The following is a 72,089-nucleotide window of genomic DNA, read 5'->3' as shown; positions in this document are numbered from 1 at the left end:
CATTCCATGGGAGTGCTAGGCGGAGACACTTAGATTCATTTCTCGATGGACTACTAAAATGTGCTTGGACAGCCAATAGGCAGGCACATTACATAGAGAGGAATGTAAAAACTAGCAACAACTAGAGGTAGTAACTAGCCTACTTAGAGCTCCCAAGCCTCCTAAACCTTCATCACCTAAGCAGAGATAAAAAGCATGATAGCAGTAGCCTAGCGTAGCTACTTAGCCTAGGCAAGAAAATGTGCAAAGTGTAGCTAAAGTCACCACCATCCCCTATCAACTGCTACTGAAGGATATATCCAAGTTATCAGTCTTGACTAGCTAGTCCATTGACTCAATTGCTACTACTTCCAAATGGAATCTCAATAGTCACAACCTTTGGCCGTGACAACATTAGCCACATTGATGAAGGAACAAGCCTTTATCAATCCGCTCTCAAAAGTGATACTTGAAAAAACTTCAATGTTATATCCAGAAGCTCCAGAGCACTTAAAGCCTAGGCACAATAAGAAATCTCTTGAGGAGATGGTTGAGGATGTTGAGAAATAGACAAATGATATATGCTCCAACAAGAGATGTCTTGAATCCCATATGCTCCAAGAAGAGATGTCTTGAATCCCATATGCATAGTGAGGAAAGTGGAACAACCCAACTTCTATAAAGCATTGTACTTGACTAATCACTTTCATAATGATGAATACAATAACATGATGCTTTCCTCTTTCAATTAGTGTCACTGTCAGTCCAATACACAAGATTGTCTTTATGAGTCCAGGCTTCCATCTTGGAACCTAATTCACTTATGTAACAGTTGTCTACTCATTGTCCATGTCAACATGAATTTAATCTTCATCTTCCAACCTCCATATCTCTTGCCATGCTCTAGAACTGACATTTTAATATGGTATTAGAGCTCAGTTGAGCATGGTCTGCTCTTCACTCTACTTCTCTAACTCTCTTTCACTTCTGCAGCTCAAGACTTCATTTCCTACTCCAACTTCACCTTCACCTTCACCTTTAGAGCTCAACTAAGCATGGTTAGCTCTTCACTCTACTTCTCTAGATCTCTTTCACTTCTGCAACTCAAGACTTCATTTCCTACTTCAACTTCACCTTCACCTTTACTAGAGCTTTCATGGCTGCCATGGACAGCAGTACCATGTCTGCTTGTAGCACCTAGATCTCTCTCCATAGTCAATATATCCACACAATTTCTTTTCACCGACCTGTAGAATAGTGGTCGCACAGCATAAAACAGGGCCTTTTCCTGAGTGCGTGCAAAAAACTTCTGCCTCCAAAACAGGCCCCGAAATGGCCTAAAATAAAAAAAACAGAGCAACCAAGGGCTAAAGCCCTATCCCGCAGCATATACTTCCCTCTTGCTACACCACGAAGGGCATCTCAATCTGAGACAATGCACTCTTGCACTTTCTGGCTGTGCTACCTGCAGAGACTTGCTCCCAAAATAGAAAAATGAAAGCAACACTGGTCTTCTTACTAGAACACCACAAACTTGGTTTGCTTTCTTGAGCTCCTTACCATGAACAAGGCTCTGATACCATGTCAAGATTGTGGGAGAGAAGGAAGGAGTCTCACTTGTAGCTTTCTTGCTTGCACAATGGCGGAATACACACAAAGATGGAGCCTGAAAACAGTTTTCCTCTTCTTAGTTGTGTAAGCCAAAAAAACTCAAGTACAAAGAAATAGAAGAACCCTATATATGGGTCTCAAACCAAACTCAACTAACTAAGGTGGCATACTAATTGAGCCACGAACTAGAGGAGATAAGGATAGCTGTCATCTAGCTATTATTCATGGGCGGTGTACCAACCGCATCTGCAACTCACAAGTCGGTGACATAAATGCACAACGGTCATCCTGGCATATCACGAGTGGAGCTCGATATCTCAAGAGTATACACTTATGTTAGGTGTGTGATCTATGAGATAATGGAAGAAGGAAGTGAGAGCACCCAGCTCCTCACTCTTGTCTCTGTCTCTCAATCTTAACATGGTATCAAAGCACCCATGACTGGACTTTGTGGAGTACATGCGGGAAGAAGACTTGAAGACTGACTTGCCAAGGTTGAAAAGAGAAGAGGGCTGCCTATCATTTCTCACCATTGCTCACACAGGGTATGCATTGTTTTCATTTGGTCTTGATCTTGCTCAAGAGTTGTTCTTGGCTTGGTTGGAGTCTCTCAAAGGGTCTATTGAACATCTTGGAGAAGGCATTGAACATCATTGGTGAAGAAGCTTGCTGTTGTGAACTCCCCAGGTTGCCATCGTGTTTGCGCCAAGTCAGAAGGCTACCTCTGTTGGCTGGAAATCAAGCCACTAATCATCTACCAAGTGCTATAAAGCATGTTTGCACACTTTAGAATGTACTTGAACACTACAAGATACTATTTCTTGGGTAGAATCTCTCTTATGAGCTGGAATCAGAGTATACAAATCTATAAAATAGTCTTGAACTATTGGAAAAGTGAAAGGATAGCTTGCATTTGATCATCATTGAGCTACAGAAGCTCCTAGTCATGCCCAAAAGCATCAACAAGACTTAGACATTTTCTTGGAAGTTGTATCTACATGTTCTCATGTGTTGGAGTTGGTTTATTATGACTGAAATATTCTAATGTGGAAACCATTGACAGGCTAAAAATTGTCATTGAATGCGGGCAGCAAGCATCATCTTCTACTGAAGCATGCTATGATAATGTTGATCTCTAATAACTGTATGCTATTGGGAATATATCTAGGAGTTCTTGGAGTATTGAATGGGGCATTGAGCATGATTAAAAAATGAAATCTGAAGTTGAAATTGAATGCATTTACATTGTCTTAGCTAGGTACAAACTGTAAATGCAATGTATGCCACTGGATATTGAAGACATCTTGTCTATGGGTGCCCATATGGTCATGCAGTGAACTTGATATTTCAAACTGGATGTATGGCATGTTTTTGAGCTATTTTTTGGAGCTAAAAAGACTTGATTTCCCTGAGTATTTGCTGACTACAATCTGTGAACAAGTTATTTGACAAGCGTACTTGCTGATTATGCACTGTTTTGTACCCGTATGCTTATGTCTGGACTGCCACATGTACCAGTAGATATTCTGGAGGGTTTGGAACATGTATGACATGTATACACATTGATTTGGCCTTGAAATTGCTGTTGGTTATTCACAGTTTACAGTTTTCTGACTGTATGTATTTACCCTAGCTGTGAGATTGCAGGAGTTTAAGCTGAAGCAACTACATATCATATGTATTGACCTTTATACCTACGGGTTAGACCCCTTGTCTATGGACTATTTTGAGATGTCATTGGGCTGAAATACCTTGGTTTTTTATTGAAATTAATTGCAAAAAACTATCATAAACAGTTGAGGATTGAACTTGGTCAATCAAACTTGTTGGCTTGCAAGAAGCCAGGTAGTGACTAAATATTGTTCGGTACAATATGGCTAATGCAGAGAGGACTGACAACATAACCCAAATAGTGGGGGAAAAGCTTGACAGTAACAATTATGCCATATGGAAGTTCCACATGGAGAACTTCTTAATAGGGAAAGGCTACTAGGAGTTGGTGACTGGAGCAAAAGCTGAACCTGAGCTCCCAGATCAACCTACGGCTGATCAGAGACGACTACATCAAGCTTGGACAGAAAGAGCTCGTAGAGTCTTGCACTAGCTCTCTTTATGTATCTCAGATTCCATGGTAATGCAGATAATAAACTGTAGCTCTCCTAAGAATGCACGGAACATTTTTGTCAAGTACTATGGCACAACCACAAGTGCCAGGAAGATACAGTTGAAGTAGAAGTTCAACAACATGGAGAGAAAGAGCAGATCTATACAGGATTATGCCACAGAGGTTAAGACCATTGCGGATCAGCTGGCATCTATTGGTTCATAGGTTGAAGATGAAGACGTGGTTGTTGTGACTTTGAATGGCTTGGGGCCTGAGTATAAGTCTTTCGACACTTCTGTGTCTGTGAGGGTTGAAATGCCTGATTTTAATGAGTTGGTTGCATTGCTTATCCATGAAGAGGTTAAGCTTGGCTTGGCTATAGGATCTAGCAGTTCTAAAAACAAGGATGCAGTTTTCTATTCCAATCAATGTAGCCATGGCAATCATGGTAGAGTCTATGGATTTGGTAAAGGAGGCCAGCAGAATGCATCCTATGGCAATAAAAACCAGCAGGTATCGAATGCAAGAGGTGGTGGAAACTTTAGAGGCACGAGGAGATCTAGCCCTAAAGGTAGAGGCTCTTGACAATAGCAACGTCCATTTGACAATTCGAACAAGGATAAGGATTGTCATTACTGTGGGAAGTATGGGCATATTGCCAAGGACTGCTGGAAGAAACAGGGCAATCAGAAAGGCAAACAACATGGACATTTTGCTACGTCTAGTCAAGCAGATGATACTTCAGGAGATAGATCGTTTGCCATGCAGTATGTAAAAGATAGAGTTGCTGAAAAATGCACTGATAATGTAGTTTGGTACATTGATTCAGAGGCATCGAACCACATGACTCCTCACAGTGATTGGTTCACTGATATGGTGGCTGAAAAACATGGCTATGTCTATACAGGTGATGACATGCAGCATAGCATTGAACATAAAGGCAAAGTGCCTCTTGTGGTTCATGATGGTAGAAAGAAAAATTTGCATGATGTATTGCATGTTCCTTCGATTACGAAAAACTTACTGTCTATCATAGCTCGCAGTCACAGGAATGACAGAATGTTTACTCTTGATGCTACATTGCTAGAGCTGAATTCAGCTATGTTTGCCCATGGTTCTAGCACTATCAGAGATTTGGAAATTTGTCACAAGAGAGTGGGGCATGTGAACTTGCAAAGGCTGCAAATTATGTAGAAAAAACATCTTGTTATTACAGGTTTACCCAAGTTTCAATATTCAGATATTGGTCATGTGTGCAATGCTTGCCAGTTTGGTAAGCAGTCAAGGTTGCCATTTGTTAGGCATGTAAGGCAGAGTACACGTCCATTGCAATTAGTGTACTCTGATGTTTGGGCATCAGCCCATAATGCATCCATGGGAGGCTCGAAGTATTATGTGACGTTCATTGATGATTACAGTCGCTATACTTGGGTTTACATTCTGAAGACAAAGGATGAGGTATTTGCTATTTTTTAGCAGCTTAAAAAAAGCAGGTTGAAAAGGAATTTGACTATTATATCTCTTTCTTGAGATCAGATAGCGGTGGGGAGTATGTGTCAAATGAGTTTGACAAATTTTTGGTTGAAAATGGCATACGCAAGTAGCTTACCTGCAGCTACACTCCTCAACAGAATGGGGTAGCTGAAAGAAAGAACAGGGTCTTGATGGAAGCTACTGGTACCATGATGAATGAGAAGAAGATGCCGCTCTATTATTGGACTGAGACTGTTATGACGGCCATGTATATCTTGAATCGGACTCCCACTGCAGGTATTCATGAGATGACACCGTTTGAGAAGCTGTATGGCTATAAGCCAAATGTAAGTCACATGAAAGTCTTTGGTTGTCTTGCTTATGTGCATATTCCAGATAAAAAAAGGAAGAAGCTAGATCCAAAAGTGCATAAGTGTGTTTTCATTGGATATTCACAGGACAAGAAGGCATACAAATGTTATGATCCCTCTACCAGGGAGACCTTGGTGAGTAAGGATGTTATTTTTGATGAGATGGGTTCTTGGCATGTATCACCAGCTACTGTGCCATCGGATATGCCTTCCACTCATGTATCTACAATTGATTTGCAGCAGAGCACTGCTATGACATGACCTAATAGTCAGACAGTATCCCCATGGACAGGGAGATTGAGAAGCTCACCATCCACTCACACCAATATGTCAGTGAGGGGGAGATATGATGTCTTGGACAGCAAAGGAAATAGAAAGTTACTGAGGATGTATCTGGTATGATGACACCTGGTAGAATGACTTCTGGATATGAGTCTGCTAACACTTTAGACAGTGAACTTGGTATTTCGCTATATGCCTGGCGCAAGGCAGAGTAGGTACACTTCACTTCATGAGAGAGGGGAATTGAGTAGTGCACCACAGCTTAGATGCTCAGAGAGGGTCAGATACCCTGTTGACAGGTTGACATATAGTGGCTACACTGCAAAGCATTATGCTTACATGACAAAAGTGATGGAGATCAAAGAACTAGGTACATATGTTGAAGCAGTGGAAGATGAGAACCGATGTGCAGCTATGGATGAAGAATGAATGCCTTGGCTGAAAATAAGACATGGGATCTTGTGCCACTGCTTGAAGGAAAAAAGACCATTGGCTGCAAATGGGTCTACAAAATCAAATGCAAGTCGGATGGCAGTGTGGAAAGGTACAAAGCCAGGCTGGTTGCTAAGGAGTATGCCCAACAGTATGGACTTGATTATGAGGAAACATTTAGCCCTGTTGCCAAGATGGCAACCATACGCACTGTGATTACTTTGGCTGCTGTTAGAGGCTGGAAATTACAGCAGATGGATGTTAAGAATGCATTTCTTAATGGTGACTTAGCAGAGGGTGTCTATATGGTTCAGCCAGAAGGGTATGTTCACCCTGATTTTCAACATTATGTATGCAAGCTAAAAAAGGCACTGTACTACTTGTAAGGTTGGGATTTACTGTTGGTAGGGCTGATCACAGCCGATTTACAAAGAAGACTGACAGTGGCTTGGTAGTGCTGGTCATATAAGTTGATGATTTGATAATCACTGGTGATGATGACTTGGGCATACATCATGTAATGAAGATGTTGAAATCTGAATTTGACATGAAAGATCTCGGTGAGTTGAAGTATTTTTTGGGTATTGAGGTAATCAAGGCTGAAAATGGTCTATGGGTAATGTAGAAACATTATGCCATGGAAATGCTAAAAAAGTATGGCATGGATGAATGCAAACCATTGGATACACCCCTTGATCAGAATGTCAAGCTGGAAATTAGCACTGGAGCTGAAATTCAGGATGTGACTATGTATAGGCAGATGGTTGGAAGTCTGATCTACATGACCATCACTAGGCCAGATTTGAGTTATGCAGTTGGGCTCATAAGTCAATTTATGCAGAAGCCTAGGAAGCCACGTTTGGATGCTGTTAGGAAGATTATGAGATATGTTAAGTCCACTGTGGATTATGGGCTATTCTATATGAGAGATAAGCCCTTAAAATTGGTTGGATACACAGATGCGGATTGGGTAGGATGCTCATATGATCGCAAATCTACGAGTGGTTATGCTTTTGGCTTTGGAAGTGGCATGATCAATTGGAGCAGCAAGAAGCAACCAACGGTTGCATTGTCTAGTACTGAGGTAGAGTACAGGGGTGCTACATTGGTAGCATGCAAGATTTCATGGCTGCTCAAGCTTATGGCTGATTTGGATATTCACGTGGATGCTTCAGTGACCTTATTATGCGACAATCTCAGTAGTGTACTCCTGGCAATGAATCTAGTATACTATGCCAGGACAAAACACATAGAGGTACACTACCATTTTATCAGAGAGATGGTTCTTGCAGGGAGAGTAGATCTTATGCATGTGAGGACTGATGAACAGGTTGCAGATATCTTTACCAAGTCTTTCGGTAAAGATAAGTTTAATAGTTTCAGATAGCTACTTGGAGTTCATAAGATGATTTGATCTTGAGGGGGAGAAATATCAAGCTCCCATTATTCTCATGTCAGTATGTATGACCGACATTAGCTGAGTCCAGTTGTATCAGCAAGTGTGGGACATTAAATAAGTCGGTGGTCTTAAACCCAGTGTGAATGGTCCTACGGACCTTAGTACTATTGTATACACTTATATTAGGTGTGTGATCTATGAGATAATGGAAGAAGGAAGTGAGAACACCCAGCTCCTCACTCTTGTCTCTGTCTCTCAATCTTAACACTAGATAATAAGCTCACACCGCTCACGGTTGCATACATTTACACTAGCATTGGAAAATTGATAGCAAAGTACATAAAACTCTTAGAAAGCCATTGACATTGGACGAGCAACAACACATCTACTCCCATTAGTTGGCCATTTTTAAGGAAGTCATTTAAGGTATGCAAAAAGCTTCATTTAGAGAGCGACATTGAATTCCCTCATTTACACTACCCTTCATGAGATAAACAAAGAAAAACTAGAAGTAATGGAACTGAAAGGGAAAGGATGAAGTATATTTGAGTAGAAATGGTAATCTTACTGCAATTTGGTATTTTAATTTGGCAATTAACTGATGACAATTGTTGAGAAAAGGAAAGCTCTCTAGACCTCAATGCATGATTCCACATATACATCGAGGGTGTCTAACCCTTCCTTGAGGGTGTCAAGAGTTGCAAGCCCCCCACTTATCCTCCTTGGTCACCATTGCTAGGGTAACGGCTAGGGTCTATGCCTCTCCACCACCTCTTTCTCCTCCTTGGCCAGCACTACTAGGGCCACCACTAGGGATTGTGCCCTCTCCACACCCTCTTTCTCATCCTTGGCCATCTATTTTCCCCAAACCCTATGGCTTGGTGGGCCCCATCCCTATTGTCTTTGTGGGTTGGCCCCTACCTTGCACTCCATCACCGCTCTCAATCCCTAGGTTGTCATGCCTCTTGTCACTGTTGCATCAATGCCTTCCACCTTGCCTCATCCTTGCTCATAATATACCATCCACTTGTGCCTCCTCACTACGGTCTTCACCTACTCACGGTCCCCCACCATTGTCACCCCCTTCCCTGCACTACTAGCTCTGACCTATGCCCTTGCTTGCTTTTTTCCCCCCATCTTCTCCTACCTCACCCCACTAGTTCTCAACTCCACTCCAATGCCTCTTTAGGTTGTCTCCACCACTGTGGCCTCCCACCACCTATGATGTGGCTTCCATCCCCCCCTTATCGCGGATCATCTCCTTCACCCACCTCTCTCCTATAGTCTATACGCTCCCTCGGGGGTTGTAGATCCACCGCGCCGGCCAAGTCCACACACACACACACACGCACACACACACACACACACACACACACACACACACACACACACACACACACACACACACACACACACACACACACACACACACACACACACACACACACACACACACACACACACACACACACACACACACACACACACACACACACACACACACACACACACACACACACACACACACACACACACACACACACACACACACACACACACACACACACACATGCACCAAATATTAAACACACCCCACATCACACACAATACATGTACACACACACACACAACACTATGCATAGACACAAACCGCACACCTATACACACACATATATGTATATGTAGATACATACATACCTCAGGGGGGTTGGTCAACAATATGTACCTCTAGCACATGAGTTGAAAATAAGGGTATTTAATATCCCTAGAATCTACATATTTACAAATACAAATGGGTGAAAATTAAGGCCTGAAAGTTAACCTACAAAAGGGATTTTTTAATTAATAAATTTTCAAAAGTTCCTATTGCAACTTGGGCATGTGGGTATCATGGTTTACTTGGAACAAGGGAGTTTTTGCATACTATTAAAGGTTCAATTCCCAAAGATGGCATCCTATGATTTTTTAAGCATGTGAGAGTTTATTAGCATTTCTTGTTAGGGTATATGCTTATACAATGATGTGGTGGCAAGGTAGTTCAAGCCCCAAAAAAAATTACCCAAGGTTAATTGAAGTTAATTGTCCCATTTTTTTGAGTTAAGATTTGTGGATTTGGTAGTTGAAAATATGCTACTTTTTTTTTAATAGCAGGCAATTATGGCAATTATGGCAATTATGGCAATTATGACAACTCACACCAGGCAATTATGGCAAACGTTAGGCTCTTTGTGTGAGTTTTGTAACTTTTTCATATTTGCAAAAGTTACGAAACATCACTGATCATTTCAAACTTTAACCCAGTTAATGGAGCCATAGTAGTGTGTAACGATTGCAACAAAATTAGATATGATCTTCAACACCCCGTCAATTGATTGCGTGAGAAAGTGAAGTTGAAAATCATAACGTTCATTATTGTTTTCTGAGAAGGGCCTGTCAAAAGGTGCTCTTAGAGCCTCTTCCCACCCAATTTTAGTGGGGGTTTTGAGGCCACACTATTACCACTATTCAAGTGTCCCACCACAGTGATAGTGGGGGCCCTAAAAAATAGGGTCGCTAAAAATTTCCAATGATGGAAAAAGCACGTGCAAACACAATGGAGCTATTCACGCATGGGTTTTGGGGGGGGGGGGGGGTTCCAATAGTTATTAGATAAAACTGAAAACCACTCCAGGCCACATGGGGGGGGGGGGGGGTTTCAAAATCAGGGGTTCCCCCCAAAAACACACCCACACCGGTGACCCTCCCAAAAACCCTTTCCAAGTTTAGACATGACCACGTGTAAAGGATCTCCAATAGGGTTTGACACTCTTGTGGTCTTCCTCCCTGGCTCACACCATTGACCACCATCTCCACTGCTAAGCGCCTAGGCTGGTGGGGCTTGGTGCACCGCCTTCTTCATTGCATTCACCACGCTTTCCACCCCCTTCCCTTCATTGCCTCCTTTGCTTACATGCTCGGGTCTTCCTTGCACCAATCAAGAAGGATCGTTGTTGTGTAGCCTCCCTCGCTTCTCTATCACATAGTTTGCTGCTCGCATTTGAAGAATGCCTGCTATTGTGCTGCCATTCTAGAACCTTCGACTTTTGAGTGATCTGAGAGACATCAAGCTTTCTGGGTAACTTGAGCGAGGAGATAAGAAGTGCAAGTTCCACATGTACTTACTCTACTCATTTACACCTTTCTGTTTGCTCAGAGAGAGAGAGAGAGAGAGAGAGAGAGAGAGAGAGAGAGAGAGAGAGAGAGAGAGAGAGAGAGAGAGAGAGAGAGAGAGAGAGAGAGAGAGAGAGAGAGTGTGTGTGTGTGTGTGTGCATGTGTGTGTGTGTAGGCACCATTTGCTACCAAGCAAGTAGGTGTGAGGTTAGGTTCAAAGATTTGAGGCTTTAGAAGGAAAATGCTTGTGTGCAAGGCCATCAAGATTGAGGAGGTGAGAGATAATGATGACTTTGTAGAGTAGGTGGTGAGCCTTAAGAAGCAAGTCTTCAACATCTGCTTCATCCTGTGAGCCGAGCTATTTTGACAGGTGTTCTTTCTTCTAATTTCTCTACACTGTTTAATCCTAACAGATGTCAATTTATTTTTTAAATTAGGTGTGCTTATGGCTACGAGAAATTCTTGTAGAAGGAAAAAATTGTATGGTAAACTGTTTCCTTGATGATTAGGTTTGTTCAAACAATAGTAAGCAACACAATTTTTCCATTGTGAAATTTGTATTGAGTAGCAGTAGAGCAGCACCATCATCAATTTCCCTCTCATGTCTCTGTGGAGCAACAGCAAGAGCACCATCATTAGTAAGCATGTCTTCAACTATATCTTCTTAGAAAATTTCGTAATTCCAAATGCACACACACACACACACACACACACACACACACACACACACACACACACACACACACACACACACACACACACACACACACACACACACACACACACACACACACACACACACACACACACACACACACACACACACACACACACACACACACACACACACACACACACACACACACACACACACACACACACACACACACACACACACACACACACACACACACACACACACACACACACACACACACACACACACACACACACACACACACACACACACACACACACACACATTTGTCTCTCTCTGTTATGAATTTAGCATTTCACTCTACCCAATTATGTAAGACCTTCATTTATAGGATGCATTGCTAAAACAAGGATCAATGATGAGCCCAACCCATGTCCTAGTTCAAGAGCATTCACAATGTCCATTTATTACTAGATTCTTATTTGCATGTTGCTATATATACTTTTCTGTGATGCCTAAGGCATGGTATTTGGAAGCTAACATTGGACAACCCAAAATGAAGGTAATTGAGTTGAGTGTCTAGCAAGAGCCACAATTACCTTGATTTTGGACAGGGCTCTCAATGCTACTGTCATGCAAATCTTTTTGAAAAAAAAGAGGAGTAATCCATTGAATTCCTTGATTTTGGACAGGGCTCTCAATGCTACTGTCATGCAAATCTTTTTGAAAAAAAAGAGGAGTAATCCATTGAATTGTGTATGTTCAACCAATTAAACTTGTAAGCAAAGTATAGAATCAGATAGCAAATAGGCTCAATAAAAATATTCTCAACATATGGATGAGTTGTTTATCTACTTTCAGTGCCTCGAATCCATCACCCTGAAGTACATAAGGTTTGAAACATGCTTTGTAATAAATCAAGTATCCGTTGAAGACTTTGGGTGGTGGGTGGTGCCAAGTGTGTTGGTTGCTACTGCGATGCAACAAGACGTGACCTATTTGTTCACTACTATTGTGTTGCATACAATGTGCGGCTGTGGACTCCAAGCCAAGTGGTTGTCGCTACTACGGGTGGTGTGTTTTGGGCTACAAAAAATTGCAAAGCATTTACAAACAGATTGGCTATTGGAAACGCAAAAAGAGCAGACTGTTTTAGAGAGAGAGAGAGCTAAACTAGGGCGACATACTAATGGAGGTCATTGACGCCTAAAATTTGCACGAAAGTGTCGATACAAAACTTGTTAAAAAGTCCAAAGGTGTCATTAAATTGTAATAACATCACATTGTAACCCGCCTTCATTTATCATTGGGCTTAAATATGTCTACAAACCACTTCTCAAACTAACCAGTTAGTTTGTTGGCAATCTCATACAATCATGGAATGTTACTGTAATTTTGCATTCGTTCTCTAAGTTATGGTTGTTATGCGCATTTGTAGGTAAGTAGGTGTGAATTTATATATACACATTTGTGTGATGTACAATGTTGTGTCATATGTAGTCAACATTGAATAGCATCACGACGAGAGTTGCCCTGCACTACCCTTGCCTTGGTAGGTATAGTAGCTTGTCCAAGAATCGAATAACAAAAGAATCTGGTAACTCTCTCTCTCTCTCTCTCTCTCTCTCTCTCTCTCTCTCTCTCTCTCATATTTATGGACATTTTGTTTCTATGCAAGTACATTGTATGAGTTTATCTTGTGGTTTTTTTTGCATAGGAGTCTTGGCACCATGGCATCCTTTTTTAGGATTCAAGTGGTCAATGGTGAGATCAAGGAGGAAATAGGCCTTGTTAGAGTATGCATTGACCAAGTGATAAGAGGGACGATGGACAATCAATGATCAACTCCTAGTTCGCATCAAATGAAGCTTATGCAATGTAGAGGAATCTCTCCCTCCCCCTCCAAATAAAAGACATTTCTCTCAATTGGTTGTTGCTGATGCAGATTGTAAGGCTGAACCAAATATGACTACAAAGCTAAGTAGTAAATTATTGAGTCTAGATATTCTTGAAGTTTGGCAATGAGAATGTGAGAGAGTTAGATCAAAGCTCAAAGAAATGGCAATACCGATGGATGATAGGTTTGAGCTGCATACTTTGATGGGGCTTCTCATGTGCGAATTTGGTGTCATGAATGTAATGAGGTTTATGGTAAAGGCTCGATAGAAGGAAAGATAACAGCTTACAATTGCTTCTCTAACTTCATGAGGTTCCGTGTCTTGGAGAGTAAGAAGCATGAGCTCAAGCATATGGTTTCTCAAGGATTGAAAAAAGAAAATATGCCCAAAGGAGTACCTCAGCTAGCAAAGGATGACAAGACACAAATTTCTCTTAGCAGAGTCTAAGGAGGCCAATGAATTGTTCAAAAAGGCCTCCAAATGCTTTTAGCAACCTTTAGATGAGGTACAGTCTAATTGTCATTGTTGAGATTTATTAGCTTTATTGAGATAGGCTGTCACAATAACTTGGGTTCTTGTGTATCCAGGAACCTCATAATGATATTTACAAGAAGGCTCTAGAGATGTCAGGACAAGTATTTGGCATGGATATTCGAATACAGTATTAGAGACAGTAATAAAGTACATGATAGCTGGTATGCTCTTGAGAGAGGTACTTGTTGATGGAAATCTTTCAGCTTATTCTCTGATCATGCTTGATGGGACACATGAAAGGACGATACATACTGATGTGTTGTTTGGGCTGTTAAAAGGGTTGGTTAGGACCCACATCTTATTGTTCTGATGTGATGCATGCTCTCAGGGGACTCCAAAGGAAAAGAATAGTCTCAATTTGTTGTGATGTAATAGTTTCTACTGTCAATACTATATATTCAAGGGTCTAGCTTCACCTTTTTGTTTCCATGATAAATACTTAACCTTTTTGTTTCTTTGATAAATAGGATGCAAGCTCAGGAGGGACTTCTCAAATGCAAGGTGTCGAATCTTTCACCAAATGTAATGTAGAAACTTTTACCAATAGTTGACACAAGCTCATCAGATTCAGGTTTTCATGAATTTGAACTTGAAGTCTTACTTATAGACTTTGTTTAGATGTAGAGCAGTGGTGGAATGCTATTTTTTCAAAAGAGTTTTGTATGTGTAGACTGATCTCTGATGATGAATGTTGCAAGTGCCTTTGATGGTGTACTAGAATTGTTGGTATGCAGTGGTCAAAGCCTTCCTAAAGCTGTAATGATGATGATTCTGGAGGCATGGAAAAATGACCCAAACATGGAGCCTTATTGGAAGGCTTTGTATGAGTACTTCTCTGCATTGATGGAGTCGTGGGATGGGCTAGCTCTTATAGCTTGTATGGAACAATTAAGTTTATCTAGTTGTATGCTATGTTGAAGGTTTTGAGATGCCTCTAATGTTCTTTTGCGTGGTACAGTTATAGATGTTTGGTATATTGGTGCAACTTTGGATCGAAATGGGCTTTGTCCATGAAGATACTATGAGACACACAGTGGTCATGTGGTTATGGCAAGTGAAGCATGCGTGGTTGATATTCCCCCCTGAGGATGTCAGTAAGAAGGGACGGCTTAATCTAGGAATGATGCTTCTGGTGGACTTTGAGAAGCATGTTGTTATGGATGACGATCAATTAAAAATGCAGTTTGCTGTGCCTCGTCCATACTCAAAGTAGCTACGTAATCAAAAGATAATCTTGAAGGAGATTGTGGATTCAGTTCCAGAAAGATATTTGGTGGCATCACATATAATTGGTTATGTTAATGTATGTTTTGCAATCCCTAGTTTGTGTCTTCTGTTGTTTGAGCTTGCTAGAATGAACGATATCTGAATGTGATAATTGTTTGCTAAAGTCTCTTGGATGCATTCTCTAGGTTGACACTTCCGATGAAAAAACTATTGGCTATGAACACTATTGGTGGTAAATCAAAATCAAGTCAGCTCTACTATGCTGCAGTGGTCTACTCTAGTCTTTCGTTGTAGGTGACCTTGTGTTGATTCATGTCCTGGTTGCTAGCTGTTTATCTTAATCTTTTTGTACATGTAGGTGAAGGTGGGTAGAATGCCTCTTGTTTAGAAGAGCTCCCAGATGGGTCTCCAAATCCCAGAAGAAGTGCAATTAAACAGGTTGCAAGTGGTCATTTAGGTGTGACAAGCTACTATCTGACAAATGCAATTGAGCTACAGATCAAGATGGCACATGTTAGGAAGTTTTGCATAACATTATTATTTCTTATACAATACTTATTTTGTGTAGGTCTGTAACCTTGACATTCCACATTTTAACAGGGAGCAAAACCAGGTGAGGGTGGTGAGCTTCTCGGTCATAAAGTAGTAGATGGCATTTCATTGACAAGAAATTCCACTGTTGGTGTGGGACTTATCAATCTGCCACCACACCATGATATTTATTCCATTGAGGACCTTGCACAATTAATCTATGATTTAAAGGTAGGCTCTCAAGATAGATTTCTAAGTTTGATGTATCTCTATACTGTTGGTACTATAGTTCCACATGCTATTATTTTATGTGTCTAATTTGATTGCCTTGAGAGTTGCTTACTAGTATATCTCCTATGTCATTTCAGAATTCAAATCTAGGAGCTTGTATTAGTGTGAAGCTTGTGTCTGAAGTTGGAGTTATAGCTAGTGGAGTTCTGAAAGGACCTATAGATCATGTGTTAATATCAGGACATGATGGTGGCACAGGTGCATAACATTGGACTGGTATCAAGAATGCATTGCTAAAACAATTAAAAGAGGATTGAAAGGGGAGCTTAATGTTGGCTCTGCACTTTTGAGGATTTGGAAGGGGAGCTTAATGTTGGTAGACATGTATGGGAAATGTGGCTTGATTGAAGAAGCCCGAGAAGTCTATCATGAACTACAAATTTAAGATGTTACATCATGGAATGCATTAATTGCATGATATGCTGAATAGAAGCTTGATGACAGGCAATGATCTTTTTAACCAAATGCAGTTGGAGGGTATCTGTTCTGATTTTGTCACCTTCGTTTGTAGCTTAAAAGCTTGTGCCACTATATGAGCCCTTGAAACATGTCAATAATTACATGTAGAAATCATCAAAAGGGGATATGAAAGAGAGCTTTATGTGGGCAATGCATTAGTAGATGTTTATGTCGAATGTGACTCCCTTTCAAAAGCGCATCATGCTTTTGACATGTTGCCACTTCGTGATGAAGTCTCATGGAATACACTCATGACAGGTTATGTGGAACTTGGACATGCTGAAATTGTAGCTAAAAAGTGTGTTTGCAGGAATTTTCACTTTTGTATGTGCCTTGAAAGCTTGCAGTGCATCAAGAGCTTTAGAAACAGGTTAGGGAATACATGCCAAGTTGATCATGAAGGGTTTGGAAAGTGAGCATTGTGTTTGCTGCACATTGTTAGATATGTATGGCAATTGCGGTTTGTTTGCAGAAACACATCAAATGTTAATCAGTTGCAATCACTTGGAATGCATTAATTGCAGGGTATGCACAACAAAAGCAAGGAATTGAAATTTTTCTATAAGATGCAACATGAGGGGCACTCCCTCACGGCAGTCACCTTTATTTGTGCCTTGAAATCATGTGCCAACGTAGGGGCACTTGTTGACAAGGGCAAACAAATCTGTGATGAGATTGTTAGTCTGGGGTGGCTGGGGAGAAATGTTGTGCTTGTCAAGATTGTGGGAGAGAAGGAAGGAGTCTCACTTGTAGCTTTCTTGCTTGCACAATGGGGGAATACACACAGAGGTGGAGGCTGAAAACAGTTTTCCTCTTCTTAGTTGTGTAAGCCAAAAGAACTCTCATACAAAGAAATAGAAGAACCCTATATATGGGTCTCAAACCAAACTCAACTAACTAAGGTGGCATACTAACTGAGCCACGAACTAGAGTAGATAAGGATAGCTATCATGTAGCTATTATTCATGGGCGGTGTACCAACCGCGTCTGCAAAACTGACAAGTCGGTGACATAAATACACAACGGTCACCCTGGCATATCACGAGTGGAGCTCGATATCTCAACACTCCCCCTCGAGCTCAATCCCAATTCTTGCACACCAAGCAGGTCTCTGAACTTGCACAGCTTCTCTGCACCCAATGCCTTTGTGAATATGTTAGCTACCTGATCCTCTGTGCTGACATAAACTAGATCAATAAGACCTAGTAAAACCCTCTCTCGCACATAGTGATAATGCACCTCAATGTTCTTTGTTCTAGCATGATAGACTGGGTTATTTGCCAAGTGTATACTACTCATGTTGTCACAATAAATGACAACTGGCCCATCTGTAGACTGATGCATATCATAAAGTAGCTTATGCAACCAAGCTACCTCACATGCAGCCATTGCTGCACCCTTGTACTCAGCCTCTGTGCTGGACAAGGCAACTGTAGGCTGTTTCTTGCTGCTCCAAGTGACTGCAGCACTCCCAAAAGAGAACACATATCCACTGGTAGATCGTCTATCAGAAATACCTGAGTATGCGTCTAGCCACATCCAAATGCGGTTTCCTTGGAGCCTACATAAACTGACTTACCAATCCAACAACATAGCCCAAATCTGGCTTGGTAATAGTCATATAAATCAAGCTTCCTACTATGCGTCTGTACATAGTAGGGTCTTCCAGAAGCTCACCTCCATCTGTGCTCAGCTTCACATTCTGCTCCAAAGGAACTGAAATAGGCTTACAGCCTGTCATCCCATATTTGGATAGCATGTCCAATCCATACTGCCTCTACAAGAGCTGTATCCCACTTGGTGATCTAATCACCTTAATGCCCAAGAAATAACGCAGCTCTCCCAAATCCTTCATCTCAAAATTCTGCTTCAATAGCATTTTCACATGAAGGATATCTTCATCACTGTCACCTGTCATAATCAAATCATCAACATAAATGACAAGTAGCATAATACCTTTCTTTGTTTTTCTCACATAAAGTGAGAAATCCGCCTTGGAAATCTGAAAGCCAATAGTGACAAGATACTGTCCTATCTTGTCAGACCATGCTCTAGGTGCTTGCTTCAAGCCATACAAGGTTTTTCTTCAGCCTGCAAACAAACTCAGGATGAACAGCATGCACATAACCTGGTGGTTGCTCCATATAGACCTCTTCTTGCAAATCATCATGCAAAAAGGCATTCTTTACATCCATCTGATGTAAAGACCATCCCTTTGATGCAGCCATAGCAATGACTGCTCTTACGGTTGCTATCCTTGCAACCGGACTGAATGTTTCTTCATAGTCAATGCCATATGTTTGTGCATACCCCTTGACTACTAATCTTGCCTTGTATCTGTTCACAGAACCATCTGCATTGTGCTTCACCTTATAAACCCACTTACAGCCAATTGCATTCTTACCTTTAGGCAAAGGTACCAATTCCCATGTAGCATTTGCTTCCAAGGCATCCATTTCTTCATCCATGGCTTTCTCCCATTGTTCTTTTCCCATGGCTTGCTCAAAAGAAGTGGGTTCTGGTTCCTGTATCACTTTGACCATATATGCATAGTGAATGGCTGTAAATCCATCATATTTCAGCCTATCCACAGGATACCTAGCTCTCGTAGACCTGCGCAAAATAGGTTCACTCCCAGGTGCTCTCAAAACATCCCTGGTCTTCCTTACTCCAGGTGTAACAATAGAAGGAATACCCAACTCATCATCAATGCTTTGTTTTGAGCCACTGGATTCACCATTCACATAAGAGTGACCTGCATTCACATCAAACATGGGCTGATCAACCTTCTCTTTTCCTTTTCGTGATACCTGCATACCATATCTGCATTGCTTTGAGAAGATTCTCTTGATCTCAATCTGCATGTCCATGGCGAAGAATGTGAACCACTGCTAGAGGACGCTCCAGGTCCACTAATATTTTGTGACTGTTGCTGTGAATTTTGTGCAGCATTACCATTTTGTGCATCTACATCATCAATCACATTTACTGGTTTATACCAGCTACTCATCTCATCAAAAACAACATCTCTACTCACTGTAAACTTACGAGTAGAAGGGTTATAGCATCTATACCCTTTTTGCTGCAGAGAGTAACCAATAAAGATGCACTTCTCAGCTTTTGGATCCAACTTGGATCTCAACTCATCTGGCACATGTACATAGGCAATGCAACCAAAAATTTTCAAATGAGAAATATCTGGTTTCCTACCAGTATACCTCTCCTCTGGAGTCATCCCATGTATTGCCGCAGTGGGACTCCTATTCATTATGTAGACTGCTGTAGCAACTGCTTCAACCCAATAAAAATCTGGCAAGTCTTTTTCGTTGAGCATGGCACGAGATACCTCTCCAATATGCCTGTTTTTCCTTTCTGCAATTCCATTTTGTTATGGGGTATGACTGCATGAATATTGCTGCTTTATGCCATGCTCCTGCAAGAACCTTGCAAACTCATTTGAGAGGTACTCTCCCCCTCCATCTGACCTTAGGCATTTTATTTGCAGGCCTGTTTCTTTTACAACCATCACTTTAAGAGTTTTGAAATGCCCAAAAACTTCACTTTTCTTTTTCATAAAATACACCCAAACTTTTCTACTATAGTCATCAATAAAAGTGACAAAATAATGACAGCCTCCAAGAGATGCAGCTTTAGTAGTCCACACATCAGAGTGGATTAATTCCAATGGCTTCTCACTCTCTTGAACATGTCTAGGAAATGGTTTCCTTGCCTGTTTTCCAAACTGATAGGCTTCACATACCTTATGCATTTTTGCAACCTTGAATTTAGGCAAACCTGCAACAATATTTTGGGCCTGCATTGATTTAAGTCGCTGTGCATTAACATGACCAATGTGTTTATGCCAGATATCAAGATCTGCAACTACACCGGTCCCATGTGCAAACATTGCTGCACTCAATTCAGACATGTCTGCATCCAATGTAAACATTCTGCCCTTCTTCTTTCCTTTTGCTATCAAGCGACCTTTATTTTTCATATCCTCAACAAAGCATCCATGAGGATTAAATCTGACCTGCAAGCCCTGCTCAACCATTTGACCAACAGAAACCAGATTCTTGGTGATATTCGGGACATAAAATACATCAGACAGGTATTTCTTTTTCCCATCCTGCATAGACAAATGAATTTTTCCAATCTGCACAATAGGATGTGCAGTATCATCACCAATCTCCACAAATCCTGGTTTTTCCATTTTCCTTGCATCCTCCATCCATTCTGCATGACCTGTCATGTGGTTTGATGTACCTGAGTCAACATACCATACATCATTGCTTTCTTCTGCACTTGTCACAGAATCATTCATGTGCTGCACCATAAACAAATGCTCATTTCTGTCATCACCCTGTCTACTAGAAGATGCATAATTCCCTTGTTGCAGTTTTCAATTCATGATGTCATTCTGCTTTTTATAGCAGTCTTTAGCCATATGACCCATTTTACCACAGTAGTAGCATTCAACATTATTGTTTGCATTTTGGCCTCTTTGCCATCCACCACGACCTCTTTGGCTCCCCCTGCCTCTAGACTTACCATGTCCTCCTCCATAGGACTGGTTTTCTTGAGTTTGCTGCATATTCTGATTTCTACCACAGCCTCCAAATCGGCCTCCTCTACCTCTGCCTCTACCTCTTCCAGCATTTGAGTAGAAGTCAGCTTCTTTTGAAGTTCCTCCTGAAGAAGATGCACCACCATTTCTTTGCTCCTCAGAAATTACAAGAGCAATCAGCTCCTCAAAATCAGGAAATCTTTCACGAACTGAAATGGATGTCCGAAACTGTGCATAATCCTTTCCTAGACCATTCAAGGTCACAGAAACTAAATCATCATCTTCCACTGGCGACCCGATGGAAGCAAGTGCATCTGCAATCTTCTTCACCTTCATGTGGTAGTCATTGATGCTCATATTTTCTCATTGCACATTATGCAACTCTTGCTTGAGCTGCATTTTCCTGGCTTGCGTATTTGTACTATACATTTTTGACAAAGTATCCCATGCCTCCTTTGGCGTACTTGCATCCTGAATATGCACAATGATAGAGTCTGAAATGCTGATAGAGAGCCAATACATAACTTTCCTGGCTCTCTCATGCCATGCTTTTGTTGAGATATTTGCAATCACACCTAATGTAGCCTCTTTGTATGAGGCAGTCTAGGCTTAGGACATGCAGGCTGCAGTAATCCCATATGCACAGAGAGGGAAGATTGCTACCCATCCAACAACTATATAAGCATTGTACTTGATCTACCATTTTTCATGTAGAATGAATACAATGTCATGATGCCTTGTACTTTCAGTTAAGTGTCTTGTCATTGTCAGTCATACACAAGATTGTGTTTATGAGTCCAAGCTTCCATCTTGGAACCTAATTCACTTGTGTAACAAACAGTGTCCTTGTCTTCTCCATCATGAGTTCACTCTATGCCTACAAGCCGCCATAGCCATGCTCTAGATCCCGCATTTATAACATGGTATCAGAGCGCAGCTGAGCATGGCTTAGCATGTTTCAGGTCCTCTCTCTGCTCCCTCAGTCTCTCATAATCTCTATCCAGCTCAGCTCAAGTGTTTGACTTAATCTCCAACTCCATTTTCACTCTCTATCCCTTGGCAGCCATAGCCAACCTGCAACCTACCTCTGTTGGAGGAGCTGGATCTCCACTTACAGGGCATATCTTCACTTGCTTCCTTCTGGGAAAGTGTTCCCCTACTTCCAGAGCTTCTTCTTGACACATCAATCACTGACATTGGGCTCCTATAGCTTTAGCATTGTCATTCTTCTGTGGTTCTGTCCTGTGGCTACCATAGCCAGCCTGGACATACCTCTGATAGAGGGCTGAGATCTCCCTCTATTGACCTTATCTCCTCACGCTTTCTTCTTGAGATATCTTGTCTAGGTCAGGGCGAAGCCTCCTGGTACATCACAGTCTGACATTGATCCGTCTATGCTCCAGCATTGCCCAGATTCGAGATTGCTGTCCAGATCTGCGCCTGTGCTGGTCGTACGTCCGACTTGACCTCTGCGCTGCGCGATTTACCCTCTGGGCATAGGGCATTTGAAGAAGGACTCCTAAGCTTCATCTCCATCAAATATGTGACGAAATGATCCATCGTAGCTGCTGAATCATCGAAAAAATCAGTCGTCTGCACCTCAAACCCTAATAGTCCTCCATAGCTTTTTAACTCAAGCTCATAAAATTCTTCAATTTCTCACTCCTTTGGGCTCAACCAACCCTCTGCAGTTCTAATTCACTCTGATCTACTGAGTTTCCAATTCAAATCAGTAAGGGAATTAAGAAATCAAACTCAGTTTCAACACCAAGCTTCAAGATAGTATCTTTTTGATACTCATTCAGTGCTGATAAACACTAGTTTTTTTGTGTCTATTGACACATTAAAGTGTAACTCTTCTGCGGTGCAAACTCAAAATTTGAAGCTCATTCTTAGTTATGGGAATGACCAAAATGAATTCCTTTATGAAGATGCTTGTTATGAAAAGTGATACAATTCTCCTTGCCAAAATACACTACATAGAAGATGTTACTCTCCCTACAAGAAGACAAGGAGCTGACTATATCCAAATGCCATCAGTGCATCCATTTGAAGACCTTGAAGACATGAAAGTGCAAAAGTTTGAAGACATTTACGCTATCTCAAAGACTGTACCTTTGCTTGAGGGGGACCTTAAAGACAAGAACCAGATGACTAATGCAAGCAAAGCCCATGAAAATGATGACCATGAAGGAAAGATCAAAGAGAAAAAGAAGAAGAAGAAGAAGCAGAAAAATCATGAAGACTCTGAAGCAGCAAGCAAAGTGAACAGCAAGTACATGATCAAAAAGGGCAAGCTGAACTACTCCGACAAGAAGACCTACAATAAATTGAATGCTGAAAACTGCAAGGACCTCCCGGTCCTTGACCCAATTTTTTACTGACTTCTTTAGCCTTGTAATGTCTAGCCCAAATGTCTTTATCATGAGCTTTGTAAACTCCTCATGTAACTTGGCATTACAGTCCCTGTACACTTTGTGAGGCCCCTGTTACAGCCTCTGGATGTCCACCATGTTTATGGTACCCACACTTAGCCTTTTCTGCGACAGCCTCTGGTGTTTTGCCATGTCTGTGGTATGCCCACACTTTGCAGGTGGTTCTCACTACAGCCTCTACACACTTTGTGCCTTTTCCAGTTGTGATTGAGGAGGGGTGTTGAGATATTTGCAATCACACCTAATGTAGCCTCTTTGTATGAGGCAGTCTAGGCTTAGGACATGCAGGCTGCAGTAATCCCATATGCACAGAGAGGGAAGATTGCTACCCATCCAACAACTATATAAGCATTGTACTTGACTACCATTTTTCATGTAGAATGAATACAATGTCATGATGCCTTGTACTTTCAGTTAAGTGTCTTGTCATTGTCAGTCATACACAAGATTGTGTTTATGAGTCCAAGCTTCCATCTTGGAACCTAATTCACTTGTGTAACAAACAGTGTCCTTGTCTTCTCCATCATGAGTTCACTCTATGCCTACAAGCCGCCATAGCCATGCTCTAGATCCCGCATTTATAACAGCTTTGAATGCCTGCATTTGCTGTTGATTGGGAACATCAGGAAGAACTGGTTCTTCTTCATTTCCTACAACAAATTCCCTACATCCTTTTCCCATAAGGAAATTCGTCATTCTAAACTTCCATGCTTGGAAGTTGTTCTTGTCAAGCTTTTCAGTGACAATCTGTGAGAGAGAATTAGAAGCCATTACAGAACACTGCAAAAAATTCTATCACTGCAAAGAACACAGCTTTAGCCCCACAAAGGCAAATCTGCAAAACTGACGAAAGTGGTATTTGACCACACAGTCACTTCCTAGTGACGATTTTGCATCAACAGGCAACAGGGATGATTCTGTAACTCCCAATGTCTCTGCGCACAAGCATACGATGCAATTTCTACAGTAACTTTTCACCGACCTGTAGAACAGTGGCTGCACAGCATAAAACTGGGCCTTTTCCTGAGTGCGTGCAGAAAACTTCCGCCTCCAAAACAGGCCCCGAAATGGCCTCAAATTTAAAAAAAAAGGTCGCCAAGGGCTAAAGGCCTCTCCCGCAGCATATATTGCACTCTTGCTTCACCGCGAAGGGCGTCTCAACCTAAGACAATGCACTCCTGCACTTTCCGGCTGTGCTACCTGCAGAGATCTGCTCCCAAAACAGAAAATGAAAGCAACACTGCTCCTGTTACCAGAACACCGCGAGCTTGGCTTGCTTTCTTGAGCTTCTTACCACGAACAAGGCTCTGATACCATGTCAAGATTGTGGGAGAGAAGGAAGGAGTCTCACTTGTAGCTTTCTTGCTTGCACAATGGGGGAATACACACAGAGGTGGAGGCTGAAAACAGTTTTCCTCTTCTTAGTTGTGTAAGCCAAAAGAACTCTCATACAAAGAAATAGAAGAACCCTATATATGGGTCTCAAACCAAACTCAACTAACTAAGGTGGCATACTAACTGAGCCACGAACTAGAGTAGATAAGGATAGCTATCATGTAGCTATTATTCATGGGCCGTGTACCAACCACGTCTGCAACTGACAAGTCGGTGACATAAATACACAACGGTCACCCTGGCATATCAGAAGTGGAGCTCGATATCTCAACATGCTTTGGTGGATATGTATGCCAAATGTGGTGCACTTGCAAAGCGCAAGAGCTCTTGGATGTGATTCTTGTTTGTGATGTAGTGTCTTGGAGTGCATTAATTGCAAGGTATGCACAGCATGGGTAAGGGAAGGAGCCTTTGAAATGTTTTGATAAGATGTGACATGAGTTGCACTACCCCACTATAGTCTCGTTTACTTGTGCATTGAAAGCATATGCAGATGCAGGAGAGATGTAGGAACAGTTGTAAAGGGTGAAGAAATTCATGATGAGATAAATTGACTAGGGTGGTTGGAGAGACATAGTGTGCCTGGAAATTTTGTGGTGAATATGTATGCCAAGTGTGGTGTATTTGCAAAAGCAGAGGGAGTGTTGTACGAGCTTTTGGTTAGGAATGTTGTCTCTCATAGTTCACTGATTGCAGGATATGTACAGCATGGGCAAGGTAAGGAAGCACTGAAATGTTTTGACAAGATGTGATGGGAGGGTCACGTTCCTAATGCAATGACCTTCTTGAGCACCTTCAAAGCATGTGCTGAGATAGGAGTCATTGACAAGGGTTAAAAAAATAATGAAGAGATTGTTAGGATAGGGTTGTTGGTGGAGGGAAATGATGTGCTCAAAAATGCTTTGGTGAATATGTATGCTACAAGATCTAACGGAGAAGATGTCATGGGAGGGTTATTCTCCAAGCTTGGGTCTTGTTTCAAAAACACATCTGATGACATGAAGAAGGATGAGCTCTATAGGCACAGTGAGAAGTTTGCAATTGCTTGTGCCTTGATCGACACATGGGAATGGTCAACTATAACTGTTGCTATGAATATCCGGGTGTGTAATGATTTCCATAGAGCTACAACACTCATATTTGAGATACAGAAGCAAAGAATTATGGTCATAGAATTATGGAAAATGTTCTTGTAAGAACTCAATAGTGCAAGGTTCATAAGGCTCTTCTCTCTGGGGTTGGTGAGTCCATCAGCATTCCTTTTGCTGGTGGCAATGAGCTATGGCAATAGGATGGGTTCCTAGTGAGCAATTTTCTGGTGAACAATCTGAAGCATTGAAATGTGGGCACTACCAATGCTCTAGTGGATATGTATGCCAAGTGTGGCACATTCACAAAAGCATGGGAAGTGTTTGATGAGCTTCCTGTGCGGGATGTGGTCTCCTGGAGTGCATTAATTGTAGGGTTTGCAAGTCAAGCCCGTAGTATAGATGCGTTGGAATGTTTAGAACAAATGCATTATAAGGGTGTGTCTCCAAACCTAGGTACCTTTGTTTGCATGCTCAATGCATGCAGTCACTTAGGTCTACTAGATGAGGGCCAAATGTATTTTATGAAAATGAGCACCAAATTCTATATGAAAGGATGAAAGGGCTCGGCCCAAACGTTCCTGAGCTAGTCATTCTCCATGTCTCTTCCTAGTGAGATGCATATGAATTTTTGAGCCAGCTCCTCTAGGAACAAGAAAAGCGGTAGTAGCCACCAACATTGTTGAAGCCTATTTGAAATTGATGGCATTTATTATGTAGTTGATCAGGATTTGTAGAACAGAATGTTTACAATCCCAAGCTTGGTTTAGACTCCCTTATCATTACACCCATTTATCAAGCATCTGTAAAACAACACGCATGGAGAGCTGGGTGTACTAGATTGGGCAAATGTTGTTGGATCTACACAGCAAGTGCATACAGAAATGAGATGCTGCCAGAGATTCAGAGAATCAATCTTGGTATGATAACTTCACATATGAAGGCTATGGTCATTAATGATTTATTATCATTTTGACTTTATGGAGACAACCCCCCCACTTTTTTCTCAAGTTTTGATCTCTGATGTGGAGCAGCTGTATAGCTTAGGAGCACTTGATGAGGAGGGGCTTCTTGCAAAGTTAAGAAGGAAGATTGAAGAGTTCAGTTTGGAGCTCCCTTTACCAAAAATGCTATTATCTAGTGTGGACCTAGGTTGCAGTGACAAGATATTGACCATTATATCAATGCTCTAAGCACAAAACATATTTCATCGACCTTGCGAGAAGCAGACATAGGTTGATAAAAAAAGAGCAAAGTTCTTTCAACCAAAGGGTGTTCATTTAACACTATTAGTTGTATAAGAGGCATGGAAAGCTAAAAACTTTTATGGTCCATGGTGTTTTGAGAACTTTTTGTAGTCACGCTCTTGACGTAGGGCTCAAGATGTGTGAAAGAAACCTCCTACAATAATGGACAGGTATGTAAAGAATCTCTTAGTGCCTCTTAACCTCTGTACTTCTTACAATAATGGGCAGGTATGTATAGTTACACCAAATGCACAGCACCAGTGTTGTATAGTTGGAGTTTAACAAGGCTTTAAAAGCTATTGAAATGATGCCATCTAGTGATTATCTTCCAGTCTGGATGGGTTTTTTGGGTGCTTGATAAAAGTGGAAGAATGTGATGCCTGGGAAATTGGCTTTTGATTGTATCCTTCAAACATATAATACAACTGCTTCTACCTACATCTGTATGGAGGCTGATATTTATGTAGTAGCTGGGCTGCAAGAGGATGCACGAGAGATTGAATTCATGTGGTCTCATGGAATGCACTAATTGTAGGGTATGCTCCCATGCCAGTAGTGTAGATGTGTTGGACTGTTTTGAACAAATGCAATGAAAGGGTGTGTCTCCAAACCCATGTAGCTTTTTTTGCATGCTCAATGCATGTAGTCACTCAGGTTTACTAGATGCTCACTGGATGAGGGCCAAATGTATTTTATGTAGATGAGTGCCAAATTTGGTGTCACACCAGATGCCCATTACTATTGTTGTATAGTTAATCTCTTTGGTTGTGCAAGGGAGTTTAACGAGGGTTTGCAATTATTGAAATGAATCCATCTAGTGATTATCTTCCAGTCTAGATGGCTTTGTTGGATGCTTGTTAGAAGTGGAAGAATGTGAAGCTTGGGAGACTGGCTTTTGATTGTCTCCTTCAGACAAATAAAACAATTGCTTCAGCCTACATCTATGTGGCTAATATTTATGCAGCAACTGGGATGTAAGAGGATGCACAAGAGATTGAAGTCTTCTGGTCTCTTGGAATGCTCTAATTGTAGGGTATGCAACCTCATGCCCATAGTGTAGATGTGTTGGGTTGTTTTGAACAGATGCAATGTAAGGGCGTGCCTCCAAACCCAATGGCTTTGTTTGCATGCTCAATGCATGCAGTCACTTAGGTTTACAGTGATAGGCACAGGGACAAAGACAAAGACAAGGATAGGGATAGACACAGAGGCAAAGACAAGGACAAGGACAGGGGGAGGTACAATGAGAGGGACATGTGCAGGGATAGGGATAGAGATGGAGACAGGAATACCAAATGGAATGATAAAAAACATGACCACCATGATACTTATGATAAGACTGCTAAAGATCATCACATGAACCATGACATAAATAATGAGTATTGGGATGGTGATAGAAGCTGGAAGAATGGAGAGAGTAGAGTTTTTTGCAGTGTATTGTGGCAGGGTTTCTAGGGTCATGGATAATGGCTGCTTTGTACATCTCTCTGGCTTTCATGAATGCAAATAGGGTATTGTCCATGTTTCTCAAATTTCTTGGATGTAGACCAAGGCAAGATCTCCTCTCCATGAAAAGGAATAGTTTGGATGAAGAGTCAAGTCCTGTTAGCTTCAATCATATATTCTACTTGTTGTAGTTGTTGTAGATCTACTTACTATAGTTGTTGTGGTATAAGATGTTATCATATAATCTAGTAAATGTATTGTACTTGCTATAGCTATTGTTGGTCTCCATGCATTTAGCCACCCACAAGATTCCACCTCAAATTTTACTAATTGGCTTTTGCAGAGGGCCAAGCAAGGGATCTAGTAAAGCAAAGAAACAACAGTGGTATTGTGATCATGAGACAAATTAGGATGGTGATGGTGACAAGGAGGAGCAAGTTTTGTGAACTTGCTTGCAATAGAAACCAAATGTTTCCAACATACCTACGTAGTTTTGTCCATCCTTATACGATAGGTAACCCAAGTTTTTTTTAAAATGCATTGTTGCATGTTACATCCTTCAAATTTACCTTGAATAAGCATAAGTTTCCTTGAAGATGTCGGTTTCATGCTACATCCTTGAATATTTCTATAGCATAGAGGACCCTTATTTCTTTTTTCCTTTATTAAAATAGTGTAGATGGAAGAACTCCACAAACTTGGTGCCATCATTCGAGATTCCAACCATTTTTATCATTATTAAGACATCCTTTTACACAATCCCACTTCATCAATGTGGCTCACTTATGTTCAGTGGTTTGTCAATAAAAGAAATATGTTTAACAGTTTTTCAGTTGCAAGGTACTTCGAATAGTGGTGTGCCAAGGAGGTGCTGGACTATTTTAGATTATTTAATTTGTAGGCATGTCTATAGATCCTCCCACATATGTTCTTTTCTTGAATCTTGTAGCACCTTAGTAGCTGTCGAAACATGCCATGACAGTAGAGGTCAGGGAAATTCTAGAGGTCAAGGAAATTCTAGACAATGATTTTTTTGTGGATACTATGTTATAGACATGTATCGAAAATATGGCTTGATAGGAAAAGCTTGAGGAGTTTGACAAGATGCCTTCCCAAGGTGTGGTGGCATGGACAACAATGATTAAGACCTATGGTGAAAACCAGGAGGATGAAATGTTCAGACATTGCTTTGAGCACATGCCACAACAAAGTGTTAGGGTAGATTCCATTACATACTTGTGTGTTTGTTGCATGCGTCCATGCTAGCTTAGTCCCCTTGGGTGAAGTACTTCAAGATAATGCATAAAGACCATAGCATGACACCTACTCTAGATCACTTTGCTTGTATGGTTGGCCTTTTGGCAGCATCTAGGTAACTTACCGAGGCATGGAAAGCTGTCATAGCCATGGAGTAATTGTTTAGCCACTAATTTTAGGGTTTCTAGTAATCCATGGTTAAGACTCCTTAAACCAACCCCAAAAGCACATCCATGCTATTTTATTATTATTAAATTGCTTTTTTTGGTAGTAGATTACATCTCAAATACTCTATAAATAGGAGTTTATATATAGAGTATTTATTTATTTTAGCTAGCTATCATTCATCCCTCTGATGCCCACTACTAGCCTCACTCCTTTGGGAGGACATTGCCAGTTTGTGGAGTTTTGTTGAAGTACTATCCTATTGTCCACAACTATTACAGTGTCAGGTGACCTGATTACCGGCCTTGGTACCAGGCCTTGGTACTAGCTCTCTACTAGCTATCCTACTATTATTCCTAGTATATAGTTGTTTCTTGGTTGGTTTGGGACACTCTTGAGCTGTTGCATGCCTATTTAATTGTTGCCTAGTTAATTCATGGTCTACCTACTACCTCTAGCACTCTCAACATTTGCAATTACTACATCAGCTTCGAGTTATTGTATGTGTTTGTTGTCAAGACACACTGCCCTACTAATTGCCTGCTTGTTGGAGGACATATGGCTATTGACGTCATCAAACACCCATTCAACAATTTGTAGGATGAATACATATATCATTCTCAATGCAACAAACACACTATGTAGGGTGAATATTAAACATTGAACTCTCGTGTCTTGAGGACCAGGGCAAAGAGTATGAGTTGAAGAGTGTGTCATACTTTGATGGATCTCGAAACGCAGCAAAAAATCTCCAGAGATGTCATGCAGCAATAAACATAGCTCAAGAAGGTTAGATCAATGTCTGATGGAGTAATTGAGGCTAAAAACAGTGAACATAGCAGTGGCTAATGAGTTGATAGCCTGGCAATGATGCAAAGGAGTAAAATGTAGCAGACCAGGTGATGTGGTAGATAGGCATTGATGCAACTAGTTCGCGATCAATTTTGCGATAAAATTAGTATTTTGTATTTATTACATAAAGGTCTCTTATATTCTTGTATTAAAAAAATAAACTTACAGAAAGGGATTTATAAATTATGGTAAAAAACACAGAAGGGTCAAAGAAATATCACAAAAAAGGTCACATAGGGATATATAAAACATGCTATGAACGCACGTGATATATAGGATTTGTATAGAGTGACCCCCCCAAGATACATACACATGGCCATACACACAAGATGTAAGCACATGCAACACACATAAACATACACACACACAAGGCACACATCCCACACACTACACATGTATACACACACATAATCACACACATATATATACATACAGGCCTTATCACACCCTAACTCCTCTTAATTTCTCTTGTAACAGGAGTAAGAGAGTGGAGAGTATAGGTGGAGTGGGCTTCCATAAGTACAACTACCCATGTACACATATATGCACCCCCTTGCATAGTGACACTTGCATGCACACATACTCATATCACCCTAGGGCATCCCATTATACATCCACATACACACACTGTCCCACCCATAGTGCACTCACATACATGGGTACATTATACACAAGCATACACCCTAACATCCACACAAACTCACATATACATACATAGGCATTCACACACACTCGTGTAGACACACAAGCATACAACATCCATCCAATTCCACACTAGATACACACACATACACACACCATCATATGCATGCACATATACTCACACACACACATGCCACATCCTATAGAAAAACACACAAGATACCCTTGCACATAGACACATGCATGTGCATAGGTGCACATATGCACACATGGAATAAAAAGCTTGTTAGAATCTTATCCAAGATAGTGTCAGATAGTAAGCAAGATTGGGATAAGAAATTGTATGTGGCGGTTTGGGCTTACAACACAACATTCAAGAGAGATACAAGCCACACCCCATTCAAGCTGATATACGAGGAAGGGTGTGTTTTGCTATTGGAAATAGAGCTGGCCATTGTGCGTTTTTCTCTCCATCATTCGTTGGGTGAGATAGAAGCATTACAAGAAAGATATACTTCTCTTGCACGTCTTGATGAAATTCGGTTGCATGCTGCACATAGGCAATCATAGCTACGTAATCATAATTAGAACATTGCACGATACATGTGCACACATGTACTTGCACATATACATGTGCACATGGTCACTTACACATAGACACATGCACTTGCACACAAGCCCTTGTAGTCGAACACGTGCACATAGGTCATCGCACACATGCACTCACACATAGACACATGCACATAGACACGTACATATAGATAGGTGCATGTATGCGCATGCACACATGCACTTGCACATAGACATGTGCACATGTTCACTTGCATATAGAGACAAGGAAAAAAATAGGTAATGAGAGAAAAGGACTTTGATCCTAGTCATGCCGACTTGCTCTTCAAGAAAAGGTGGGAACACCCTCGAGAGCAAAAGAAAAGGAGAATGAACAAAAAAAAAGGAGAAAAAATAGAGAAAATAAAAATAAAAATTATTATGGGAGAAAAAAAACTTCCTATCATAATAGGCCTTGTTCCAAGAAAATGTAAGACACACCTTTGCACGGAAGCTGGCCGTGGAAAAGGTGGGAACACCCTGCAACCCAAAACAGGTGACTCCTTAGTTGACATCCCCAAGATGCAATTCCAAAGCCACCTCCCTTGGTGTGTTGTATCTTATATTTCCATCAATGCATCTGATCCTTACAGCAACTGACCTCTTCTACATGCCATTCAAGTTCTCATCTATTGGCTATCTCCCTAGGTACGCCTCTTCATTGATTGACACTATTGTGCATATCGACATGATGAAGCCAATCATTATCGACAACCCATGAGTGATGTGAGCATTCATCCTAACTAGATGGAGATGTGATAGGGTGTTTCCATCAGTGCGTCTGATCCCTACAATAGACAACCTCTTCTATATGTCTCTCAAGTTCTTGATCTATTGCATGCCTCCCTAGGTATGCCTCTTCATCAACCAACACTACTTAGCATCATCGATACGATGAAGCCAATCATCATCAACAACCCTAAGTGATGTGGACATTCATCCTAACTAGATGGAGATTCCATTACAGTTTTTAATATATTGGTACGTCCATAGGTATGCCTCTTCATTGGTTGACACTATTTGGTATCATTGACACAATGAAGTCAATCATCATTGACAACCCCTGAGTGATGTGGGCTTTCATCCTACCGGATGGAGATGTGAGTATGTGATGCCCTCTTGTATCTATCAATAGAGCATTAGATAGAGGGGGATTGAATGTGACTGATTTTCTCTTCAATCAAATTTAAGAGGTGAGGATCGAGGGATGTTACGACACTAACATCAGGTATGTTTCCATTTCTCTATGCACACATGGGACAGTCCTATGCCATCATCATAGGATATGTCACTCTATTCTATGCACTACAATGCAAGGCTCCCTAGCCTACCTTCTCGCACCTATACCAGATAGGTTGAGATGCACTGATACACTATCAACTCTGCACGTTGGCATATTCCCTTTGCACTATTCCTCTTGTCGATTTCTCAACTGGGTGTGAGGTATAGGTTCTCTTCTTCCCTTGTTGAATGTGAGTTGTGGGGCGAGAGATTGATCTATCATTCTTACATGAGAGCTTGTTGAGCTAAGTGCTATCTTCTTTGTTATTGAAAATCTAACATGTCTTCTTCAACAATGCCACCTCCTTGGGTGCTACTGCATGGTCCCTACCACGTTGCTAGAGCCATGCTATGGTGAGATGTGGTACGTGTTACAAACGACTTCAATATCTAGTGCATCAATGAGGATCCATCTTGACCATCTGAATAGGCCAAGTGTTTCTAACCTTACCTCTTGGGTTTATATATATGTATCATGTCTTAAGTGTGGAGACACAAGGGTTTAGTTCATGGTGTAGTACTAGGCCCTTGTTGACTCACCAAACCGGTCCAATAAGGTTTTAAGTGTGGGAATGCATCCATGTGCGTCTTGTCTACATTGTCAATTTATCCCTTTCCCTTGTCTTATCACTTTTCTATGTGAATATACCCTACATACACCAAAATTAAAATCTGACCTTACAACCCTTCTTTTTTTTCAAACTCAACACTTTTTCTTTTTACTATCCTCTATTTTGAGAAATGGTTCCTTTGTTATTAATTTTTGAAGAATTTTTCCTGAATTGGGCATATTTCCATGAGAACGTACCTTTCTTGAACTAGAACTATAGGTTGACCTTTGAATCCCGACTCTCCTCTTTTCTTGTACATTTTTTCTTTTTATATTCTATCATGTTGATGCAAGGATTGGCCATTATTCAATTTTGTGCGTTTGTTGGTAATTTCTTACGTGATTTTTACTATTTTTCCATATGAACATACTTTCTCCTTGTTTGGAATGGTGTGCTGCTTGGATAGCCTTGATCCACATATACAACTAAATGTTTTCTATTCCTCCTCTTTGTTTGGGCCCACGTATTTTGTGTTATTAATTTGTTATTGTGTTTTCACATGTATTTATTATTTTTTCCATGTGAATGTACCCTTTTTGTTACCAAAACCATGTCTTAAATGACAACCCTGTCAAATGCTACTACCTTGATACATTTTCTTTTTGTTGCACTTTGTTTTGGCTAATATATCTTCTCAAATTAATTTTTGTTTCCATTTTCATGTGCATTTTTACCATTTTTCATATGATATATTCTTATTTCTTGCAAGATGTATATTTTGATTTAATAGTCCTATCCATCTTGTAACCCTAGATACTTGTCCTTTTTCTTGCACTCCATTCCTTCAATCAAAATTTTTGTTTTTGATTTTTTATCATGTTTTCAAGTGTATTTTTAACAAGTTTTCCATGTGAATGCATATTTTTCATGCCAAACATATTGTTCATGTTTTCCATCCTATTCATTATGTTTTCCTACCCACTTTTTCTTTTTGCCACATGTCAATCTAATGCACAAATCTTTTCGAATTAATTTTTCAATGAATTTTTTGTCTCATTGCCCTGCATGTTCATGTGACTATCTGATTTTTGCCTCAAAATGCATGCCCTCGATTCTAGCATCTTGCAAACAACTGACCTGATCATGCTCCTCCCCTTCCAGTTGATCTCGGCACCACAAATATTTTTATCTTGCCCCGTGCTTGTGCACGGGACCTAGGGGTTTCAAATTCTTCTTTTTACTTTTGAAAAAAAAAGTCCCCTCCTACCCATTCATGTCTTCTTCTTCTTCTTCTTCTCTCTCTCTCCTCCTTTCTTCTCTCTCCCCATCTCCCTCCCTCTCCCCTACTACCCTCCATCTCCCTCAATCCCAACCCCATCTCCCTCCCTCCCTTCCTTCTCCCCCCATTTCCACTTCCTCACCCCCATCTTCTCCTTCTCCTCCCCCTCTTCCCCCCCACCGCCCTGCCTCCTCCCTCCTCTCTAACCTCCCACCCTGCCCTATGGCTCCTTGCTACCTCACCACCTCCAAAGCCTCCTCCACCCCCCCATGCAGCAACCTCATCCAACCCCGCCCAAGCACCTCACCACCTTACCACCGCCTTGCCCCCACCTCACCACCTAGCACTGCCCCCACCACCTCCTATCCTCCTCCTTCCCCCCACCCCATCCTCCCCCTCCTTCCCATATCTTCCTTCCCCTCCCTCCCATCTCCTCTTTCCCCACCTCATCCACCTACCTCCACCGCCACCTCTTCCTTTGTCTACCTCCTTGCCCTCTCCTCCTCCTCCACCATCTCCTCACCCCCCCCCCCCCCCCCCCCTCCCAAACCCCTTTTCCCCCCACCCCTTCCCAAGCCCCTTTTCCCACTCCCACCCTTGCCCTCCTCAAACCAAACCACATAAAAATGCCCCCTTCTTTCTTACCCCTTGTTCCCATGCTGGCCCACACACCTGAGAGGATGCCCAATCACCCAACACCCCCACCAACTAACCACTATAGCCCTTGTCTCATGTGGTCTACTAACACATGTGTGGCCCGTCTCTTTTCCTCGTTCAGGATTGTTTGTGTGCGGATTCCCATGTTTGTGCGTACGAGGCTCATTTGCTATTGTTCACACGCATGGATGCACAATAGTCTTGACCACACCATGGAGCTTGTCGAGTTCTTGTTTACATGCACATCGAGTCTAGGTACACACCTTCCCGCAATTAGAACACACATCATTTGAACATTAATTAAAAAATATTTAAAATCCTTTATAAGTCAAATAAATACATTTTAAAAACATTGCAAAAAAATCAAAAAATTATTACAAACAAATCTAAATTTTTTAGAATATCTAATTCCAATTAAAAATTCCCAAAAAAATCAAAAACCCCAAAATAAAATCAACTAAAAAGTCAAAAATCCCTAAAATTTATAAATTAAAAATTTACTTAAAATTTTGAAACATTTCATGACATATTATTTTTATATTTTGAGTCAAAAGTAAATAAATAAGGAATAAATAAAAAATAAAAAAATAAACCAATCCAAACACATATCCGTACATTTTTCAATATTATTTATTCAATTTAAAAAACATACACACAAACCTATTGATTAATCAAACCCCAAAGTCCCTCTTTCTTATTGATTTTATTTGTTTTTCTTTTTTAAAAATCCCTCTTTCTTGTTCATTTTATTTGTTTTTCGTTTAAGAAAAGAAAAAAAAATCCCCAAGTTTAATAAATTGAGGAAAAAATTCCATAAAACTCCAAAAAAATCATGAAAAATACATGTTATATATTTTTTTCTTTTTCTCCTTAGACTATCATTTTTCAACTTGATTGGATTGCATTTTGGGATTGCTTCATGGCCATGGTTTTCTCTCCATCAGTTGATTTTCATGTGCTCATTCAAATTAGGGTGCATTTACATGCCCTGCAAGTCATTTTTTTTCTTTTCTTTTGGGTGCACCAAAAATCACTTTTAATTGCTAAAATGAACTAGCCAATTAACTTTTTCATGTGTATCCGCACTTAGCACACACCATTTAGATAAAATAAAATAAACATGTCGTTCACATTGCATGTGTTTCATATGCTAAACCCACACATTATAATTTGTAATAAAATGAACCAGCTGTCACTCTTGCATGTGCTAGTAAAAAAGCACTCCACACATAATAATTTGTAAAAATTAATATGCATTTAGGGACCTTCAGAGTCAGGTTCAAAGTTTGAGGATCGTTTAATGCATCGTGAACACATAATACTTTTCTTTAATGGATAAAGGGAACTACTATTTTCATTTTTTAATTTTGATCGCCTAACGAGCTAATTCATCTATTAATAATAATTTGAAAAATTCACATGCCATTAAATCTAAATCTATCTACACCACATATCCATAATCTCATTAATGAATGTGCTACGTGGGTATGAGGTAATGCAAACTCTTGATTAATCCATGTTGTCGAGTGCAGTCCCATGGTCTTGGTTCTGTTGTATCAATGTGGTGAATTTTATTATATTTCTAGTATTTTGATGGTCACATTGATATAGTTTGAAGTACGGTGTATACAATTTTTATTTTTTGGCTTGGTATAGGGGATTACATTGGCTATATGTTTGTATCTCATGAAGCTATTGCTCGTATATGTGGGTCGGTCATGTCAATTTTTTTTCTTAGCTATGGTTTGCTTGAGGTGGTCTTTCATGTTGTGTACAAGTTGATACTCTTTTAAAATCTTATCTATCTTTTGTTTTGTTGTTTTGCAAGTCTCCTTTGTGTCTTCCTATGTGGTGTGTGTGTTTCATTTTCATCTGAATGGCACCTCCAACACCTCCCTTAGTCCAATATATTCCTTTGGTTAGTCAATGTGACTATTCTCAATTGTCAAAATCAAACCTTATTACTAAGGATGACCTATCCCATTTTATGGCTCTCTACTTGCTACTCATTCTTGATGATTCCATCTTGTGTGATGATTTCTTAATCTCTTATAGCAATCACTCTAGTTTTGTCTATGGTACCATTGTCTTGATGACACCTCGAGGCTTTGTCTCTTCCCTAATGTAGGGAGGCCTTTCCAGTAACTCGGCAACTCTTTTCCAATGTGGACATTATGAAGCTCCTATAGAGAAAGACTAAGAACTTATTGAATGCTAAATGGATCATTAGTACATCTAATGTTTGTGTTTTCATGATCTTTGATTCCTTTTGGAAATAGTTGTGTTAGTTCCTTCAGGACAGGCTGCCAAGACTCCACCTAATTATATGTCCAAGGAATTATTCTAGAATGGTGCTCAAGGAAATAACCATTGATTGGAGTTCTATATCCTTGCCAAAATGGATCAACACTTTATCATGGTTACTAAGGATGTCACGTATGGTTCTTACTTGTATGTTTTCTTAACATACTCTACCCTTGCAAAGGAAATTCCATGACCTCCTGAAAATCCTCTAGTGGTTCCTCTTCTATTGAAGATTCTGAACCTACCCCTGAAGATCATGACTCTTCTCCTTCTTTGGTCATTCTTCATAGGAAGCACTTAAAGTATGTGACTGAAACAATTCTTACTTTAGTTCCTCTAGTGTCAACCCTGCTACATCAGGTAGTACCCTTCATGTATGCCTTACATCTATAAATTTATTTAGGGCACACAGAGATGGTAGTTTGGATATATCAATTCCTTCTCTTGTATCACCTGGTGATAGGAGATGCCATTCCTTTCTTGTGTAAGGACATTCAAAGTTCCATAGAAATATCAATTACAACTTGTGTTTAGCACTTGTACTCTTCTTTCTATGAGGAGATGTAGCAATCTAAGGAGGAGCTACATAAGGCTAACACTGAGCTTGCCTTTGCTAAGAAAACACTTTCTAATATTTTCAAACAAATGGATTCATAGACTAAATTATTAGAAGCCCAAAAAGTGGAAATATTCTCTTTGCATGCCCAATTGATTGAAGTAATGGCTTAAGTAGCTACTATCACTAAGGATAAAGATCGTCTCTTTAAGGAAATCCAAGATCTTAAAGCTTTAATTACTACCCTGATAGTAGAGTTACAATCAGCAAACTATACAGTTGAGCATCAAAATACCAAGATCGAGGAGTCAAAAGAACAATTGGCTCAGTCACACTCCATTCTTCCAAGTCCTAATATAGCACCAGCACCATCTTTATCAGCTCTATGGACTTGGCTGCTCTCCATCATAATGCAACCTTGTGTCACTTAGTCCAAGATAAGATATTTGTGGTTTTGTTTTAAGCAAGTTATGGAATACATCCTACCAAATCATTCTTTCTTTGTATACTATCAACAATAAAAGCTGGCCTTTTATATGAAGCTATCCACTATTGATTTGCATCCTCCAAAGGATGGATGGAGTGGTGCTTAGTCCTCAAATCCCCTAGCAGAGGTTGCCTAAACGGTCTTTGAAGATTCAATTATACATGACACCATGCTGATTCCTTACATATATCTTAGAGGTAATCTTATTATTCTAGACAATGAGGATATGTCTTAGTAGTGCAGGGACATTATTTTTCAAGTTGTTCTTTATATCTGATATTTGGAGTTATAAATGGGTAAGATTTTCCAAGCCTATTCCTCCAAAGTGGATGCATGCCACCCTGAAGTTTCTTGGCATTCCATGATAGAGTCTATTGTATTGAATCAATGAAAATTGAAAGACCTAGTATATTTACAAAATACTAACCAACTAAGGGAGGATCTTTTAGCCCATGTTTCTAAACAATCCCCTTTTGACACCTCTTCTTTGAAGCTTATAATCACCGATGTACCTTCCCTAGCTTATTATCAACAGATAACCCACATATTTGATTCTTATTTATCCATAGTTCAATAAACTCCCCATGTTATTTCTGCTCTTCTTTTTCAACCACAAGGTGCTCCCCAAATTTATATTTTTACTCAATAGACATTTATAGTGGACCGTGTTTTCTCCCTTTCTCCTCAACCTCCACTGACACTCATTTCTACTTTTCTAGCGTATTTCTTAACTCCTTTCTTATCCAATTTAGTTAAATTATTTGAGTTTAAATCTTTAACCCTTTCTTATTTTTATGATTTTTCATATCCCTCACTTCATCCCTTGATACTTGTTTCTCTTCCTCCATCCACATCTTTTATTCCTAGTCCCCATTAGTTGGTTAGTAGCCACTTTGGTTTTGATTTGCAGATACCTAGATGTAGAGGGTGGAGTCAAACTAATTTATTAACAAGACCTCATATTAATTGGCCTATGATTCTAGGGGATTGGCAAACTCCTATACAAACTTATTAGAATTATTTGTAGTTTGCATAGATTTATCATCAATCTATAGATCCTTTAGTTAGATTAAATACTCATTTTGCTTGGTACTTAGTGTACATACATCACCATTCTCATAATGATCAGAAGAAGTACCAAAGTTTTGTATTAATGTCAATGTGCATGTTGATCCTCATCAGTTGGATATTTTGCATTTCCATGCTCTTTGTCTTCCAAGCAGATATCTTGTCCTTGTGGAGAGGATGTGGTATTTGGAATTCTTTCATAATCCTTCCAATATATTTGTGGATGAATCCCATTCCATGGATAGGTTCCGAAATCATCATGCATTTAAAAGAAAACATATCTATTGATGGTTTCTTTTTGGATATAATTAGTGGTTGAGCTTTAATAGAATCTCTGTTCATTCTCTCTTATTGGTATGCCATTGAGATTTCTATGTGTTATGTGTTTATATTGTTGAAAGAGGGGGGAGAGAGACATGGATGGAGCTAACAGAGAACCATCAGGTTCTTCTTCTTCTCTTTCATTATTCAACACTAGAGTAATACCCACACTACAAAGAGTAACCTAGTGTAAGTGTAACTAGACTGACTAACTCACTGACTAGGTCACCGACTAGCTAAACCGACTTATTCAATGTAGTCACATGCAGACAGCTGCACACTAGTTGTCACAGATGTCGGTCATACATAAAGACGAACATGCAGGAGAGCTTGACTTCTAACACTCCCCCTCAAGCTCAAGATAACATCTGCACACCAAGTAGCTGTCTAAAACCACAAAACTTATCTTTACCCAGAGACTTGGTAAAGATATCTGCAACTTGCTCATGAGTCCTCACATGCATGAGATCAACCTTTCCTGCAATAACCATCTCTCGAATGAAGTGGTAGTGTACCTCTATGTGTTTTGTCCTGGCATGGTAAACTGGATTCATGGCCAGGAGTACACTACTGAGATTGTCGCATAATAGTATCACTAGAGCATCAACCTGTATATCCAAGTCAGCCATAAGCTCAGCCATAAGCTTGAGCAGCCATGCAATCTCACATGCTGCCAATGCAGCCCCCCTGTACTCAGCCTCAGTACTGGATAAAGCAATTGTAGGCTACTTCTTGCTGCTCCAGCTGATCATGCCGCTACCAAAGCCAAAAGCATAGCCACTCGTAGACCGTCTGTCAAATGAGCATCCTGCCTAATCTGCATCTGTGTATCCAAATAGTGTCAAGGGCTTATCTCTGACATAGAACAGCCCATAGTCTACAATGGACTTAACATACCTCATGATGCGTCTAACTGCATCCAAGTGCGGCTTCCTCCGCTTCTGCATAAACTAGCTTATCAGCCCTACAACATAGCTCAAGTCAGGCCTAGTGATGGTTAAGTAAATCAGACCACCAACCATCTGCTTGTACATAGTCACATCTTCAACTTCAGCCCCAGTGTTCATGTCTAGCTGTACATTTTGATCCAGAGGTGTATCCAGTGGTTTGCATTCAGCCATGCCATACTTCTTAAGCATTTCCATGGCATAGTGCTTCTGCATCAACCATAAACCATTTTCGTTGAATTCCCATGTCATCATCTTTAGTAATTATCAGGTCATCAACATATATGACCAACACTACCAAGCCACTGTCAGTCTTCTTTGTGAACTAGCCCTGCCAACAACAAATCCAAGGCTCTGCAAGTAGCTGTTGATCCTAGCATGCGAGGCTCTCGAAGCCTGCTTCAGCCCATACAGTGCCTTTTTCAGCCTGCACACATAATGCTGAAAATCACGGTGCTCATACCCTTCCGGCTGAACCATATATACATCCTCTGCTAAATACCATTGAGGAATGCATTCTTGACATCCATCTACTGCAATTTCTAGCCTTTTGCAGCAGCCAAGGCAATTATTGTACGTGGTTGCCATCTTTGCAACCGGGCTGAATGTTTCATCATAATCCAATCCATATTGTTGAGCATATCCTTTAGCAACCAGCCTGGCTTTGTATCTTTCCACATTGCCATCACACTTACATTTGATTTTATAGACCCATTTGCAGCCAATGGTCTTTTTCCCATCAGGCAGTGGCATCAGATCCCAAGTCTGATTTTCAGCCAAGGCATTCATCTCTTCGTCCATAGCATTGCACCAATTTTCATCCTTTACTGCTTCAGCATAAGTACATGGTTCTTTGATCTCCATCACTTTTGTCATGTAAGCATAGTGCTTTGCAGCATAACCAATGTACATAAACCTGTCAACAGGTCTCCTGATCCTCTCTGATCTCCTGAGTTGTGGCTCACTCTGAGCTTTCCTCTCATGAGGTGGCACATAATGGCTCTGCCTAGCACCTGGCGTCATAGTAGACGAAATCCCCAGTTTGTTGTCTAAGCTGTCACTACTCGATGACTCATAGCCTGCTGTGAGTGGTCCTGTCACATCCTCAAAAACCTTTTCTTTTCCTTTTCCCTTGTCATTTCTCCCCCTCACTGACATGTCCATGTCAGTGGACGTAGAATTACGGTTCCGTAAGCGTCCTGACCAAGGACTCACTGTGGAAGATACATCTGTTGTCTGACCACTCATAGAAGTACTCTCTGCAAGAGTATTTTCAGCATGATTCATACTAGGTTCTTCATCAATAGGCACCACAACCGGATTCCCATACCACGATGCTAACTCATCAAAGACTACATCTCTATTGATGAGTGTCTCATTCGTAGAAGGTACATAACACTTATATGCTTTCCGTTCCTGTGCATATCCCAAAAATACACTCTTCACTGCCTTAGGATCCAATTTTTTCCTCTTCTCATCCGGTATATGCACATACGCAATACATCCAAAGACTTTCAAGTGCCTGATGTCAGGTCTATGACCATACAGTTTCTCATAAGGGGTGACTGCATGTATTCCTGCTGTAGGAGTGCGATTCAGCACATAAACTGCAGTCATTACTGCTTTAGCCCAATAGGCATTAGGAAAACACTTCTCATTTAGCATAGCTCTTGCTGACTCCATTAAGACTCTGTTCTTCCATTCTGCAACACCGTTCTGCTGCAATGTATAGCTATATGTGAGCTGCCTTCTGATCCCATACTTGACAAGATATATGTCAAATTCTTTGTATACATATTCACCTCCTCCATCTGATCTCAAGCATGATATGTAGCAGCCAAGTTCATTTTTAGCATATTTTTTAAAGTCTCTAAAGACTTCAAACACCTCATCTTTATGCTTCAAAATGTACAGCCAAGTGTACCTGCTGAAATCATCAATAAATGAGACATAGTATTGTGCACCTCCAAAAGACGCATTATGCGACGGTCCCCAGACATCAGAGTGCACCAACTGCAAAGGGCTAGTGCTGTTTTGTACATGTCCCAAACTGACATGCAGGACACACATGCCCAAAGTCATTATACTTGAATTTCGGTAATCCAAATACAACTGCCTTCTGCTACATGGATTTCAGCTTCTGTACATTTAGATGTCCAATTCTCTTGTGCCAAATCTCTACATCTCTGATGGCACTCTCATCATGAGCAAACATAGTTGCTTTAAGTTCAGGAATGGTCGCTTCCAAAGTAAACATCCTGCCATCCCTTCTGCCCTTGGCAATTAGCTTGTAGCCATTTCCATACTCCTCAATGAAACATCCATCCTTGTTAAACCTCACTTGCAGATTCTGTTCTGCCATTTGAACCACAGACAACAAATTCTTCATTATGGTCGGTACATGTAAGACATCATGCAGGCCTTTCTTCTTGCCATCAGGCATCATCAATGGAACAATCCCTTTATGCTTTATGTCGTGTTGGGTGTCATCCCCAGTACATACATGACCATGTGTACCTGCAACCATCTCATCAAACCACTCTCCATGCGGAGTCATGTGGTTTGAGGCACCAGAGTCAATGTACCACCTGTCATCTCTATTCTGCCTTGACGTAGTCTTGGACACATGCTGCATGGCAAAGAGTCTATCAACATGATCATCTTGACCACCACTAGAGGATGCATAATGCCCATGTTGTTTCCCTTTTGCCTTCATGTCATTCTACTTTTTGTAACATTCATTTGCTATGTGCCCATACCTGCCACAATAATGACAATCTTTGTCCCTATTGGACTGATTAAAAGACTACCAAGATCCACATCCACCTCCTCTTCCTCGAGGTGATCTCCCCCTGCCTTTAAAACCACCAGATCCTCACTGGCCGTGTGTATTGGCACCATGCCAATTTCCCTGCTGCTGCTGCTATCCATAGGCATTACAAGTGTTGCCACAACCTCGATATGAACCACGGCCTCTACCTCCTCTGCCACGCTGGCTAGAGTATAACATAGTGTCTCTGCTCTGAGAGGCACTGGAACCTATATTTAGGCCAAGTTTGACCTCCTCATGCAGCAACAATGCAACCAGTTCTTCCCAGTCAGGGGATCTGCTCTAACTGAGATGGAAGTGTCAAATGCTTTGTATTCTTTCCCTAAACCATTCAATGCAATAGTAATAACATGATCTTCTGATACCCTTGAACCAATGGTAGCTAACTGATCAGCTATGGTCTTGATCTCCATGGTATACACCTGGATGCTCCTTCCATTTCTAGACATATTATTGAACTGTTGTTTCAACTGGATCTTCCGTGCATGTGATGGTTCCATAATTTCTCATCCAGTGATTTGAATAGCCATAGCATCGGATATACATAGTGAAAACCAATGTAGTACCTTACATCCTCTTTCAATCCATAACCTGTGAGCTCTCTTCTGTTGATTTGTTGCATTTGCTTCAGGCAATTCACGAGCTGCTTCATCTCCTGTGCATAAGTCCCAATATCCTCTACCAACCAAAAAAAATTTCATTCTGAATTTCCATAATGCAAAGTTTTTGTTGTCTAGCTTTTCTCCAACTATTTGCGTGATATTATCAGTCCCATGTGTATTAGCCATGATGCAACAGACTATATGTCAAATGCCTGACTCCCTGAAAGTCAATAAGTCCGACTGACTAAGTTCAATCCACTACAGTTGATGACAGTTTTCTGCAATTAATTGTAGTAAAAAACTAGTAAACTTCAGCCCAGTATCAGCCCAAAATAGTCCATAATCAAGCGGTCCAGCTCATAGAAATAACTGTCAATACATATGTCATGTACTTGCTTCAGATTGAACTCCTGCAAATCCACTGCCAGGGTCCAAAAACATGCAGTCTAAACTTGTAAACTGTGATTAACATCAGCACTTTCAATGCCAAAAACAACATGCACACATGTCATATATGTCACAAGTCTTCTCGGATGACTGCAAGTACATATGTCACTCCAGACATGAGCATAGAAGCACGAACCAGTGCATAATCAGCAAGTACAAGTGTCATCAGTTTTGTTTGCAGGTTGCAGTCAACCAAAAAAAAAGCATAACTAGCTTCAAACCTCTTCAAAGTGTCTTCAACCAAACCATACATTTTCTCCAGTATGAGAAGGTCAATGCATGACTATGTAGTGACTATAGACTGTCTGTCTCTAATGAGCAAAGTCATACATTACTTCTGCAATTTGTATTCAGCCAAAAAACCAAGATTGCATTTGCTTTAGATCCAAAAATTTCAGCATTCATTAGCACTTAATGCTTTTTTCAACCCATGAACATTCTAACATACATATGTCAGTACATACATCTCATAGATGTCACCAAATGTCACACTATGCTTCAGTAAAGAACAAATGCTTGCTGTCCATGTTAAATGACAGTTTTCAGCCTGTCTAAAATGCTCCACATCTGAGTATTTCAGTTACCAAAATCAGCTTACAGTGGATCACAACAAGTACATATGACCTCCAGCATATACCTATGCTCCAAGAGTGCTTCTGGGCTTGTCAGAGAGCTTTCAAAGCTCTTCAATGTGTTGCATATACCATGTATGCTGTGTATATAGCAATGCATGCCTTTTTTTTTAAAGATCTGCCCACTCTGATCTTAGCTCATGTCAGAGCTCAAAGTCAAGCATTTGCTTCTTGCAATCTCAAAGCACTTCATACATGACATAACCAAGCATTTGATGACCAAAGACACTAGCATTTGATGAAGTGCAGCCCAACAAATGATGACTGCAAATAGGCGCAATTCACGTTGCCTGCAAACCTGGATTTCAACACGCTTCTGAAGATGATGATTATGGTAGTGAGTGATACACACTCTGATGTGGTCTTCTTGGCCTCCTCAAGGTTCCCAACAAGGCACAAGCACTGATCTTCACCCTGGAGTATGCAATGAACAAATGCTCACCTGCAACCCACAATGGCACCTTGTTTAATGCAGGGAAAAACCTAAGTCAGGTTCTCTTCACTTCCTCCAGCTTCACGGAGTCCACCAAGTCCCGCTCTGATACCATGTTGAAAGAGGGGAGAGAGAGACAGGGATGGAGCTAACAGAAAACCATCAGGTTCTTCTTCTTCTCTTTCATTATTCAACACTAGAGTAATACCCACACTACAAAGAGTAACCTAGTGTAAGTGTAACTAGACTGACTAACTCACTGACTAACTCTAGTCAGATCACCAACTAGCTAAACCAACTTATTCAATGTAGTCACATGCAAACAGCTGCACACTAGCTTCACATATGTCGGTCATACATAAAGACGGACAGACGGGAGAGCTTGACTTCTAACATATATGTGGGTATGCTTGATTTGTATTCTTCTAGAGATATGGTTTGAGAAATCTAAAAAGATTTGAAGATGCTAATTTATGGATATGGCTAAAGTTATGAAGACTTGGGAAAGAATGGAAGAACCTCTTATATCTTTCACTAGTTTGTTTGTTATATTTTGTAAGCTTAGAATTGGTTCATGCTTCAAGGTATTTTCCTTTCGTTAATCTTATTGATATATCTAGGTTATTTTTTAGTATAATGGGGTCGAGGATAGTTCATGGATACTGATTAACTGCCGTTTGAGATACAAGTGTTGAGATAGTCTTTAGGCTTAGTATTCTTTCTTTTTCCAAGGTCGTGATGATGCTCCCTGATTAAATGTGAGGATATTATTGAGGACTAAATTGACTTGTTTTTCGAGCTAATTTTTGTTGTTTTTGTGAGCTAAATGGTTGATTTTGTGATGACACAATGATTGGTTTTTTTTAAGTTTGGAAGTGGTTTTTTGGAGTGTGTTGGGATGGGTTGACAAGGTTTAAGAATCTCATGATGGTTTTTGGATGAGATATGATGTTCTTCTAGGTTCTATGAATGTCTATTTGGTTTTGATGGGGTCTGTTTGCCTCTATTCTAGTCTATTTTCTTTTTATTTGTGAGGTTGGGATTGCGAATGAGTCTTTTGCAAAATGATTGAAAGTGTGTTGAAGGTTTTTTGATGGTTTGAAGTGGTTTTTGTTTGAGCTATATGGTTTTTACACCTTTTTTTTAACCTTATGTAGTGTTTAGTAGAGCTTTTGTATACAATCTCTAAGCCTCTGTTTATTTCTATATGTATTTTGATGGATGGATGTTCAACTTGGAGAATGTTTTGTCTTGGAAGTAGAAGAATATAAGCTCAAAATAGCTCCAATAATCACAATAAGTAGTTGAATCTGAGGGCTTGAACTAAAGACTGATGTGACACTAACAGTGATGAGCTCCCAAGGGTCATTGTAGTGTCTCTGGTGACATTGACAGTGATGAGCTCCCAAGGGTCATTGTAGTGTCTCTGATGAATTTTCATATCAAGCATACCTATTGGGAGGGGTATTCATGATGAAGAGAGGATTATTGAGGATTATTCTTTGTTATTCTCATGTACTATTGAGAGAGATAATATGTGAGAGAGATAGTGTATGAGAGATAGCCAATTTTCTATGAAGAAATATTATATCTAAATGAGAGAAAGACTATGAAGATTATGAAGATGAGGAAATATTAGTACTATGTTATGAATTCCATTCAAATTTGATTATTCCTTTGTGCTCTTTTGGTTCTTGGATAGTTTCCATGAAGAATATGATTAATATATTTAAGATTTGTGATAAATCTGTGGGAGATTCGGTCTATGATGTTGAATGAAGATTTGTGGTCCTTGGTATTCTTTTTCTGATTGTGGTTGATTAAAATATAAAGAATATGCTTGTTGGTGTGATAAGATATATTTTCTTGCAATAGTTTTTCCATTTTCTTGGTGTTCCTCTTGGGGCTCCACACACACCCACACACTTTGCATACACACACCCACCCACCTTGCGTACACACATACTCACACCATATACATATCACCATACACATTATACAGTACACATGCATTAGGTGTGCACATATCATAGCCACACATACTCACTAGCCATAAACCCACATAACACATATACATGTATACACACCATATGCACACACCCCTCACATCCCATCCACATATACCACTAGACAAAAGTATGCACACTACACATATACACTCCCTACACACACACCTCCCACCATACACACACCACACACCCATGTACGCATAGCCGAACATGTAGACACATTGCACACATAGTTGCATGGGTAGGCACACATGCAGTAGCCTTGCACCACCTAGTGGACTTCACCCATCTTAAGGAACACATTCAAATAGTGCACCTAGTCCACCAATCATCCTAGCACACATTGCATTTACAAACCTGCACTTGTCATTGAAGTCTTCTACAAAGCAGCCCTTTGCATTAAATCTGACTTGCAGCCCTTGACCGACTGACACCAAGTTCTTTGTAATAGATGGCACATGTAATACATCTGAAAGACTCTTTGTCTTACCATCATGCAAGGACAAGGGAACTTTTCCAATGTGTGAAATTGGGTGGCATGAATCATCACCCGTCTGCACATAACCTGCATTTTGCAAATCCTGCATCTCTCCAAACCATTCTGCATGGCTAGTCATATGATTGGATGCACCTGAATCAACATACCAAACATCTTCATGTGTTCCCTTTCCTGTAACAGCATTCAGCATATGCTGCATAACAAACAAACGTTCATTTTTGTCTTCATTCTGTCGTGAAGATGATGCATAGTTTCCTTGCTGCAACTTACCACTCCGAATATCATCTTTCTTAGCATAACATTGGGCTGCAATATGACCTGTTTTGCCACAGTAGTGACACACAATACCAGAGTTGTTAGAACCTCTGTTCTGCCATCCACCTCTTCCTCTAAAGCTCCCCCTGCCTCTAAAGTTACCACGACCTCTTGAAACCTGCATATCACCAAATTGATGATTCAATTTGTTTTGCTGGTTGTCACTACCACGTCCTGTACCACGGCCTCTTGAAGAGAACCTGCCACGTCCCCTTCCTGAACTGGAGTAGAAAGCCTGGACCTGTTCACCACTTCTTTCAGATGTCTCACTCTACATGCTGATTTCTTCAGTGATCATTAGAGAGACCAACTCATCGAAATCTGGGAATGGCTTTCTAACATATACGGAAGTTACAAAAGACTTTCAAGCCTTTTCATTGTTAAGTCCACCCAAGGTTGATGACACCAAATTATCATCATCGGGCATTGCATCAACCGTTGCCAATGCATCTCCAATGCTCCTTACCTTCAATGCATACTCATTGATAGACATCTTCCCTTTCTTTAATGTATTCAACTCTTGCTTGAGTTGAATCTTTCGCGCCTTTGTATTTACAGAAAACATACTTTCAAGTATGGTCCAAGCTGCATATGAATTCTCTGCATTTCTAATGTGTCCCAGCATATTATTGTCAATTACTGCAGACAACCAATACATGACCTTTTTATCCTTTGCATTCCATTCCTTCCGTGCCTTTGTCTCTTCTGCAGTTGGAGGATCACTCACCTCCGGCTCCTTTTCTTCACCTGAAACAAACTCGTAGAGGACTTTTCCAATAAGGAAATTCGTGACACGGAACTTCCATGAAGGGTAGTTGTTCTTGTTGAGCTTCTCAATGATGGGGCTTCCACTGTTCTCTGCCATTATCACAAAACTAATACCAAACAACAAGCAACTCTTCTGCAACCCTCGACCTGTAGTGCACAGCAATACACCAAACAGCCTTTTTCACTGTCTGCTCAACAATACATAAAATACACTTGTGCATTGCGTGCAACTAGTGCATTAGTGCACTAGAGGCCCACCTAGGTACACCTTATACTTAAGCACCTTGTAACCCCATCGAGCACACACCTAGGCATACCACATAAACTAGGTCCAAATCCAAGCGCACTAGGCACATCTTGCACACTTAAGCACTAGTAGTTGCACGTGCACATGTTAAGCTATGCACTCATCCTAGGATTCGCAACCTAACTTTTGCCTTTGCATCTCACATTCATATGTGTATATGATAAGGGAACATAGGTTAGATTGCACCATTGCATGTGCAAAAATTGCTATGCAGCTAAGCTTAGAGGATCAAAAATTGAGCAAAAACCTGCAATATGTGGAGCTAAGAATCCAAATCAAACTATAAGGAGCTATGCAACTAAGCTTAGAGGATCAAAAATTACATGTGCAAAAATTGCTATGCAACTAAGCTTAGAGGATCAAAAATTGAGCCAAAACCTGCAATATGTGGAGCTAAGAACCCAAATCAAACTATAAGGAGCTAAGGGAAGTAAAAGTCAAAATTTGACAAGCCACAGATACTGGAATCTCAAGATTCAAGAGAAATGAATGTTATCACCATCCTTCATATCATTGTTGAGTTATAATTAGCTTATTTAAGTGTTGCAAGATCCACAAGTACTTGAATAGAACAGAAGACTTGCTTGCGCACTATGCACTTGCATGAATTTGAAATTAAAAAAAGGTGCAGTCTTACTGCAAATAATCAATAAATGTTTTCTCTTGAAACCATAACAAGGCGTAGAGTACGAACATAGGAATAATTTGAAGAGCTAAGTACATTTGAACATCAAAAGGGGGACATAAAGCCTTCGACCATCTTTTTCTTCAATAAATTCCTTGCCTTTATCAAAAGTGGAAACCCTAGTGCCCTCAAGAAAGTCTTGGATGACTTCCTAACTATTGTAAATTCTTCTCATATTACCATGGAATCAAACCTCTCCACAATGACCTCAGAATTCATGAAGCTGAATGCTCAAGACACAAATCGACTAGTAGACATTGTGGGAGATTAGAGGATTGAGTACTCTAATATCACCACAATTGAATCCAATAGTACTCTTGACTTAGAAAAAAGAACCCTTAATTCTTCAAAGGACGACACTTGGAAAGGGAACTAATACTTAGAAATGCCAATCTTCTTCTTCAACTCCACAACTTGACAATCCAACTACAATGTAGAATGCAAAATATATGTACCTAATTCAAACAATCCCCAACTCCTATGGAGTCATCTCAAATTCACTCCAACAAACCCCCACCCTATAGCCATGCAAGCTCAAAGCTTGTTGGAATTTCCATCATCCAAACCATGTGGCTCACTATTGTCCAAAGCAAGAACCCCCTAACCCTTGATGCATTGAGTGCAGCTACACTCACATGCATGAGAAATATTCTAAACACAAGTCACTTAATAGCAATCCATGTGTGCCAAATATTTCAACACGTATGGCCAAGGCTATCACAATTGACCCAGCTAATCCCACCTACCTATCTTAGGGTCAAATTGGTTGCAAAAAGAGAGCACGTAATCAATGCTCTCATTGATGAAGGAGTTGACCCTCACCCATGATGTTTGGACTTGCATAGGACAACCTAACCCCTAAACTTGTGCCAACCCAACACCATAATCAACCCATATGGAGGAGCCCCATACTCTCTCCTAGGCAAATGCAAGATACTAATGTCGCTAGAGACAAAAATCTTTCCAACTATATTCTCTTTGTACTTCCCAATGGAGAGGATGTCAGAAAGAAAATCCTACTTGCAAGACCTTTCAAGCACACAATTAAGTGCAATGTAGAGTATGAAGTGCATCAAATACACTTGACCCTACCTGATATCAAGATAATTACAATATTTAGCAAAGGAAACCTTGTCATTTCTCAAGACAAGGGGAAGCAACCAATCTCTAATCTAGATAGAAAACCTAGTGAAGAGAGTCAGGCAATTCTTAGAGAACACTTGAGGCACAATAATTAAAGTAGATTCCTATCAACACGAAATTCTCTAGTACTAGTATGAAGGTCAACATATCTAATAGCTCCCAAGTAGCTCTCAATGCCACTAGAAATAGACCCCCAAGAAAAAAGAGACAAAGATAATGGGAATACCACCATAAACGCCAATAGAGAGATAACACAATATCGCAATGGGCTCCCAAAGCATTGCTACATGCTCAGGGGTATTGCGTAAGAAAGAAACCAATGGATTTGGCTACCCATACCACCTACATTACCACCTTTGTTGGCCATAGCCCAAAATTCACCCAAAGCAAGGAGATGACATAAACATGGATCACGATCTAGGACAAAGACCACTTAAGAGATTGAGCTAGATAAGATAGAAACCAAGAATCTGAACTTTATCTATTAGATTGAAGTACAACCACTTGACGTAGTTATCAAATGCAAATAGACATTAGTAAAAGCTTGTGTTGAACAAGGTGGGAAATCCAAAAAATTTAAAGAAGAAGACAGGGCCAAAGCAAAAGTGGAATGGAGAATGAAGGCATGCCAAGAGAAATCGGGAAACACAAGAAATGTAAAAAAGTCCTAAATCAAGGAGAGGCGCACAAGAAAAAGCACAAGTCAATACTTTTGTAAAAGAGTGCAATGCACACCATGATTTATTTTAAGAGCATCAGGATGTGACCTGTGCAAATTGTAAATGTAGATGGGCAGTAGAAAGGAAGCTAGGAAGATAGGAGAACAATGGAAAAAAGGGCCCCCAAGCTATGGCCGACCATGTAAAAAGGGGATGATCGTCCAAAGGGAATTTAGGGCTTTGTATATAAAGTTCAAAAGATGAATGAGAGCTCATTCTTTGGTGTGTGGCAACAAGAGACTCACCTTCTTCTCTTCTCTTTGCTTTCTTGTGTATGCTTGAGGGAGGGAGTGTGAGAGTGTGAGGAAGTGAGTGTGTGAGAGTGAGGGATCAAGGAGATGAAGCTCTTCACCATCTCCTCTCTTCTTCTTCTCTCCTCTTCTCTTCTCTTCTCTTGTCTTGCATGCGGCTGTGGAGGATGGATCTTGGAGGTGGAGGCTTGAGGATGGTTGAGCTTGCATCAAGAATCGTGGAGCTATTGGAGTGCTTGAGAGAGGAAGCAACTCTCTCAGGCATCAAGGTAAGCTCACTACACTCATAGAGAAGGATAGCACGTCGACTATGTAAGAAGTAGCCATTAGTGCTCACTTGAAACACTTGAACAATAAGCGGTCCATGGGTCTTGGCGGTTGAGCTTGTGCTCGCCTCTATATTTTGGTTTTGTTTTCCCAGGACCAACAAATTCAAGCTTGAGCACTTGCGCACTTCAAATCAAGCATCGAAGTAAGGGTTTCATCCATGAACCGGAGATTGAGGTAGATAGGAGATTTAGGAATGTTAATCATAAAAAAAAGTAAGTATTTTTGGGGTTTGGATGTGTAGATGAGTAGGCTAAAGAAGCATGAATGCTATCTTGTGATTTTTGCTTGCATTAGGTAGGATAGGATTAAAAAATGTGAGCACATAGTAGGGTTTTTGCTACTGTATAACATGCAAAAATAGGGAAAAGAAGGGCAAAAAATGAAATCTTAGGCTAAATACTGGTAAGAGGAGCAAGATTAAGGTGAATGCAGACATGGGCAAGGCAATAAGAGACCAAGAGTGGCAAGGGAGACTTCATTTTGCATTTCAGTGGATTAAGGAGAGCTTGAGAGAGAGAGAGAGAGAGAGAGACCTGTTGACCAAAGGAGATCGTGGCATTTGATTCTGGAGCTTTTCCTTGGATCCAGGTATGAAAAACCCTTCCTTTCTTGGCATAGCTGTGATTTGTACAGTCTTGGAGGCAGTCGTGGACCAATCTTGAAGCAATCGACCAAAATCGATGTGTGCACCTCGTTGCCTCACACTCGGCCTGGACCATTATGTCCTAGTCCAACTCCTAGAGTCAGGCACTCTGACCATCCGACTCCACGATTCGGATCATCACCCTGGGTTTGATCGGACCAACTGTCTAGTTGGACACTCTTGATAGTCAGATCAAACCCTTCATCCGATCAAACAACCTCCCACAATCGAACCATCCGATTGGCCTAGCCAATAATCAATCGGCCGCACAGTTGCCAATTGGACCAAACTCAGAGTCGAACTAGCTTGACCCAGTTGGACCACCCAAAAGCAGATAGTCCGATTCGGGGAATTGGAACAAAAAACCAAAATAAGAAAATATAGACCCAAGTCCAGTTCCACGGCTCAGAGCCAGCTAGGATTGAAACAAAAACACCCCTGGAAACCTACCTTGGCTCATCAAAGCTAGTAACTAGAGGAAACTGTGACTATACTGCCTAGAGGTAAACTCTAGGAGCCCTGTCACATAGCCGATTAGATGTGTAGCCTAAAGGTTGGCCTCTAGACTGTAACCCAGCCTTGATAGAGCATAGAGAGAGCAACATAAACCTCGCACAATCCTTAGGATCAACCAGATTCTGCACTTAGAGCCATATTAGGCTGTAGACAAGAAGGGGGGATAGCTTGAATTGCATAATCATTTTGTAGGTACACCCCACACAATGATTTCTTCCACATAAGTGCACTAGAAAAGGACAGAAAGCCTGATTTTGTGCCATGCACAATAGAGCACCCAACACTAAGTGCACATAAGTTGAGGACTATCTTCAACAACAAGGAATACAATCAGATTTGATAACCCAAAGGTACCCACCAATAGGAGGAGACTCCATAACATAGTCGAGTACCCTAGAGCCCAGTTGATAGGACCTTTGGAGATGGCGGTGGGGTTGAAAGGACAGCAAGATTGAGGGCAAGGCATTACCAGAGCTACTAGGACTAATCGACAACCTCATGGAGCAAGAAGCAGGAATGATGTCAGGAGTAAATGCAGACCAGGGAGAGAACCAGCTGGACATACTCCATTAGATATGTAGCCCAAAGGTTGTCCTTTAGACTGTAACCCAACCTTGATAGAGCATAGAGAGAGCAACATAGACCCTGCACAATCCTTAAGAGTGACCAGAGACCACACTTAGAGCCATATTAGGTCGTAGACAAGAAGGGGGGATAACTAGAATTGCATAATCATTTTGCAAGTGCACCCCACACAGTGATTTCTTCCACATAAGTACACTGGAAAAGGACAGAAAGCCTGATTTTGCACCATGCGCAATGGAGCACCCATCATTCACTGTACATAAGTTGAGGACTGTCTTCGACAAAAAGGAATGCAATCAGACTTAATAAACCAAAGAAACCCACCAATAGGAGGAGACTCCATAACATAGTCGGGTACCTTGGAGCCCAATTGATTGATAGAACCTTTGGAGACGGCGATGGGGCTGAAAGGACAGCAAGATTGAGGTCAAGGCATTCCTAGAGCTGCTAGGACTAATTGACAACCTTGTGGAGTGAGAAGTAGGAATGATATCAGGAGTAAACATAGACCAGGGAGAGGACCCAGCTGGACTTGGGTGAATTCCCAGTCGTGGTCCAAGACATGGTTAGTGAATACGACATGCTCACCAGGACGGTGGTCCATGGTAGGCCAATAGAGGAGGTAGTGGCAAGCCTGGAGGAAGAGAGAAAAGTGGTGAGGAGAACACTATGCACGGCATGGCTGCCTACAACTGTGAGTATAGAACTAGGAAGCTACAATAAGACATAGATGTGCACGAGGCTCAACACGTGCTAGCCTAAGTTGGAAAAAGCAAGGAAGGACCAACCATGGAGAGAGAGAAAGCGTTAGAGGCAGACATCACACTGAGCGAGATGGTGACCAAGCGTCTCATCAACAACACGACTTCTAAATAGAGTATGGTAGCACTAGTGACCTCACTACTCTTAGGCCTAGGAATTACTCAGGGGGTTTCAGACTCTCACACTCACAAGGCTTTGGCAAGTAACTCTAGCTTGGAGTAAGACATATTGGCTAGGGTCTTTGACGAAGCAATTAGGGTGGATGACCAGCTGAGAGAGAGAAGCTCTCGAAGTTCAAACCGTGACAACTCCAATGAGAGGACCTTAGAAAGAACCGCAACCTCTAGTGAGGGATCAACCCCTAGCACGTAGCAAGACAAGGGAAAGAGTGTATATCAAGGCCAGGAGCTAGCCGAGGTGAGAATGGTGATGGGACCTAAAATGGGCCGGCACTGGCTATGGCACTAGCCAAACCTCATGCATACGACCGACAACCCCACCACATGGCCTCACAGGCCAGGAGCATCTAAAACTCACTTTGCACTAAATGCTTATGATAATTTTGCATTTGTATCCAATATGTAGCCCAACGTTCACCTTCCCTTCTCCTCAGAGGGAGATTCCATAACATATAGACATAATGCCTTGTAATACACACATAGGGAAGCACCTCTCGACTGATTGCCGTGGCTCCACTACGACTTTCCTACACCTCGGGGATTAGTCCCCCAAGATGCGTTGCTGACACATATAACATTCGCACAAACTCCACTCTTGCGTGTCTTGCATGTTGCGGGTTTTTAATAATTATTCTAGGCAGTCCACAGACCGTCAACCATTCTTTAGTGCTGAACCTCTTTCCTCAGCCTCCTCTTCATCTTAAAGCAATCCGATCATCACCACAGGACAAGCATTCTTCAGCCCCTCTTCTTCTTGATTTCTTACACATTAATTGCCTCTATGCAGGAGAGAGAGGGAGGAGAGAGAAAGATTGGTTTTTGATCTCTTTGCTCACTACATCATTCCTTGATCCGTTTATGGCGATGGAGGGCGAAGGATAGAAGCATCTTAGAGCCAAGAGGGTTCCTCTCCATTCTCCTTATCAGAAAATGATGATGAAGGGGGGGGAAATGGGGAGCAAAAAACTGATGCCCCCACATCATTTTATTTTGTGAGAATTTTGGCTCTTTAAGCTCTTTGTTAAGAGCTTTTAAACTCTTAATCAACTTATCTAGTTCATGCATTTTGCTTTCACACTTCCGACAAGTGGCTTTTCCACTTTTGGAGGGGCAAACGACATCAGATTCGAGATCCGTTTGGATGGATGGTTACGTGACATCGAAATCTACAAAGCTGGGCCCCGTCATGCTCTTCTTGGCTTCCAGATCCAGTAGCTACTTCACAACCCCCGAACCTTGCAGGGATTAAATGTGGGACCTAATGACCTCAGAATGGAGATTTGAGACTTGCGTTTGATTCCTGACGTCATTTTACATCTAGGAAAATTCCAGCTCAGCCATCTGCCACCGTTTGATTTCCATGAAAATAAGCACTAGCACTTTAGAGACTTGCCGCTTAAAATTGTACTAATTGCCACTGCCGCCTTCTACAAAGTCTATTTTATCCTGATATTTGTAATTGTTGGCTATTTTTAAGCACTTCTCGGCATAAAAAATCATCTTTCATGGGCGACCACGGGATAGGGCGATTCAGCCCGTCAAATCCCACGAATAGATTTGCACATAAACAACAAAAAGGATCATCAAGCTGATACAAAAAATACACAACACAACACATCATAGTGCATACCCTACCCCCTAATAAAACTAGGGCATGAAATCCATGAGGAGTAGGCCTAGCATGATCTGACAGAAAGTCTAAAGCCAGTCACTAACCGACTGCTACAACACAACCAAACTAAAAAGAACTGTCAAAGAGGTCACCCTAAGTGGTGGTCTGAACTACCTACCTAACTAACCAAGAGCTCCTACTAGGCGAGGGCTCCCATAGCCTGATCAAGTAATATTTTCTCTTTTAGCACAGTTTTTCCCTTATAGGTATTTATTTTCCATACTCAGGAGTGTAAAAAGGAGGGATCTAAGCATAGTGATCCAAGGAGAACAGGGCATCAGCCTCAGGTCCTATCTCGGTACCCAAGAACCTACCAAGCCCTCGCAAAAGGTGGCATTTAATCCTTTTCTAATGCTCACTTTTATTTTCGCTCCAACCTTCTTATATTCTTTATTTTTTTGCTAGATGCCACCCCTAGGAAGACAAGATATTGGCCCCTCATCCCCAGGAACCTACCAAGCCTTCGCAAGGCAATAAACAACAGCTTAAGGATTTTCCTTTCTTTCCATTTCTATTTTTATAGGGGTTAGAACCCCTTTTTACACACCTCCATATATTCATATATTGTCTGTCAGATCTTTAGGGTTTTTTATCTTTCCATCATTATTTTAGTAGGCTTCTCTAACTGCCTCACAACTAATAGGAACTCCTAGAATGGCCGCCTAGCAGGTCAGCAGAATAGGATCACTAGAACTCCCATCTAAAACAAGTCTTTCAATGCCTGACAATGCCTTGCAGGAGGCAATGACTACTCAGACCTCCCCCAGACATATCTAACCTAAACCTGGGACTTCATGCCTCGATTGCCAGTCCCCAACAAGAAAGAAAACCCTCAGCTGCACATATATCATTAATTGCTTAAGGGAAAAAACTAAAAAAAGGGGACAAAACCACCTGGAATGGCCACAAGAAGCTTCTTTGCAGCAAAGGCTCCCTCCAAAGACTCCATCAACCTATATGGTGTAATCACTAAAACAACAAAGCATTAAACGTAGTTGCACCAAATAGAGATAGGGCCCTCTTGGCCTGAAGAAGTAGACATTAACTACTTAAAGCTACTGACCCTCTTGGTCAAACGGAATCAAACAAAACGGCTCATAGAGAGCCCTCCTTGGAAGAAGGCAAATATACGCAAATACACTCCATTCCAAGGGGAAAAATAGGGCTCGCAGCCCTAAACTAAATGCATCAAATTATGGCCCATACCTCCTACATATATAGCAAGATGCGTACGCATAAGATGTCATCGGATCAACCTATGGGTCCAAGATAACAATGGTAGATGGGTCTCTGCTACTCTTTGCAATACCCATATCAACCATCGCCTGCCATATAATGCGTGGTCTGATAACATTCCCCACAAGAGATGAGGTCCTGTCTCATTATCAATAACGACGTTCGAACTAGGACTACAGTTGAAAAAGAGGTCCTCTTCATAAGCAAAATTAGCTAAGGAATCCGCAAATTGATTCCAATAACATGGAACCAGCTGAAGAGATATGCTTTCAAATTCATCAAGTAGGGTTATAACAGTTCAATGATACATACGAAGGAGAGGATTCCAGATTGTATATGTCCCATTGAGTTGGTTTAAGATCAGCTGGGAATCCCTTTTATTAACAACCACCTAATGCCACCTTTCTTGGCAATATTCAATCCCATTATCAGGGCTTTATACTCCGCCATGTTGTTAGTAAATCCTACCCTGAGATAAACAGCTAATTTCATTGTAACTCTACGTCTGGGATCCCGGATAATTACTCCAACACTTCTTTTTCTATTAGGGCCCCTGGACGCTCCATGAAAGTATAACGTATACGTCCATAATGGGTTTACACAGCCAGCTATCAAGAACTCCCCTATTCGTAATTATGATAGTCAAAGTTCAACATATTTGGAGGATGAACTGACGCCTCCATCGCACCTTCTTCATTAAACTCAACAGGGATGCTTTCAAGATTCGTAAACAGTGATGGCAGAAAACTTTAATTTCCCACACAAAGGTACCATCTTCTTGCTCAATCACTTTATATCCCTTGCTTCACCAGATAAGCCTCCCCTGATGATATCTTTGCTCAAGATATGGGTGCTCCAAATAAGGAATTAACCACCCCATGAACCAATTTAAGCTCTCCTGCAGGTCTCCAATCAGCCCCAGTATGGACCTGTAATGCATTTTTCCACATTAGCATACTTAGAAATAATAAGATTTAATCTTATTAAGATTAACCTTATTCTTAAATTCCACTCCTTGTAGATCAGCTAATAGAGTTGTGGACTTATTTTTACCTATCCAAACTATCTTGTAAGGGCCATCCCATCGAGGTTCCAACTTTCTTGAAAATAGCTCCCTACACACATCATAATATAAAACTAACTACCCCTTTTTAAAAGTATATTTCTTCACTTTCAGATCATGCAACCGTTTCTTCCGACGTTTAGCTACCTCCTAGTGTAACGAACTCTGCAATTTGAGCTCATCTAACTAGGCTATAGTCATAAACCGCTCAAACAGGGCATCTTCATCACCCAAAGAATGATTGATTGTGAATCTTATGGTCGGCAACTCACTTTCTAGGGGTAAAACATACTCCTCCCAGTAAACTAATTTGAATGGGATATGGCTAGTGGCTCGTATAAACGTCATATTATATGCCCAAACCGCCACATATAATTTTGTATCCCAGTCTCGCTTCTTTTTGGAGACTATCTTGGATAGGATACCCACAAGCTGCTTATTTTGGTACCTTTGACTTGTCCATTTTCTTGCAGATTATAGGGGGTTGTCTTATTATGCTTGATTTGCCAAGCTTCAGTCAAACTTTTAATCACTTTATTTAAAAAGTGAGTTCCATGATATGATACTATTTCCTTTGGCAGACCAAAATGGCAGATGATTTGCTCAAGTAGGAAATTGGCAGTATCTTTTACATTGTCCTGCCTCGTCGCCTGTGCTTTTGACTATTTTGTAAAGTAATCAGTTTCTACTATAATATACCTCTTCTGAGTAGTAGACGATGAGGTGATAGGACCCACAAAGTCAATGCCCCACTTCTCAAATGGAAGGATAGCCATGATAGGCATAAGTGGATGCTTTCTATTCTCTTGACTATCATGCCTTTGACAGGTATCACATCTCTTAACGTACTCAAATGAATCCTGGAAGATGGATGGCCACCAATATCCAGATCTTAAAGCCTTCTGTGCCGTTAACCACCCAGTGAAGTGCCCTCCACATGCAAAGGAACCTCGTCAGGCATCACACATCGGCAATAGATATCATCAATACCCTGCCGATATAATGTGCCTGTGATCAAGGAAAATTTCAATGCATGCTATTTAATCTTCCTCTTCTCCGATTTTGATAAAGTAGCTCTAGTCTTTCCCATAGAAAGATAGTGCATTATAGCAGCATACGAGGAGAGAATAGATGCCGTATCAATCTTGAACAAAGTCTCCATGTCACTTCCTTCAGCCAAGACCTCTTTTGGTTCTTCGAAATCCACAAGACACTCTACAATGCCCTAAAGCTTTGGTGGCTTGCTCTTAATCTCATAATCAAATTCCTGCAAAGTGATTAACCCCTTTGCTAAATGGTCAAGCGACTGTAACTTATTCAACAACAACTGAAGCCCTTCCGCCTTCGTATAAAAAACCATCCTCTCATAAAGAATGTAGTGCCTGAACTTTTTGGTCGCAAATACCATTGCAAGGCACAACTTCTCCATATAGGTGTAGTTAATTTCCAATATGCCCAACTTTCGACTAGCAAAAGCTATTGGATGGTACCACTTTTCCTTCCAAATTTGAGCTAAACAGCAGCCCATACTATACATGGTTGCTACTGAAAATATATAGACCATTTTGCCCCTTTTTGGTGCTTTTAAAATAGGTGCTTTGGAAAGCTCCTGCTTCACATCATCAAAAGACACTTTGCAAGCATCACTCCATGTAAACTGAGAGTTAAAGCAAATAGGTTTGTCAACGGCAATGTTCTTTCTACCAAGGCATTGATAAACCTCCGATAATACCCTACTGATGATAGAAAGCTATGCACTTCCTTTGGAGTATGTGGCAGACTCATGGCAACTATGACCTTGATCTTTTCAAGATCAGTACAATCCCTACGGAACTGACCACATGGCCTAACAAGAGCCCATAAGGGACTCCGAAGATACACTTCCGTGGGTTAAGAGCTATGCAAAATTGTTTGCAACACTCAAAACACTTCATCAATCAACTGTCTATTCCTTAAAGTAGCTCCCCCAGATCATCAATGAATACTTTCAGCTCCTTTGGGGAGATGTCAGCAAAGGTCTTGTCAGCTCTTCTTTGCCACAAACCAGGTGCATTACACAACCCAAATGCCATCACATGGTACACAAAGGTACCAAAGGACCGTAATAAACATTGTTTTTAGCTTGACTTGCTCAGCAATCGCCATTTGGTTATACCCTGAAAAGCAATCCATAAACGAATAGATTTCCCTACCTACTAGTTGATCTAAAATTTGGTCAATAAACGGCAATGGGTAGTAATCTTTAACAGTCTGCTTATTCAACTCTCTAAAATCTATACAAAGATAGATTTGATTATTCTTCTTCTTCCTTATCACAACTAGTGAACACCATTCTGTATGTTGAACATGGAAGATCAAACCTGCTTTACGCAACTTCTGTAGTTCCTCGTACAACCCCTCCCTTAATTCAAAAGGCATACGCCTTACTTTCTGACATACAGAGTGGGTACCTTCCTTTACAAGAATAGTATGCACAGCTAGACTGGGAGGAATATCCTGAAGTTCATCATAGCTCCAAGCAAAGATATAGTGGAACTCTCGAATTAAGGACACATAATCCTCTCTTTCTTCTGAACTGAGCATGGACCCTAATTTAATTGGCTGCGAATCATTTAGTGTACCAAGATCTAGCTCAATAATGTCCATGTCTCTTATTCGATCATGAGGTTCTATCGGCTCATTCAAGGTTATCTGATAAATATCCTCTGTAGTGGACCCTTCCTTAGATCCATTGCTCGATGACGTCTCACTACCAGATGGATCATCTACTGTTTCTAGTTCAGTGGAGGATAGTGGAGCTCTCTCACTCTGAGGGGACTCAGGGTAAGCATCCACTATTACACGATGGGCAGCTCGACCTAGAATCACTCGACCAGCGGGTATATCAACTTGACAGTCTGTCTGTAGAATCCATGGCCTGCCTAGCAAAATGCGATAGCTAGGACATCCTGCAAACCTTATCACCCTAAAGTCCAGATAGCATTCCACGCTCGCAATTGTAACGTGGACCTTAGTAATGCAACCCTCGGGTTGTCTTATACTATCATTAGCCATCCTAAGAAGTGTGGAGCCATCTTTTTGGATCTCTAGACCTAACCTCTCCATCAAGTCTGAACTTATGATATTGACAGAGGATCCACTATCCATGATAGCGTGCTCCACTAATATTCTATCCACATATGATGGAACCCTAGGGCAATGCTTTTTAGCATGATCGAATCAATCTTCCCCCACTCTAGCTATGCCCAAAGGTTCTACTATATACCCTATATGCAGGATTTTCTTGAATTCCTTGCATACTCCTGGAGAAAATTTAATCAATTACAGGATATTCACGTATGGTTTGACTTCGCAAAGGGAACTTGCTAGATCAAAGTCGTGGTAATTAGCCAAAGTTCTCTTCTCGCACCAAACCATTCTCTCCTTTGGTCTTTCCATCGGGTTTGGTGCCTATTCTTTAGCCTTTACCTTCTTTCTTGGCAATCCTTTATCCTCCTCGGGATTGGCTTTACTGCCAATAGGTCTTAATGGCCCACCTTCCATATCAGGATTCAGGACTCGCTTTTCCCTAGCATCTTGTTTAGGGCTTCCCTCGACAGGTTTTACAATTCCCTTGTCACCCTCTTTAATATTTTGACCTCTTGTTACGGCTTGTAGATTAGAAGTTTCAACATCATTGACACGTACAGCCTCAATAAGGATGACTCCACTGAGGTAACTCCTCTACAAAAACCTTTCCTCTTTGTAGTATTTGCCTTGGTCCATCGTCTTGCTGGAGATTATTCCCTTGTGCTGCACGATGGTTAACTAGACCTCATTGTTTACTCCCTTGTTGGAGAGAACTGATCTTACTCCAACAGGTAGCAGCTAAGTGGCCAGACTTCTCGCAAATATCACATTTGACATTCGGAAAATTCCTAGGGAAATGTTGGCCCCCACACCACTTACAATTGAATCTTGAGGGGCCACCTTCTTCAGGGCGTCAGCTCCCTATCAAATTCTATTTCTTCTTAAGAAAATCGGCATCCATAGCTATTTGTTGATATTGTTTAGAGATCATATTAGTGTAGTGCTTCATCATGTCCTTAACTTCACCAAGGACATTAGAAGCACTCCATTCATAGCCGCGATCGTCAGTCTGTCGCCCCATGGGCCTAACCACTTGATTAGAAATCATCCACAACTGGGATGACATTAGGATTCATTGTTTGGTTTCCACCACTATTTAGTGAGGCCGCTTAACTAGCCATAGGCATAGTCATGCTAGGAGGAGCTGGTAACATAGGCAGATTCGACATAATAGTCACTCTGCCACTCGTATTTAACATGGGGTCCCCTTGACTCCCATTGGTCAAGGCCAAATTATTACCATTCCAATTTATCCTTGCTGCATAAGCCGCTTGCAAGCGTGACTCTACTCCTTTTGCTTGGGTAATGGTAGTGTCAATATTGGTCAAAGAAACACTACTCAGGTGCACCTGGATATTAAAATCTAATCCATGTAGGAAATATTGCAACTGTGCAGCCGCTGGAATAGGAATATAAGCGTTAAATTTGCGAAGAAATTGCTTTAGTTTCTTGGCATATGCCTGGACATTCTCATTTGGCTCTTGGCGTGTTACATTTACAACATGCAACCAATATTATCCACCCTTCTCAGAGGTAAACTTCCTATGGAAAGCCGTAAAGAATTGGGCACTTCTAGTTATGGTTCCGGCTTCTAGACCATGATACCACACTACCGGTTTTCCTTTTAACGTTATGTTGAAGAACATCATTAGGTGTCCTTCATCTTGGATTTGATAATTGAACATGAGTGTTTGAAACTCCTTAATGTGGAGTTCTCCATCTTCTTTTACTAACCCATGGAAAATGGGCAACGGTGCTCCTAATGTCGGTAAATTTGGTGTACCTGCTGGAATTGCAATAGGTTGTGCCATGGCTACAACTGGATTGACAACAAGAGTTTGTGTAGGCAACACTACAACCCCACTTCTTGTGGGTTGATTAACTGGAAATAGGGAAGTACCAAGACTTCCACTTGCACTCAAAGAGCTACTCGTAACACCTAGGTTACTAGAACCACTACTACTTATGCGTAACGGGCTGCTCCTTTGAGGAGAATAGGGTCCTACAATCTCCAACTGCCGTCTAGCCCTCTCAGCATGTTCTGCTTTTTGTATTTCGGCTTGATGGTCCTTGTCAGAGGACATAAACCAACTATTTGGTCCCTAAAAACCCTAGATTCGAGAACCACCACTTGTTGGTGGCTCCCGGCAAACGCACCACTGATGGGACCTAAAATGGGCCATCACTAGCTATGGCACTAGCCGGACCTCATGCATAAGATAGATAACCCCACCACACGGCCTCGCAGGCCAGGAGTGTCTAAAATTCACTTTGCACTAAATGCTTATGATGATTTTGCGTTTGTATCCAATATGTAGCCCAACGTTCACCTTTCCTTCTCCTTAGAGGGAGATTCCATAACATATAGACATAATGCCTCATAATATACACATAGGGAAGCACCTCTCGGCTAATTGCCGCGGCTCCATTGCGACTCTCCTATACCTTGGGGATTAGCCCCAAGATGCGTCGCTGACACATATAACATTCACACAAACTCCACTCTTTCATAATTCAGCATTCCAAGAGATTTTGATTTGCCTCACAAAACTTTCCCCAACGGAAGCACTCATCTAAACCTATAGCTTAGGTTTCATGTCCTCTCAACGTTGGTCAAAGTTTATCAATCAATTGCAATGCATTCCAGGAGATACCATGTAGCATACTTGATGCAAGGTGTATGACAATTGTGAACAACCATTTTATGATTAAAAACCCAACCATGTGAGGTGCAAAAAACAGCCCTTTCATGAATTTTAACTGAGCGTTACGTGTTGCACTGCTTTAGGGACTAGCACCGAAACTTCCGTGCTACTAGTCGCCTATATTTAATTATGAAACAATCCCTAAATTATATACACAAAGAGGAAAATTAGAATTTTTATCTTTTCAGCAATTAGGTCTTCTCACAAACTTCATCCCCCCTTCACCGTTTAGTGTTGCTGCGTTGCATAGGTGTAAATGGTTGTTTTGTATCATTTTTGTATATAAAAAGCAATAAAAACGTACTATAACACAAAGGACGAGGTCAAACTGAGGCTTAACCTCATGCTTTAACCTCCCCAAACATTCAAGCACATAAATCTTATTTTTCCATATTTTTTAAGCGCAAAAATCCCAATTTTCTTCATTTTTTGCTATTTTTTTATTTATTATTCACAAAAATAGGTATTTTCTGATTTATTTGTATTGGCTTATTATTTTGACTAAAACTTAACATTTCCTCTGATTTTATTCCATTTTCACTCCTTTCTCCTAACTCAAAATCGAAAAAAATCACTAATTTTCATTAAAATGCCATTTTAAAGGTTTTAAAGAATTAATAACGGCTCTAAATCATTACGGGTTCTGTATTTCTGTAATTACAGCCGTCAAACATAATGCAAAAAAGGTTCAAACAAAAATTCATCGCATATGAACAACATTTGGACCATGAAACAACAAAAACAAGAAAAATTCTTCATAAAATTGTAGCATAATACCGCGTGTCTTACGTGTTGCGGGTTTTTAATAATTATTCTGGGCAGCCCACAGACCAACCAGCAACCATTCTTCAATGCAGAACCTCTTTCCTCAGCCTCCTCTTCATCTTGAAGCAATCTGATCACCGCCGGACAAGCATTCTTCAGCCCCTCTTCTTCCTGATTTCTTGCACATGAATTGCCTCTATGCATGAGAGAGAGAGAGGAGAGAGAAATACTGGTTTTTGATCTCTTTGCTTAGTACATCATTCCTTGATCGGTTTATGGCAATGGATTGCGAAGGATAGAAGCATCTCAGGGCCAGGAGGGAAGCATCTCAGGGCCAGGAGGGCTCCTCTCCATTCTCCTGATCAGAAAATGATGATGAGGGGGAGGGGGGAATGGGATGCAAAAAACTGATGCCCCCCCTCCCCCCCCATCATTTCATTTCATGAGCATTTTGGCTCTTTAAGCTCTTTGTTAAGAGCTTTTAAACTCTTAATCAACTTATCTAGTTTATGCATTTTGCTTTCATACTTCCGACAAGTGGCTTTTCCACTTTTGGAGGGGCAAACGACATCAGATTCGAGATCCATCTGGAGGGGTGGTTTCATGACATCGAAATCTACAAAGTTGGGTCCCGTGGCACTCTCCTCAGCTTCTAGATCCAATAGCTGCTTCACAAGCCCGAACCTTGTGGGGATTAAATGGGGGACCAAACAACCTCGGAATGGAGATCCGAGACTTGCATTGGATTCCTGACGTCATTTTACATATAGAAAAACTCCAGCTCGGCCATCTGCCACACCGTTTGATTTCCATGAAAATAAGCACTAGTGCTTTAGGGACTTGCCACTTAAAATCGTATGATTGCCACCGTCGCCTTCGACGAAGTATATTTTTTCCCTGATATTCATAACTTTTGGCTATTTTTAAGCACTTCTTGGCATCAAAAATCATCTGTCAAATGGAATTAGCACGATTACAGGAATTGGTGAGGAAACCAACACGACCGCACGTCCAATGCATGCATTGTGGTGGCAACCACCTCCCAACCGAGTGGCATGATCCTAGATCTAGGCCTTGCACGAACTGTGGTAGATTTGGCCACGATGCCATGCACTATAGGTTGCTTAGGAGATTCCCCTATGTTGAGTAGTACAAGTTGCCGTACCTGGAGAGCACGCTGCCAAATTTCCTGGGAAGAGGAGCCCAGCTGGCACTTCCAGCACCAAATGATGCAAAACCCATCATCCCTAGGATGGAGATCAACCTGATAGGCATACCCAGGCCACCAGGACCCTATGTGACCCATCCATCTAGTGATGCTCCACTCTATTACGTGGAGGAGCCTAATGAAGATAAATCCTATGTAAACCCTTACATCTCATATGACAAAGAGGGCAATCCAATCTTGATTGACTATCGACCACTATCGACCAGTACCGGTGATGCCGTTAAGTAGAGGTACATGAAGAGGATTCGTAGGGCTGGACCCAAGATCCAATCTCGCGTTGGACTTACGATCACCTGGGCCACATCTCATCATGCTGCCCAAAGAGAGAACAAGAGAATAAGGAAAAACGGACCTCAGATGTGTGGAGTGTGGCATCACTCACCTCTTCACTGATTGCCCTAGATAGAAGCCATCCCCTAGCTCGGCAATCGTGCCCTCAATGCCCTTGGGGCTATTTGTGCAAGAATCATGTGGCGGGGGGATTTGCTTGAGGCTATTTGTGTAAGAATCACGTGGTGGGGGGATTTGCTTGAGCTGTTGCACCAAACGCACACTGTATACATAAGAGGAAGCTCACTCAAGAACACAAGAAGAGAGATGGAGGCCAAATTGTTTTTTTGCTGGTTTCTTCTTCTTCTTCCACACACTATACAATGTACACAAAGTATAGATAAGATACAACATAAAGGAAAGTGGCCTACTAAGTCAAACAGTGCATAACTGACTACACTAATCGACTGGCACTATGTCTTTGCTAGCTATAGGTAGGTGTAACAAACTAAATATAATAAGTGATAAGTCAGTGGCCATGTGAGTATCATAATGACCACCAAGGTGCTAAGTGTAGACGTGCGAACTCATCTAGCCAGGCGGTCCATCATCAATGTCCGTACGTGTTGAGCTTTCCATCTCAACACTCCCCCTCAAGCTCAACTCTATCTCTGCAACTCCAAGTAAGCTTTGCAACTTTCGAAGCTTCTCTGCACCCAATGCCTTTGTGAAAATGTCAACTATCTAATCCTATGTGCTGACATATACCAAGTCAATCTCTCCTGCAAGTACCTTCTCTCTCACAAAGTGGTAGTGCACCTCAATGTGTTTTGTCCTAGCATGGAACACTCGATTCCTAGCTAGTTGTATGCTGCTCATGTTGTCACAATGAATGACAATTGGACCATCTCCCTACACATCCAAATCACCTTACAACTTTTGCAACTATACCACCTCACATGCTACCATAGTAGCACCTCTGTACTCAGCCTCTGTACTCAATAAAGCAACTCTAGATTGCTTTTTGCTGCTCCATGTAACTACTGCACTACCAAGGGAAAACATGAATCCACTTGTAGATCTTCTATTTGACATCCTACCAGCCCAATTTGTATCTGTGTATCCAAAGACCTGTACATCCTTACCTGTCTCATAAAAAATTCCATAATATAAAGTGGACTTCACACACCTCAATATACATCTAACTGCATCCAAATAAGGCTTTCTAGGCATTTGCATAAACTGACTGACAAGGCCAACATCATAGCTCAATTTTGGCCTTGTGATAGTCATGTAAATCAAACTCTCTACTATCCTCCTGAACATAGTAGGGTATTCTAACATCAGCACTCAGCTTCACATTTTGCTCCAATGGTACTGAAAGAGGCTTACATGCTGTCATACCATACTTGGATAACATATCCAAGCCATATTGCCTTTGGGATAGCCATATACAATCATCACATCTGATCACCTCAATACCAAGAAAGTATCTCAACTCACCCAAATCTTTCATCTCAAACTTCTTCTTCAAGAAGTACTTAACTTCAGCAATCCCAGTGTCACTGTCACCTGTAATAATCAAGTCATCCACATAGATGACTATGATGACCAAACCTGCATCTCCCTTTCTCACATAAAGTGAGTGATCGGCACCAAAAATAAAAAATCCAATATTGAGATACTCTCCAATCTTGTCATGCTCTAGGTGATTTCTTCAGCCCATAGAGCGCCTTCTTTAACCTGCACACATATGTGGGATGCTCTAAATCCTCATAACTGCTGGCTGCTCCATATACACTTCTTCTTGCAATTCACCATGCAAGAAGGCATTCTTAACATCCATTTGCTACAAACTCCAACCTTTGGCTACTGCCAAGGCAATCACATACCTAACAGTTGCCATCCTAGCAACTGGACTGAATGTCTCGTCATAATCTATGCCATATGTTTGAGCATAGCCTTTTGCAACCATCCTAGCTTTATACATGTTAACTGAACCATCTGCATTATGCTTGGCTTTGTAAACCCACTTACAGCCAATAGCTTTCTTACCCTTAGGTAAGGCTACCAAATCCCAAGTCTTATTGGCTTCTAATGCAGCCATCTCCTCATCCATTGCTGCATCCCAATGAGCATGACCAATAGCATCCTCAAAACAAGTGGGCTCAACATCCTCAACTAGTTTCACCATATAAGCATAATGGTGAGCTACATAATATTCAAAACCAAATCTTTTAACAAGGTATCTGACCCTGCTAGATCTGCGTACCACCTGATCACTCAATGGAGCCTTTACATTACTATGAGCTCTCTGTACACCTCATCACTTGACTGAAGGAATACCAAACTCATCATCCAAGCTCTCAGAACCACTAGAATATCCATCCAATTCCAAATGACTAGTAGATGCATCATTACTATCCAGCACTTTCTTCTTTCCTTTGACCTTCCCTACAACACTTATAGATCCACCTGAAGATGTGGGGCTAGTCCTTAGTCTCCCAGACCAAGGGCTCACTGTAGGTGTAGTACTAGGTTATGTTTCTGGTCCACTAAGACTCCATGATTCTTATTTATCTTTCTACACATACCTGTCTTGATCATTATCATCATCCAAAACATCACCAGCAGGTGTATACCAACTTCCCATCTCATCAAAGATAACATCCGTGCTCACTCTGAACTCACCTGTGACAGGGTTATAACAACGATACCCATTCTACTCTAAAGAGTATCCAATAAAAACACATTTTTTTGCCTTTGGATTAAGCTTCTTCCGTAGCTCATCTGGCACATGAACGTATGCAACACAGCTAAATACCTTCAAATGCGATACATCAGGCTTCTTGCCAGTAAAGCATTCTTCAGGAGTCATCCCATGAATTGCAGCTGTGGGATATCTGTTCATAATGTAAATAGTAGTATGGACAGTCTCAAACAAAAAATGTTTGGGCATATTCTTTTCAGCCATTAATGCCCGTGCAACTTCTGCAATATGCCTGTTTTTTCTTTTTGCAACACCATTTTGTTGTGGGGTATACTTGCAAGTAAATTGCCTCTTTATCCCATGAGTCCTCAAGAAGCCACTGAACTCATTAGAGAGGTACTCTCTCCCTCCATATGATTACAAGCACTTTACTTTTAAGCCTGTTTCTGTTTCAATAGCTACCTTAAAAGATTTGAAGTGCTCAAACATGTCACTTTTTTCCTTCATGAAGTATACCCATAACTTCTTTGAACAATCATCAATAAATGTGACAAAGTATTTGCTACCACCAAGAGATACATTCTGTGTAGGCCCCCAAATACTGTATGTACTACATCAAGTATATTTCTGCTCACTTCTCTATCATGCAAGAAGGGTTGTCTCGCCTGCTTACCAAACTGGTATGCTTCATAGACTTTATGCAATTCTGCAACTCTAAAAGAAGTCAACCCTGTAACCAATCCTCTGGACTGCATTAATTTCAGCCTTTGCACATTTGCATGTCCAATACGTTTATGCCATATTTCAATATCTGCAACTACTCATTTTCCTTTAGCATACATAGCAGCATCCACCATTGCAGGAATTCCAGCATCTAAGTGAACATTCGGCCAACTCTACTTCCTTTTGCGACCAACTTGCACTTATCATTAAAGTCTTCTACAAAACAACCTTTTGCATTGAATCAAACCTGCAATCCCTGCTCTACCATTTGGCCAACAGATACTAGATTCTTTGTAATTGATGGCACATGTAATACATCTGTCAGACTCTTTGTCTGGCAATCATACAAGGATAAGGGGACCTTTTCAATGTGTGAAAT

The 72,089-nt window shown here is 41.0% G+C and overlaps 1 pseudogene; it reads left to right on the top strand.

Moving 5' to 3' along the window:
* The first annotated feature begins 14,889 nt into the window (after positions 1–14,889).
* LOC148028857 (uncharacterized) lies at positions 14,890–27,661 on the top strand (annotated as a pseudogene).
* The last annotated feature ends 44,428 nt before the right edge of the window (positions 27,662–72,089 follow it).

This window comes from Lygodium microphyllum, chromosome 11, assembly GCF_053477565.2.
Source record: "Lygodium microphyllum isolate KBCC chromosome 11, Lygodium_microphyllum_v1.1.10, whole genome shotgun sequence".
Taxonomy (NCBI): Eukaryota; Viridiplantae; Streptophyta; class Polypodiopsida; order Schizaeales; family Lygodiaceae; genus Lygodium; species Lygodium microphyllum.
This window is presented reverse-complemented; position numbering and strand designations above follow the sequence as displayed.